General features: G+C 34.2%; 5 protein-coding genes across 8 annotated transcripts in view; 4 read left to right on the plus strand and 1 right to left on the minus strand.

Annotated features, from left to right (window-relative positions):
• LOC130979818 (protein SHORT HYPOCOTYL IN WHITE LIGHT 1) overlaps window positions 1–827 on the plus strand; it is a 2,646-nt gene extending 1,819 nt beyond the window's left edge. For both annotated transcript variants that reach the window (XM_057903364.1, XM_057903363.1), the window contains one exon: window positions 491–827. Coding sequence is in view for 1 of the 2 variants with exons in the window: in XM_057903363.1 (XP_057759346.1) it covers window positions 491–625 (135 nt within the window). In the remaining variant the exon portion in view is untranslated. The remainder of the gene's footprint in view (window positions 1–490) is intronic.
• Window positions 828–13,455: 12,628 nt separating this feature from the next.
• LOC130979479 (uncharacterized) lies at window positions 13,456–16,794 on the minus strand. 3 transcript variants are annotated; one of them, XM_057902931.1, is made up of 3 exons: window positions 16,458–16,794; window positions 13,903–14,894; window positions 13,456–13,812 (listed from the first exon to the last, which is right to left on the minus strand). In XM_057902931.1, exons 2-3 carry the CDS (start codon window positions 14,741–14,743, stop codon window positions 13,544–13,546), a joined length of 1,110 nt encoding a protein of 369 aa, XP_057758914.1. In that variant the 5' UTR covers window positions 14,744–14,894; window positions 16,458–16,794; the 3' UTR covers window positions 13,456–13,543. The 3 variants fall into 3 exon arrangements, with proteins under 3 accessions (XP_057758914.1, XP_057758915.1, XP_057758913.1); XM_057902932.1 differs by having other exon boundaries at window positions 13,456–13,819; XM_057902930.1 differs by having other exon boundaries at window positions 13,456–14,894.
• Window positions 16,795–20,526: 3,732 nt separating this feature from the next.
• Window positions 20,527–38,825, plus strand: LOC130980706 (uncharacterized). Its single transcript, XM_057904358.1, has 15 exons — window positions 20,527–20,668; window positions 20,889–20,980; window positions 21,878–21,946; window positions 23,834–23,866; window positions 25,026–25,293; window positions 25,380–25,476; window positions 25,576–25,697; window positions 25,783–25,867; window positions 25,963–26,095; window positions 26,315–26,385; window positions 26,506–26,635; window positions 26,732–26,932; window positions 38,241–38,337; window positions 38,458–38,546; window positions 38,655–38,825. Exons 1-15 carry the CDS (start codon window positions 20,527–20,529, stop codon window positions 38,823–38,825), a joined length of 1,800 nt encoding a protein of 599 aa, XP_057760341.1.
• Window positions 38,826–42,321: 3,496 nt separating this feature from the next.
• On the plus strand, window positions 42,322–46,252 carry LOC130980707 (uncharacterized). The gene is made up of 5 exons (XM_057904359.1): window positions 42,322–42,427; window positions 42,728–43,166; window positions 43,400–44,319; window positions 44,415–45,626; window positions 45,741–46,252. Exons 1-5 carry the CDS (start codon window positions 42,322–42,324, stop codon window positions 46,250–46,252), a joined length of 3,189 nt encoding a protein of 1,062 aa, XP_057760342.1.
• Window positions 46,253–46,285: 33 nt separating this feature from the next.
• On the plus strand, window positions 46,286–47,401 carry LOC130980708 (uncharacterized). Its single transcript, XM_057904360.1, has 2 exons — window positions 46,286–46,410; window positions 46,525–47,401. The coding sequence occupies exons 1-2, from the start codon at window positions 46,286–46,288 to the stop codon at window positions 47,399–47,401; spliced, it is 1,002 nt and encodes a 333-aa protein (XP_057760343.1).
• Window positions 47,402–72,089: the final 24,688 nt, after the last annotated feature.

Below are 72,089 nucleotides of genomic sequence, written 5' to 3' on the forward strand. Positions count from 1 at the left end.
TTCTCTTTTTTCTCAGAATTCCTCATCGTTCATATTTTATTATAATGTTTTAGGCCTTGAAACATATATTGATTATGAAATCATTACTTGTGAAGAGTTCATTTGAACATCCAAAAGCTAACTCAAATGAGTTCTTAATTTACACCAGAGGAAAAAAAAAAACAAAGAATAAAAGTTTGAGATCATAAAATTAACATGCTACTGTTGAAATTTCAAGAGAGAGTAATTTAGTCTATATTAGCTAAGGTTTAGTGTTAAGATATGACAGCTGACCTGTTTTATAATTTCTTATTTCTCCCTTAATCTATTGATTTTAATTTCTCCAGTCTTTCGTATTCCCCTTAGCCACTTTATCCCAACACAAGCAAAACATGAACTGTGGTTTTGGCATAATTCGGTGAATTCCTTTGATTTTGTGATTGAGAATTGCATTCTAAGTTTGAAACCTAACAAACAACAATCGCTGACGATTATTTACTGTAAATCTTAGGTCTTCTGCACACTTGGAGGCACTGTATTTGCTGCAATTCTGCTTCTGCGTGTGATTTGGGCAGCAGTTTCTTACTTCCAGTCAAGTGGAAATAGCTTCAATCAGGGTGGGAGTTCCTTTGGTGCTGTAGCCTAGACGGCTCTTCATATTTTACAAAATTTTTCTGTGTTAATTTTTAGGTAATAGACTAACAGTAATATATGAAGGGAAATTTTTCTTCAGCTACATATTGTATATGAGAAAGTATGTAGTCATCATTCGTGCTAGTGTTTGTTCACTTGAAACATGTGATATTGATATTTTGATAGGTGAATGGATCATATCACTACTTATTCCATTTGAAGGAAGCTAGAGTTGTGTCATCCATTAGTGTGACAAAGGTGCAGCACAGCTTCGAAGAGATTATATTAATAAACATGTACGCATGTGTAATATGGACAAGCAGCATTCTTTATAAAAAGTAGAGACTAATTATCTAACTCAATGCCTAAAGGTTTTTAAAAGCGGACACTTTTTAATACACAATTACATTCCTAATGTTTATTTTCGTTAGTCAGTATAGTCCTTAGTCAAATTTTTTTCAATAGTCAATTACGTCAAATGATAAGCTGGAATGTTCACTTGCCTACGTGGCCATTAAGTGTTCCCGTGTAGTGAGGTGGACAAATGGATCTTTATAGCCAATGGACAGAATAGTCCCTATAGCCATTGCAAAAAGACGTCATTTTGTTTAGATCGTATAGTGTAAAAGTGTGTTGAAAATGATGAGCTCTCATCAAAGTATGTGATGTGAGTTCTTGAGAGGAGCAAAAAGAATGAGACGAGAAATGGAAATGATGAGGAAAAAAAAATGACGAGAAGAAGTGAGAGAAATGAGCCAGATTGAGTTGAATGTAATGAATGGCAAAAACTAAATTGCAATTGTACATAGTTGCTATTTATATACAATGCTAAACTAACTCTCCTTTAACTAACTTATCAACTTGCCAAAAATATCTACCTAACTGCCTCTAATTAATTTAAGTTAACAACTAACTCAGCACCTTAAGTTGCAGCCAACTAACAGAACTTCACATAGCTAATTAACTTCACACAAATCACACTCTTGACTAAACCAATCAAGTCACACTCTGCAAAGCTAGGGGCATGGAGATCTAGCAGATCTAGCTTGGACAAATTCAGTGAAAAGGTCCCTGGTGCCAATGGCTTAGTGAGGAACTCTGCTAATTGATCGGCTGAAGACACTAGAAGCAAGTGTGTCAACCCAGACTGAAACTTCTAACGAGCAATATGGCAATTAGCTTCAATATGCTTGGTTTTTTTGTGAAAATATGATTGGCAGCTATATGAATGGCTAAACAATTGTTATAAAATGGTAATTGGAGCTTGTAAAAGGCATGCCAATGTCTCTGAAGATGTAGGATAGCCACTAGGCTTCACAAGTGACGCTTGCTAAAGCACAATATTCTGCCTCCGAAGAAGATCTAGATATAGTCGACTACGTCTTACACTTCAAACTGATAAAAACAAATCCTAAATAGAAACAGTATCCAGGAATTGAGCGTTTCATATCCACACAAGCAACCCAATCAGAGTTTGAAAATCCAGTAACCTTGAAGTTTGAGTAAGAGCTTGCAAGTGAGTAGTAGTGGGGCAGTCAATAAATTGGCTCGAACGGCGAATTGCATAAGCAATATCAGGCCTAGTGTTGGCCAAGTACATGAGACGACCAACTAATTGCTTATAATTCATGAAATCAGAGAGCAAAGTTCCACCTTCCTTGGACAGCTTCCAAGTGTAGTGCATTGAGGTGTTTGCTGGTTTACAATCCAAAAATCCCAAATCCTCAAGAATGTCTAAGGCATACTTTCTCTGACACAAGTGAATGCCTTTGCTTGATTGAGCTACTTCCATCCCTAAGAAAAACTTCTAGTAACCAATATCTTTGATCTTGAATTTATCATGAAGAATAGCTTTGATTCTTGCAATCTTTGATTGAATAGAGAATGATCTAAAACTGACTTCTTGTAGCCAGAATATCTGAGAGTTACTGTGAGCTTCAGGTTCCGCTGCCTACTTGCTTTCCTTAGACCATAAAGTGACTTTTGCAGTCTACATACCATGCCTAGTTCAATGTCAGTGAGCCCTAGTGGGATCTTCATGTACACTTCCTCATTCAAGTCACTATGCAAAAATGCAGTATTAACATCAAGCTGTTTCAAATACTAGTTCTTAGTTGTTGCCATGGTCAGAACCAATCTCAAAGTTGTCATCCAAACCACAGGGTTCAAAGTATCAATGAAATCCACTTGTTCAGCCTATAGCTCATTTAACATTCGGCTGTTTGCTGATTCTCCAAGTGTTGTTTAATTCAAGAGATTTCAACTCACTTTGAATTGCTTCTCACCAGCATTGATGAACATCAGCTTTCAACATCAAGATTTGAGGAGATGGTAAATCACAGGGATTTTTTTGTTTAAAACTAAGCTTCTCATATGACAAATTATTCGACATAAGATACCTTTGGGTAGAAGCAGGTGTTAAGTCCGTTTTGGCCAACATACAATGATAGATGGTGATTTCCTATTTCTAATTGGCCTACTAGATGGTGAATGAGCATTATCAATGAATGAAATGTTTCTAACATGCTATAAAGTGGAAACTGTACTCTTCTCAAGTTCTCTAGTGATACTTTTCTGTGGATTGGTGCCTAAATTAGTATCATTATTTGGAATGATTGTATCGGTTTTTAGTTCATCATGATGTATGAATGCTGAAGAATTATTAGTGTAGTAGGTGAAATGATCAAGGTCTTCAAATTGAACCTTTTGCTCTGAAATTGCTTTGTTATAAGGTTGATTAGCAAGTTTATTGTTAGCATTCATGTAAGGAAAGTAATTTTCATAAAAGGTGACATGTTTTCAAGTGAAAATCTCTCTATTTTTGAGCTCAATCAAAATATAACCCTTTGTACCTTTTTTGTAGACTAAGAAGACACACTTTCTAGCTCGTTGATCAAGCTTGGTTCTGCCATTGCTAATGATGCTGGCATAAGCTAGGCATCCAAAAACCTCTAAGTTAGTCAAGTCAGGTAAACTATGAAACAAACTTTGATAGGGAACCAATTGTTTAAAAAAGTACATGGAATTCTATTTATAAGGTGGGTTGCATGAGCAATTGCAAACTGCTAAAAAACTTTGGAACTTTAGAGTGAAATACATTTAATTTGTACATTGAACAAAGTTTTGTAAGAGAGTGGAAGTCAAGTCTCTGACTTTGCTTTCATAAAGTAGATCCAAGCGTGTCTACTTTTATCATTCATTATTGTCAAAAAGTACCTATGAGCTAAATTGAAAGGTGTGGACAATGACCCCAAAATATCCATGTGGACAAGGCCAATACAATTTTTAGATTCATTGAAACTATGCAAGGATGGTTTTTTTTTTTTTTTCCCAAATGACATAAGGTATAGGGTAAAACACTCAAATAAACTAAAGCCATCCAAATATTACATAAATCACTCAAAACCAAAAATCTTACGTGAATGTTCCCATACATGTCATTATATAAATCGAATGAGTCAAATTCGATTTATAATAATTTATAGTAGTAAATCGAAAAGGGGTGATTCAATTTATAGTAGTAAATTTTGCCCTGAGTTTTAAGGGACAAGGATGCTAAGAGATTTCTAGTGAATGCTGCTTTTGTGAAGACTGAAGTCGAGTTTGACTACTGGTTTGACATCCTCCACTCTGAAGATCCTGCAATGTGTGACTGGACTAATCATATACGCAGTGGACTCAGCATCGAGATAAAAGTCGGAGGTTCAAGAATATGACTACAAACATCTCCGAGTGTGCAAACTCGATACTGAAGGGTGTAAGGAACCTTTCAGTTTGTTCGTTGGTGAAGTCCACCAATGGGAGATTGGCAGAGCTATTTTTTTAAATAGGAAGAGAGATAGAGGCACAGTTAGAAACTGAGCATCAGTTTAGTCAGCATCTGATGAAGGCAATTGAGGCTAATCTGAAGGTCTCAAGGTGTTTCACGATGACTTTAACAGGGATAATTCTGAGTTCATTGTGGTTGAAACCACGCCGACAGGGAGCTTCTCACTCGGCTCTTACAGATTGTCCTTCAGGGACTACATATGTGACTGCGGGTATTTTCAGGCACTTTATTATCCATGTCACCATGCGTTAGCGTGGTGTGCATATTCACGTCTGGATTGATCAACTTATGTCCATGAAGTGTATCGCCTCAGCTCGGTATTTAATGCATATCGGATGGGGTTCACCCTTCCAATCCTTAAGAGCTCCCCAGGACTACTAGGATCTAGACCACAATGGACGAGGCTGACCCAAACAGACCCAAAAGATGTGGCCTTTGAAGACAGCCAGGCCACAACGTAGGAGGTGTCCACAAGGAGGAGTCAATGTTGGTTCTACTTCCGCCAGTAACGTTTAGTGTTGGGCTTATTTAGTGTAATGTTTTGTCTTTAGTTTTAATCTTGTTGTTGTTTAGTCATGTTGTTGTTAGTCTCTTTGTTGTTTACATTTGATGGTTTGTGTAATGTTTAGTCTTATGTAGTGTAATGAAATATCGACGTATAATGGAAAAGTCGCATAACATACATGTGCTTCTAAACATAATGAAATACATGTGCTTTTGAATGGAAACATGAACACATACTAATGAAATTAACAAGTTTAAAACTATGTTCGGATAAAACATGAACGTAGCTACGATACTAAAGCGTATCTAAAAACATAAAACAATAGGGAAGACCTAACATGAACGGCCTAGTGCCAAAAACACAAGTCAAAAGAGATGCGATCCTATGAAGCAGCGCCAGGGGAGCCTGATCCGTCATGCTCTCTACGCTAGAGGGACATTATCCTCGTTTCTATTGCCATCATGTTCCATCTTGTCTGGTATGCATTCCTGTGACATCGATGGACCGAAATGTGCAGGTGTATGTGTAGCGTGTGTCGAGGGAGGTGTCCCACCCAACGCAAATGTATCATCGACAGGTCCAGAAAGAGGCTCATTCAGATCCACATCTATAGGTGTCTGGGATCCACCTACCTGAGGTATGCGTCGTGCCATATCATCTTCCTGCATGATGATGCTAATCTTCTCAAGAAAACGTGACCCTCCGTACTTTGCGTCAAGGCCCTCACTGCCAAGCAAGTTCGATAGCATCTCATCTGGGCTCATCCACGTCTGACTATCATGCATCGCTGTGTCATTGCTAGGACACCCAATAAAGTAATCACCAAACCCTCGACCAGTATCTCCGCCACCTCCAGCATTGCATAACGCTCCACCACCATAACTATCATAGCCACCCCCACCAAAAGCACCATCTCCATCACCACCACGACCACGACCACGACCACCAACACCTCCACTCATAACACTGTCACGTCCATCACCATCTCCACCAGTCACCTCTGTCGTGTCCTCCATCACCACCTCTATCACCTCTGTCATCGCCAACATTATCACCACCATCACCACCCTTACCTTCATCCTTTTCGCCTCTCCCTCCACATCATGCTCTACCTCGACTACCACCCCTAGCTCTTCGACGACCTCCACTGGCTCCTCTACGGCCTCAAACCCTCCCCTCTAATGCATTGATGGCATCATCGAGCCACCTCCACTCACGCTGACTGAAGCGTGTCCCGACACGATGTCTCTACTCAACATGATGGTTGTCCGAAACATCAAGCACATGATCCATCTGTGGAGCCTATCCTGGATCTCTCTGCAATTTTTCGGCCGGGATTGCGTCTATTCTGGGGTCTCCGAGGAATAGCTCAGACAACAAGAATCGCCTACCGTACTTATGCCACCATCTAAGTATTCATGAGAGGGACCTGGATCAGGAACAACATCAAAACGTAAGAAATGATGTGCCTTGTTGGTCCAATGAGTGTGCCAATTCTGTAAGGTAGTTGGAAACCATCAGTTACCACCTCTTCCATTTTCTGACATCAAAAATTCGATGTTCAGTGTGGGTCGCGGCCAATGCTATACTCGTCGTGAGACCTCACCACCATTGATTTACAACCTAGGCGTAAAGCTCTGTGTGGTAGGGTGTTACATTATGGTATCATAGCAGTTCGTTCCTATAGAGCCTGAGGGACGGACTGACTATGCTTCTGAGCATACTCTGAGTTATGTTTACGTGTTATTTAGGATATCTAACTGATAAACATAGCATAAGGTTCATGAGTTTGCATTCGGAACTTTGAAGCGCTATGCTTGCGATATTGAGACTGATCACCTTGATATCACTTGTTTGGTATGAACAGGACCAGATGGTGACTCGTGGACGCGGTCGCGGTCGAGTGAGAGGTAGGAATCAAAGTGAGGAACACGATACGAATGCGAACAACCCCACAAACTTCATGGCTACCTTGGAGAACATGGCTGCGGCTATGCAGGCCACGGCTGCTGCCTTAGGCAATCAGGCTAACAATGTAAATGGAGGAAATGGGAATAATGGGCCAATGACATTGTCATCCTTTCTGAAGGTGCATCCTCCAACCTTCAGAGGAACTACGAATCCCACTGAGACCGACAATTGGTTTCAGGCAATGGAATGAGCGTTGCAAGCTCAGCATGTACTTGAAAATCAGTATGTAGAGTTTGCCACATACAAGTTTGAAAGAGAAGCTCAGTTTTGGTGGCAAGGAGCTCGTCGTTTATTGCAATAAGGTGATGTTGTAGTTAGTTGGGATGCCTTTCGAGTGGAGTTCTATAAGAAGTACTTTTCGAACTCGGTTAGGGCGGCGAAGGAGTTGGAGCTGCTACAGCTGAAGCAAGGTTCCATAACAGTGGCAGAATACACTAGTAAGTTTGAAGAGTTATGTTAATTCTTGATGGTTTGTCAAGGTGCTCCTGAGAGTTATGAGGAGTGGAAGTGTATTAAGTACGAGGGTGGATTTCGGAGTGAAATTCTGACTGCTGTGGGGCCTATGGAGGTCCGCATCTTTTCCAAGTTGGTGAATAAGAGTAGAGTTGTAGAGGAGTGCTTAAGGAAGGCTGCTGCGAAAAATAATGATTGTGGAGAATTCTATAAGAACGGCCAAGACAGAGATCTTGCACCAAGATGTCAAGACAGAGATTTTGCACTAAGGGGCCAAAACTTTAAGAGGAGTGATCATGCACCGCAATACTCACAAGACTGCAACGACTACCGAAAGGGTGACTATCACAAAGGGCATAGTAAGGGAAAGTAGGCAAGGACTCACCAAGAGAACTTGAGATGCTCGAGATGTAAAAGATACCATCCGAAAATGTCGTGCATGGCTGGGCTAGGATTATGCTATCACTGTGGATTGCCTGGGCATGTCTCTAAACATTGTCCCAACTGGAAGGACCAGGATGCGAGTCGGTCTTAGCGACAAGGTTGAGAATCTCTAATATGAGGTAATTGTGAAATGAGTAACCAAACTATAATTGCATTGTATGATATTGGAACACCGTGTTTATCCATAGTTTGTAATGGAGATAGGGATTTAAAACTGAAAATGTCAAATTTAGTGTCACATCTAGGATTAAATTTAATAGTGTCGCGTAGAGTATGGTCGTTAGAGTTGGCAGAACTTAAGAAGATTTTTGGTTGACATGGGCAGATGATCATATTCTTAAAGGCAAAACCGTGAGGCCTTGTGTGCCAAAGCGGACAATATCGTGCTAGTGGGTGGTCTGGGCTGTTACAGATGGTATCATAGCCTAAGCCCGGATCGATGTGCCAGCAAAGGCGCTGGGCTCCCTTAGGAGGGTGATTGTAAGGTCCCACATCAGTTGGAGAGGGGAACGAAGCATGCCTTATAGGGGTGTGGATACCTCTCCCTAGCATGACGCATGTTGACGAGTGAGTGTGAGGGGCTTCGGCTGTCATCCCTATCGTCAAAGGCAAAACTGTGAGGTCTTGTGTACCAAAGCGGACAATATCGTACTAGCGGGTGGTCTGGGCTGTTACAGATGGTATTAGAGCCGGAGCTGAACGAAGCATGCCTTATAAGGATGTGGATACCTCTCCCTAGCATGACGCGTTTTGACGAGTAAGTGTGGAGGGCTTCGGCTATCATCCCTATCGTCAAAGGCAAAACCGTGAGGCCTTGTGTGCCAAAGCGGACAATATCATGCTAGCGGGTGGTTTGGGCTGTTACAATGGGCAATAAAATACTTTATTTTAATCCAATCCCTAAAAATCAACATACCATACCATACATAAAAATAGGCGATGAAAAAAAAATAAAAAAAAAACTCACGCTTTAAAAACAGCAAATAAAAATGTAGGAAAAACAACCATTTGTACCCATGAACTTTACGAACGCTGACAAAAGTATCCATTAAAGAAGGAAACTAATGTTGTATCCATCAAAGATGGATTCCGTACGACAAAAGTACCCAAATCCTAAATTTATGTTGACTTTTTAATAAAATTTCAGAATTACCCCCACCATTATCTTCAACCCTTCCTCTCTTCTTTCCCAAATCTCAAACATCTCCCTTGCCTAAAAACCCTAATCTCAATACCTAAAAAATCCCAAATTACTATTTTCTTAACCCTAATCTCAATATCCCTTTTAGCAAATTTCAATCTTCTCTTTATTCTTATAAGAAATGGTCTGGCGTAATTGTAATGTTCCGGCGTTGGGGATGTACCTTGTATGGCCTTCACGAATTGCATTAATCTCAGCCTATCCATAACCATAACCATAAGAGTGAGGAGTCAGCACTGAATTGGAAAGAGGGAAAGAGTATTAGTATAGTTGGTGACCTCAGCAATGGGAACGGGAGTGTCAAAATCAGGCTCTCTGGCGGCCAGGCGAATAATGGGGACGCAAGCTTGAACCAATGCGTTTGCTTGGTCGCTTATGGCCACAGTCCTTGAAGGCTTCACGGCGTCGACTCATGGGCTCAACGAGTCATCAACCCCATGGCCGCTGCGCTACTCTGCTTCTTCTCCATGTGGATGGACCTGGAATGGAAATTAACGAAATGTATACGGCATGTGTTGGCCACTTTGAAGAGAAGATTGAAATTTGCTGAAAGGGGTATTGAGATTAGGGTTAAGAAAATGATAATTTGGGGTTTTTAGGTATTAAGATTAGGGTTTTTAGGTAGGGGTGTTCGCGGTGCGGTTTGGATCGGTTTTGAGTCAAAAACTCATCCGATCCGAACACTAATTTTACTTGCGGTGCGGTTTGGATTGGATGATGTTTTAAAAAAAATCCGATCCGATCCGATCCAATTTCAAGCGGTTTGGATTGGATTGGATTTGCGGTTTTGTAAATTAAAAAAATTAAATACATATAACAAGTCTTAACATCAAATTTTAAATAATTAACAATGACATAATAAGTCTCAACAATATCTTAAAAAACTAACGATAACATAACATAGAAATAAAATTATAAGTTAGTTAAAATAAATAATAAATAACATTTTGAACATAAACTATTTATTAAATAATAATAATACATGAATAATATAAAAATATATAATAAATTAAACATGTTATAAGTATAATTATAAATATAATAATAAAATAATAATATTATAGTACATTGTGCGGTTTGGATTGGATTGGATCGGTTTTGAAAAGTAGATCCAAAATCCGATCCGATCCAGCGGTTTGTAAAAAATAAAATCCAATCAGATCCAAATTAGTGCGATTTTAATCGGTTTCGGTTTGGATTGGATTGGATGAGCGGTTTAATTTGGATCGGTTTGGATTTGAACACCCCTATTTTTAGGCAATGGAGGTGTTTGAGATTTGGGAAAAAAGAGAGGAGGGGTTGAAGATAATGGTGGGGGTAATTCTAAAATTTTATTAAAAAGTCAACATAAATTTAGGATTTGAATACTTTTGTCGTACGGAATCCATATTTGATGGATACAACATTAGTTTCCTTTTTTAATGAGTACTTTTGTCAGCATTCGTAAAGTTTATGGATACAAATAGTTGTTTTTCCTAAAAATGTAAATCAAATCTGAAGGTATTACAATGGCAGCACCAGAATCAATTTTAACAATGGTTTTCTTTTTCTTCTTTTACTACTGCACTACAATTTTAGCTAAATTGCATAATAAAAAAAAATAAAAATTCTACTATTAAAATATAATAAAAACAGAGAAAATAAAATTGACTAGAAAAACAAAGAATGAGAATTGAAATGATGGTTCATGTTGTAAGAAAAATGGAGCAAGTCGAATAAAGATAATCACACTGTTGATGAGACTCGATGATTCTTGATACGTTGAGAAGAAAAGGTAACAAGATACGATGAAGAAAATTCATTATCATGAGAAAAGAAGAAAGCATGACGCGATGAATTGGAATTGATGATGCAACTAGAGTGATTTGAGTTTTTAATTGAGTATTAGGTGAGTGTGCATCTCCAAAAGTGTTTAGTGGAGTATAAAGGGTTGCTTGATAAACACGTGACATGAGTGATTAATTTGTATTAGACTTATGGATTTAGATCCTCTAAAATTTGAATTTCACTTTAGAGAGTAAAGTATGATCTCTCACCATTTATTTTATAGGTAGGACCAAGAATAAATATAAAAGAGAAACTATTCAAGGATAGAAGATTACATTTTATTCTCTAAAATAAAATTCAAACTTTAGAGGATCCAAATCTTAAACTTATATACGTATAAAAATATAAATATACATGATAATTGATTGAATAGTTGATTTTTAGTATACGAGTAATATTTTTTTTAAAATTAATATCCATAAAAATATATAATATCAGTACATGTATGTTGGTGTCCAATTTTACTTTTACGTATTGCCCTTTACCTGTAATAATATAATAATACGGTTTAAGTTTTTGTTATTAGACAATTAACTTTTTTAGTGCAAGTAATTTTAGGTTTATACATCTCAAATTAAAAATATAAAATTTATTCTTTTTGTTCATACCCTGATTTAACATTAAGGTCCAGATCCAAATGAAGGGTCCAATCTAAAGATTGGTCCTCACACGACACCGACATTCTCTCAAGAAGTCGGATCTAACCACGACTTGCTTTAAGAAAGTCGGGAGTAAAGATTAGCTGACAGATAACACCCATTCAAATAAGTAACTGCCCCTAAAATTTCTCAACCCACTTCCAGGAGCCATATCCCAACTTCCCTAAGATAAAGGGACGGTTATCCTCCTTAAAAGGTGGAACTACTCCAACGGTGGTTATTGGTTCATCACTATAAATATACTGACACCTCTCAAGTATCTCTAAGTTCCAATACTCTTTAAACTTGCTTAGACCCTTGCTAACTTAAGCATTAGAGTATCTTTGTAGGTACCACCCCCCATTCTCTCGCACATACAAGTCGGACGGAGACTCTCAGACGCGGAACTAGTCGAAGGGCTTTCTCCTTCAAACGATTGGGCCAACCCAATGAGTCCAGTCCACTAATCTCCGCCATCGTAACACTTTTCAATTTCATTTTTGTGTGCATTTGATTATATATATATATATATATATATATATATATATATATATATATATATATATATATATTGTTATAATTTTTATTTCGGTTACCTAATTCAATATTTTAATTTATATAATTTAATTATTCAGACATTTATATAGAATTATATTAAAATATAAATACACATTAAAAATAAATTAAACATAATATATATTTACAATAAATATATAATGACTGATTTTTTATATACAAATAATATTTTTGAAATAAATACCGGATGAAGGAAAGAGTTAATCGAGTTTTTTTTTTTTTTTTTGTGTATAGTTAATCTTGAGTCTTGAAGAGAGTAAGAAAAAATTGCGTGTTTGAATTGAAAATAAAAAAATGTTTTTAAGGGTTAAAAAGATGTTCCAGCTTCACACTCAGGATCCCCAAGTCAACCTAGTGTTGTTTCTTCTCTAGTGGTGAAATCTAATTTGAAATTCATTAAAATATGCCAAAAAAAAATCATTTTTACAAGGGGTGCTCTATCATGGCGGGATATTAGTGAATATGATGACTATCCTGAAGCTAAAATCATAACTTAAATGGGAGAGAAACAATTTGTAGAAACAAAAACCACAAAATCCATTGAACCACAAAACCACCATAATATGATGACTATCCTGAAGCTATAATATCACAACTTAACTCAACCTAGCGTTGTATCTTTCCAACCACTCAACTCCAGCGGAGATGGTTTCATCGCCGAAATTATCCAGAACACACATTTCTGCAGGCCAGTCATGACACAGCCGCCGCATTGATCAAAATCCATTGCTGATTTGTTGTCTTGGCTAAAAATAACTATTTAAAAACACATACCAAAAAGTTCAATTTAGAGAGAACAAACATCTAGTTAATTCCAGAACCAAGATAATCCCAAAACACTTATTCTGCCGCAAGAAATCCTTTATCACCCATCACGATCAGGCCTCTTACCCTAGTGTCCCACTGCACAATGGTGGTTCTCTACTTTTTGGGCCAATAAAATAATTGAATTTTAATTAAACATAAATCTCAAATATGTGAAGTTACAATATTGCCTAATTTAATGAAGTTTACTCACCACTTGCAATAATTACCTTTATTAACACGTTGATTTGAACACAGCAAAACTGATTAGTATTTAATGGCCTTCACCAATTGTCACCTTGCTATTGACTGATCAATTAAATAGTCACGTCATAAAGATAGGGATACTAGAATTTGCCATTTGTTATTCATAACAAGGTATACTTTGCACACATGCAGGCACACAGGTCAAGATTAAAGAATTAAACAATGTTTGCATGCTTTGGAAATGATTTACAAAAGCTCATAACAATGTTGTTTAATTCATGTAGCCCACTTGCACCTAATGGAAAAAGATTTTGTTTGCATGATTTTGAATATTAGAAAGTAAATTGTCTATGCCATCAAAACAACAATGGAATGATTTACAAATAAATTTTCCAGATTTCTAGAGCCACTCTTTTGCCTAAGCCTGACATTCCAATCAAATTTCAAAGTTCTAACAAATATATTTCGGAAACCAACTAATAGATAAAAGGAATCAACTTGTACTTAACTTTGCTAGCATACTGTGTATAACTCTCACCAAAAGTCTCAACCATTAAAGCCTCCTCCAGTTTTGCCTTCTGCCTATAATACAACAAACAAACTGCTACAACAAACAGCAAACTCAAGGGTGCACGAAGCGCAAGGAAGTTTGTTACAAATAGAAGCATAGTTGATGAGTATATTGGATGACGAACCCAGCGATACGGTCCAAATTGAACAACAGCAGTTGGCACCACCACATTTTCTGAATACTTAGCAAGATATAATGTTGCATTGTACTGCATTAGTAGAGTTGTTAGAATTAAAGCCCAAATTCCAAGATTGTTCCACCCACCTGGTATCCGGTGAAGCTCTGGCCCTTCAAATGCTGCAAGCCAATGGGCAACCATGACTCCCGCACTAAACACAAGACGAGACATCATCGGCAAGTTGACATCCCATTTAGGGTCATGGGGCCGGGTAAAATAGTCTCCATACAACCTCTTTCGAACGCTAACATTGAAGAAAAAGAAATAATGATACACAAAAAAGAAAACAAAAGGCCAGCCTTCAAGGTAGCCATTGAAAAAACCTGGCGGAACCAGAGTGAGCCATGTAAAAGCTGATGTAACAATTGCCAATTGCTCGAACATGTTTGCCTCGCCATGTAAATGTTTCCTAAAGCAGTGTAACCCACAAAATGCAATCAATATAGCTACAAACCACGGCCAAAACAACCATGACCAACTAAAATACATCCAGAAGAAAGGACTGAAGAGTGTGTTCACAGTCCATTTTGTGGCTGCAGCTATGATGGATAATATCCCAGACCACTTCACAATATCAATGGGAGTCAACTGCAAAAGAGCCGCTTTTACTGATTCGGCCGAGAAACCTCTCAAGTACATTTCGATTGGATTATGAGGTTTGCTGCTGGAGTTACCGGCAACTGAGCATGTAGGAGTTGGTAGTAGATCAGCCCTTTTTCTTGTTGGTTTCAAAAAGGAGAATTGCTTTCTGTAGGAGCAATTCAATTGGGAACCAATGTGTATAGGTCTGCAGTGAAATCGACCGTCATTATTAGGTATATCAGCATGAAAATGCTTGTTGAAAGGTCTCAGAAAGACGCTGTTGCTCACGATCGAAAAACCAAAAGAGACAGCTTTGGAGTGTGAAAGAGCCTTTGCTGCTTCCATAATTGTGAAATCAAATAGCACTAGCCTTCCAGAGAATACAAATTCACAAACCTTCGATAAATTGACCTACTCAAGGGTCACAATGATAGTAACAGGAACCCTCTAATATATGATGGACCAACATGGTTGTATAATGTCCACTGTTCTCCTACTGCAAGTTCATTCAGCAACCAAGACATTGTTAACTACTAAACATAATTTAATTTCTAAACTGTGTAACTGACAAAACATGAAATGGAAACTCATTACTTTCAGCAAACTAGAGAAGAAGAAAGAAAAGGAAAAGAAAAAGGAATAAGCCAAACTAGTAGTGCATGGTTGCCAACCAAGACTCTAGAGAGTTAACTCTCGAGTTTACTATTCACATCTACCGTGCTATAGTAACCAAAGCAAGTGAAACAATGAAGGGAACCAAAAAAAATGTCAAAGCTGAAAGGAGAAAAAAAAATGGAACCCAGAATGAAATCAACTATTTAATTGGTGTGACTAATGCCTCAACTATATGTTCGATTCATGCAAGAAAAAGGAAAAGGAAGAATTATCATAAATCTCAAATGTTTACACCAAAGTTCTGAAAAACGGACCGGTCATCGAACCGCTTTAGTTACTGATTCACTAGTTTACTGGTTCAACCATAGTTCAACCGCAATAACCGTTTTATAATAAAATAATAAATAAAATATAAATAAACACACTAAAACATAATTATAATCTAATATAAACTTTAAAATATCACCCAAATTTAAAGCATTACATCAACTAAAGTCATATGATCTTAGTAAATCTGCAACATATTAAATTCTCTCAACAATAAAGCTAGATACAAGAAAGTAGCAAACATTAAAGACCATACGCTATCATGGAACTACATTCTTCTAGTTAACACAGAGGCTAAAGAAAACTTATATCAAGAAACTTGTAGAAATGAATCCCAATTATATATTGTAGTTAAAAGCATGTAGGAACTGATTGTACAGAAATCAGAGTTTCCAACTTAAGAGACTAATTCATGAGCTGTTAGCATACATTGAAACAAGATAAGTAAAGAAAAAGAAAAGTAAAGAAAAAAGAATTTCACATGTGACTTCTTTTATAACAAATAACTCTAAACTAAATTGAATTGAAGGCCCTGGACAAAACCTAGTAAGAATTTGCAAGCTATAATTGGAAGAGAACTCTACTATTAATCAAAATCTTTAAAAGTATCCTACCGTGTATCCTACCAATGCTACAAAATTCATCATCATAGCTTCTGATTAGATTCAGTAAGCAATGCATTCAATAAGATGCAAAAGGAAACTGCAAACAAATATACTGCCCAAATGCAAGATTAAAAAAAAAAAAAAGCTGTTGACAGCTATTTCTATCATAATTTTAGCACTCATACAAAAAAGCTGCTTGAATAATTGGGGTTTACTGCGAGCAAAATTAAATTAGGTTAACAAAGGAGATTAAATTATCTCAAAAAACAAGCAAGATTAAATTGGTCCACTTAAATTCTGCTTCAAATCATTCAGGAAAATGAATATCCTAAACCATACTGATCCAAGCAAGCAAAGAACTGAACAATTAAAAAAAAATAAGAAAGAAAATAGCCATTACCGAATGAGCAGTGAGCAGAGTATGAATCTCAATAAACTAAGCAAGAAGACAGAGAAAACAGGGATAAGAAAGAAATAAAAAACAAAAATAAAATCAAGAAAACATAGATTACCTTCGGTCTGAGAAGTGAGCAGAGTATGAGGGAGAGGGAGCAAGAACGCCGGCGGCGATGTACGACGGACAACCACGGACGATGGGCGACGAATTTCCGAACTGGAGCTGGCGATGCGACACGAAGAAGTTGGCGAATGAGCAGAGGCGTTGGAGAATACAGCAGAGGGGACGGTGGAGGACGACTAAACGATGGTGGGACGACGGCGGTGAGAAGAGCGGCAGCGGCGGTGAATGCTAGGGTTTGTCTCCTCTTTCCTTTCTCAGAGAGGGAACAGGGAAGAGGCGAAGAGCAATGTCTTTCAGAAAGATGAAGGGATGAATGGATGATGGCTCGTGTCACTCTGCGAGTGTAAGGCTTCAATTCCTGTTTTTTTTTTTTAATCCCAAAACGATACTGTTTGAGGCAGCTGAGTGAAAACCGGGCGGGTCCCAGTTCGGTTGGATCGATTGATTTTCATCCAGTTCAACAGTTTCGAAACGGTTTTATATTTATCGGTTTTTTAAGTCGAGCCAAATCATAGAAAAAGTTTGTTCAAAATCAGATCAATCCGACCGATAGGTTCGATCCGATTTTCAAAATCATGGTTTATACCATGTAATTTTAAGGTTCAATAATTCAACCTAACAAATAATAAGTATTATATTATCAATTTATCATACTTTAAGCAGAGACAGCAACTCTAAGAGTGAAATACACTCACACGAAGAAGGAGGAGAATACAAACTAAGAAGAATGAGAATGAAATAGAAGATGGAGTAAAGAGATTAGGGAGAAAATATGAAGGGTGAGAGAGACAAGTGTTGAAGTGGAGTCATGGACTCATGGGCTTAATAAAATACAAATTTTGTTTACGAAGCGTAAAGTTCGTTGTTATTTTTGTTTTTCTTAATATACAAAACTTGTTTATTTATTTTGGCATAGAATGAAGTCTAAAAAGTGTAAATTTTAACTTTTAAATGTGAAATTAAAAGGGGTGTATGGAAGTGGAAAGGATTAGAGGATTGAAATTTAAAATAAATTGAGTAAAGAATGTTAGAATTAAATAGGTAGAGATATGGATTGAAATAGGTTAAGAGAAGAATGGAGAAGTAGAGTGTATGTACGGTAGAATTTCTATAGATTTTGGGTCATAATTACCTTTAAAAGTTTGGTTTGAGATGAGATTTGTGGTGCTAGAAAAATTGAAGAGTTTAGTTTTATGCTTTTCAACTTTCAAGAATTGAGGTTAAATAAATTTTGTAAAAGTTATGATTTTAGAATGTTGATAAATTGAGTGAAAATGTTGCAGCGTTAATAATAGGGGACAGATAGAGAGTATAGGATGTGGACTTATTGTGTCTCATTGATAGGCAAATTGATCAAAATGAAGGAGAGTTGGACTTAACCATCTTTTTCTTCTTTTTATGTGTGTCCTCGATAGAAGATGATTTTAAAGAGATGATTTTAAAGAGTCAGATTTTATTGATTTTTATACTAACTCGAGATCTTTAAGTGTTCTTTATGTGTGCATGTGTACGTCTATATCTGTGTGTTACTTGTATACATTTTTATACACGCATCTAACTCTAATCCACTTAAAACAATAAAAAAAAAAGAGAAATCAAATTAAAGAGAAAATTAAAATACGAGAAAGTGAAAGAGATTCAAAGAGTCGCCGAAAGTGGTGCAGCGGCGTAGTGTTGGCAATGAGGAGTTGTAGTGGAGTGAAGAAGTGTGGTTATTGTTAATATTAAGGTGTAGTAAGTGATGCAAAGTGTGCATTAGTGAGGTGAGGAATCAGTGACTTGACAGCGGTAGAGTGACTAGGGTTCCATTTGGTTCATGTCTTATAGGCTGCTGTTTGTTTACAGAGACAAAGACACTAAGACATGGACACAGAAATATAAAATTATGTTTGGCAGAAGAGACATGAACAGAAGAAACATGGACAGAAACAGTGTGTCTAGAGACACTGAATTAGTGTATTTTGTGTCTATCCTTACAGGAAGGATACAGAGACACTAACAAGAGACACAACTTATTTTTTATTTTTTTATTATTTTTGTTAATTTTTTATAATTATATATTTTATTATTATTATTTTTCATCTCAAATTTTTTGAATGAAAAAAAATGAGAATAAATTAGATTTCATAATTTATTCTAATTTATAACCAAATAGAATACAAGAATACAAAATTTTGTATCTCTGTCCATCAATGTCTTGTCTTGTCCTGTTTTCATATAAAGACCGAGAAACAACACAAAGATATGAATACTAAGACAAGCATACATACACAAAGGACTTGTTTGGACGAATTTTAAGAAATATCTTTTTTTTTGAGTTATTTTATTTAAAGATCTTATAAAAAAATAAAAATAATTTTATGTTTGAATAATTCATGTAAAAGATCTTTTTATATATCAATTATGTTGGGGTATAAATATAAGTATTTTTTGTTTATTTATTACATAAAAACCATCTTTTTTTTAAGAAAAAAAAATCTTTTAAAAAATGTAAATCGTAACTTTTGAAAAAAGATATTTTTACTTTTCTAGTATTTTTATTTTTACTATTAGAAATTTGTCAAACACGCTAAAAGTAAAAAAATTTAAAAGTTTTTTTTATCAAAATAATGGCATCCAAATAACATAAAAACACGATTAAAAAGAATTGTATTTGACAATTATAATAGACAGAATACACATTTTTAAAAATTATTTTACCCTTAATATATAAAAAAAATCATTAACTTTATATCTATTCCTTCATCTTCTTCCATCAATATGATTCTTATTTCCAATAAAAGAAAAAAAATTACATAATCAAAACTAATGTATAATTTCATTTTCATAATCCAATGCAAATTTAAACAACAAAACAAATTTTACATACATATATTAGGATTTGTGTCCAGAAATTTGAAGAAAGCAGAGAGAAAAAGAAAAGAGAAATAAAATTATGAAGGCAAAAATGAATATCAAAATAAAATTATAAATTATAAAAATGAATATACTATACTTCAGTAACGTTACTCAACCAATATATATACAACACTTTATGCTACTTAATCAAACTATAATTAACTTACTTACTATATATAATACATGAAAAAAATAAATTAAAAAAATTAAAAAATAAAATAAAAATAATAAAACAAATCTACACATTAAAAAAAACAAAATGCTGTGAAAGTCAACATGTGAAGTTAACATTACGTGATCGATTTTGATTTGGATGCATGGAAGTAATCTTTAACTATGACAATAGATTTGAGAAAACAACTGTTACAGAACCAAATGTATTCTATTTTCTATAATTAACTTACTCATTAACATATATAATACATAAAAAATAAAATTAAAAATAAAATAAAAAAGAAACAAGTCTACACATTAGAAGAGAAAAGAATAAAAAAAATAAGAGTCATTATGTAATGCTGATTGCGGAAGTCACATGTGAAGTTAACACTATGTGCCCGCTTTAATTTAGACGCATGAAAATAATCTTTAACTACGGCAACGGATTTGAGGAAACAATTGTTATAGAGCCAGATGTATCCTATTTTCTGTTAAAGGAAGAAGGTTAATTAAGTTTGATTAAGAAATTTAGGATGTTAATGGATTGAACTTTTGATACATGAATAAGCCAAGAGTGATATGATCTACCTTCCTTTTTAAAAACTTTCATAAATTAAAATGCCATACCAAAACATGGTAATAATGAAATCATGTATGATTAAAAAATTATCTTACCAAAAAAATTTTAATATGTTATAGAACGTTTCACGTTTGAATTAATTACCATGTATGAAGTAATATAAAATAAATCATTATACACTAGTTAGCCGTGGTTTCATCTCCGAGCTGGAGAGCTCTCCGCACTCCACGCCGGTTCCACTCCCAGGTGGCGCCTCTCTTCCACGGTGGCACCTGATCCATCTGGCTCCTCGCGTTCACGGATGCATGTGCTCCTGTGTCAGTAGTCGTCAGCCATCCCTTTCAACTTCTCTCTCACGCAAAGTCGCTTCCTTTTCACCGAATCACTGAGCCAACCATCCCTTTTCATGGATCTGCTTGAATAGGTAATGATTTCGTTGAACCCTAGCAGCTTTGCTTTCTTCTTCAAATTTCGTTTCGTCTGCGGTACGAAACTTTGTCTACGAGCTGTGTTCTCCTGGAAGTTTGTTCGTCGCCGTTCATCTGGGTTACTGATTTCCCAAATTCCCGGTAAGATTGAAGATCTCAGATCAATCAATCAGGTTCATGGAAACCTATTATACTGTTGGTCCTTTTTCTTTTCCTTGATTCTGTCGATATTTGTGATGAATTTTGTCATCGGTTCGACGATTGAACTAGATTTTTGTGTACGGTTCCTGAAATCCCTGATTGTGCAAATTCTGATCATTTTTTTATCTGTTCTATGGTTAATCGATAATTTCTTTTCTAGGGTTTGTGAAATTCCTAATCTTGCAAATTGTCATCGATTTGGGTATCTGTTCGATTTTTAATCCACATGTATTGTCTAGGGTTCCTGAAATTGTAATTTGCAAATTCTGTATGTTACTTGTTTTCTTTGTGGGTCATGTTTGTTGGTTATATTTTTTTGGGTGTTGCTGTTACCCTCAATTTGAACTCATTATCAGATCTCCCTTTCGTACGTTGAATTGTTTTGTATTTGTGTTTTTTCATGAATATATTTATGATTTATTACTTTTATTACATTCCACAAGTCGCTTGAGTTTTTTAACTGTTTTCTGTTTTGAGAAACATGTTCTGTTCTCCATGTTTGATGTAATGTTCACATAAAAGTGTGGTTTGGATACATAATAAGGTTGTTCTGTATATTCTTTATTGGGAATCCGAGATTTGGGCATCTGTAACAAGGTCTGAGGTTTGAATCTCATCCCTTTCATGAGTGTTGATGTAATTTTGAGAATTTTTTTTATTTATATCTAAATTTTTTTCCCACTCATCTGCTGTTTTGAATGTATCCTTACCTAACACATTTACCAACTTTGATTGTGATGAGTAGAATCATTGTTTGGGGTAGTTGATTACTGTCTTCCCTATGATCTTATGAGGTGTAGCTGCACTGTAGTAGGTATGGTCTCATATCTCAATTTCTGGTGTGTATTGCTTGATTTCTTGAGAGCTTCACTTGTTCTTCCTTTTTTTTCTGTTGGTTCAGGTTTATCTCATAGGATTACTTTTGCTTCTATTTATCTGTTGTCTCCAATTTATTGCTACCTAATACATTTACTAACTCTCATTGCCAGCATTAGAATCATTATTTGGGGTAGTTGGTGACTGCCTTCCCTTTTCTCGAATGACATGTAGCTTCATTGTAGTAGTTGTGGTGTGAAATGTTATATTTGGTCCCTATTTTTTAATTTCTCCAAAAGTTTACTTCTTTTTCCTGTTTTTGTGGTGGTTCAGCTTTTGCTACTATCATTAGTTGTCTATGTGCCATTGGATGGAGATGAGAATGTAGGAATGGCTATCAAGGTATGGACTTTCTATCTAACCTATTTGGTTAGTGGTGATGTCATTGATATGAATTGATTCATGGCTTTTTTCTCATTAAATGAAAGATTTGGTTATTCAATTTTTTGGTCGGTTCATGTTCTTGCTTAGAATTTTTTGTAGTTGCTGTTAAGTTTCAGTTTTAACTCATTATCAGATCTGCATTTGTTATCTGCTCAATTGTTTGTTGCATGTATTTTTGTTTTTTTTTCATGAATATATTTTTAATTCTTTACTTTGTTTATATTCAACAAATCCCTAGACTTTTTATACTATTATCTGTGTTCTTAAACATGTCCCCTTATCTATGTTTGATGTTATATTCGCATGAAAATGTGGTCTGGATACATAATGAGGTTGTGCTCTGTATTATTCATTGGAAATTCGAAATTTTGGAGTTATTATCAGCATATGAGGTTTCAATCTCATCTCTACCATGAATGTTGATGTCATTGACAGATTTGTACTTATCTTTGTGTATAATTTTTTTCCCCAGTCATCTGCTGGTTTGAGTTTTTCCTTACCTTATCAATTTATAGCAACTCTAATTGTTATCAGTAGAATCATTTTTTGGGATAGTTGATTACTGCCTTCGTTATGTTCTTATGATTTCTAGGTGCACTGTAGTAGGTATTGTGTCATATCTCAATTTCTGGTCGCTATTTCTTGATTTCTTTAAAGTTTCACTTGTTTTTCTTGCTTTTGTGTTGCTTAGGTTTTTTATCCCTGATTAGTTGTCTATATGCTGTTCAATGGAGATGACCATGTGAGAATGCCTATGAAGGTATGGGCTTTCTATCAAACCTATTTGGTGAGTAGTGATATGATTGATATAAATTGATTTTCCCATGAAAATGTGTTTTCCATATTTTATAAGGTTGTGCTATATATTCTTGGAAATTTAAAGTTTTGGAATCATTATCAAGGTATGAGCTTTCAGTCTCATCCTTTTCGTGGATGTTGATGTGATTGACAGCTTTTATATTAATGTTTGTGTATACTTTTGTCTCCATTTATCTCTTTTCTCCAATTTATTGCTACCCAGGACATTTACTAACTTTCATTGGCAGGGCTAGAATCATTATTTGGGGTAGTTGGTGACTGCCTTCCCTTTTCTCGAATGACATGTAGCTGCATTGTAGTAGTAGTGGTGTGAAATCTTAATTTTTGGTCCCTATTCTTTTTTTCTTGAAAAGTTCACTTCTTTTTCCTGTTTTTTCTCTTGGTTCAGCTTTTGGTGTTATCATTAGTTGTCTATATGCTATTGAATGGAGATGATCATGTCAGAATGCGTATGAAAGTATGGGGTTTGTATCAACCCTATTTTCTTACTTGTGATATGATTTTTATGAATTTATATATAGCTTTTTCCTCATTGAATGAAAGATTTGGTTATTCAACTCAATTTGATTCTCATTTTTTTTAAATTGTTTATGTAAAAATTATTTGCTATTTCACCTCTTGAAAAGAAATGGGGTCTTTCTCCTGACCTAACCAATATATTCTAGCTCACAATTTCTGGTCCCTATTTCTTGATTTCTTCAAAGTTTCATTTGTTTTTCCTGTTTTTGTGTTGGTTCCGGTTTTGGTTCTATGATTAGTTGTCTCTATGCTATTGAATGGAGATGAGAATGTTGGAATGCCTATGAAGGTATGGACTTTCTATCAAACCTATTTGGTGATTACTGATGTGATTGATATGAATTGTTTCATAGCTTTTTCCTCATTGTATCTAATCTATTCATGAGTGGTTAATGTGATTCACAAAAAATGATGTGTAACCTTTTGTTTATTTGTTTTTTTTTTCAGGTTCAACTGAATTGGATTAGATTTATCTCTTGGTTGTTTTAATTCTGTTTTATTCTTCAGTTGTTAGATGAAGACACAGCTGCTTGGCCTCAGGTTAACGCGTTTGTTGAGAAAAAAATGTCCTTGGTTGAGTAAATTGTGTTCATGCTATTATTTGTCTAACTAGCACATGTCTCTAGCCAAAGAAAAAACTATCCAGCCGCTGGTCTTCCCATGAAAAAGTGTTCTCCACACATAATAAGGTTGTGCTATATATTCTTTATTGGAAATTAGAAATTTGGGTATCATGATGAATGTATCAGCTTTCATTATCATCTATTTCATGAATGTTGATGTGATTGACATGTTTCTGTTCATGTTTGTCTATACTTTTGTTCCCATTTATCTGCTGTTTCAATTGTATCCCTACCTAACACATTTACCAACTCTGATTTCCATCACTAGAATCATTGTTTGGTGTAGTTGCTGACTGCATTTGCTATGGCCTAATGACATGTAGCTGCAGTATAGTAGTTGTGGTGTGATATATCAATTTCTGGTCCCTATCTTTTTATATCTCGAAATTATCAATTATTTTTCTTGCTTTTGTGTTGTTTCAGCTTTTGCTCCTATGATTAGTTGTGTATGTGCCATTGAATGGAGATGAGAATGTGGGAATTTTTATAAAGGTTTGTGCTTTCTATCCCATCTGTTTGGTGAGTTGTGATGTGATTGATATGAAATGAATCATTGCTTCTTACTCATTAAATGAAAAATATGGTGATTCAACTCAATTACCCTCCATTTCCCTCCTGAATTTGAATTCAAAAATGTGAGATTGTGTCCTCAATTTTTTCTATAAAAGGAATGTGGGTGAAGCACATTGAATGCACAAACATTTTGCTGTGTTGTATTCCCTCCTAAGTTATATTTATTTATCTCAGAAATTTACTGTTTACATTTTGATCTATTTCATCAACTCATTTTATCCCCTTTCTTTTTATTGCAATGCCTCCTCCATTTGATATGATTTCTAAGATGCATCCTCCTAGAGAGGCTTGGAGGCTGAAAGTTAGGGTTCTAAGGCTTTGGGTTGTACCCTCTTTTGGTAACCATGAGGTTCCTAACTCAATGGAGATGATTCTCCTTGATGAGCATGTTAGCCCCTATTAGCTTCTCTTTTAAATATGGTCTTACTTGTTGTTTTTTTAAGTTTTCAACTTTACATTATGTGTTTGATTATTCTGATTTTGTTCTTTTGTTCCATTTCTAGTGTGAAAAAATACAAGCTACAGTCAAGAAACCACTGCTTAATAGATTTAGGGATCATATAGTTGAAGGACAAGTTTATAGAATGGCATATTTTACTGTTGTGTCAAATCATGGTAGTTATAGAGCAACTTCTCATGAATTCAAGTTGGTTTTCCTTCACCGAACCACTGTTGTAGCTGTTGATGAAGATGTAATCCCTAAGACTTGTTTCAACATGTTTCCTTTTTCTGAGCTGTTGAACATGACCCAAGATTATGATTTCTTAGTTGGTGTGTATAACTTCTTGCTTTTCTGTTATTGAAGTTTTTTGAACAAGTCATTTGAATAGTTAATAGATTGTGTTTATTTGGAATAGATGTCATTGGTTTTTTAACTTCAGTCGGAGAAGAGAAAGAATATGCAAAAGAGGGGAAAATTGTGAAAATGATTGCATTGGAATTAACTTCGAAAGAGTATGTTCATTGAGTTATTTTCTGCTGCTTTCTCTTTATCTTTTAATGATCTCTTTTGCTTATTTTCTATTTTATTCTTTGTTATCTTTTGAGTTTCAGTCTTACAGTGCGATGTGCATTGTTTGGGGATTATGTTAATCAAGTGAATCATTTTCTTGCTTCTGGCTATGTGGAGCAGCCTGTTGTGGTGATTCAGCTTGCAAAAGTCAAGTTCTTTAGGGGTATTTTTTTTCTTGTACATCTCATGTCTGCTAGAGGTATTGTCTCCAATAAAGTTTGCTAGACTCTTTCTTTGTTGTTGTGCAGGTCAAGTAGGTCTTCAAAATGTGATGTATGCTACTCAAATGTTATTTAATCCTGATATTCCTGAAGTTGTTGTGTTCAGGCAGAGGTTAGGATGCTTTATTTAGTTGATGTTTATTGTATTCTTTATTTACAAGCTATCTGGAGTAACAAGTACAAGTATTTGCATTTATTTTTTTTTAGTATGATTGAGCAAGGTGTCAATGGTACCCATCCGCTGTTTATTGCAAATGAGGGTAAAGTTCTCTCATTGGAAGATGATTTCATGCGTTTAACCAGAAAATGCACTATTGAAGAGCTTCAAGATAACAATCAGGTTGTTTTCTTTTGAGTTAGTTGTGTTTCTGTTTCTTTTATACACAAATGAGCCGAAAAAGAAAATCAAAGAAGAATTTCCAGATCTGTTTTTTCATTCATGCTGTTAATTAACTTTGAAATGCCCATTGGATAGGAGGGTTCTTTTATCATCTTTGGTGTAATTCAAGGTATTGTTGAGGATGGAGGTTGATGGTATTCTGCTTGTGTATGTGGAAAGGGTATCTATCCTCAAAATGGTGCATATTACTGTGATTTTTGTTTGAAGCACATAACTAATGTGACTCCAAGGTTAGAAAATTTGTAGAAAATGTTTTCTTATATTGTAGATTGGGTTGTTTATAAAAATAAGGTTTCCTGATTCTATTTAGCTGAATGATGGTGTACTTTTTTATTTTTTTCTCTATGCAGATTTAAAATTAAAATAACAGTTGAAGATAATACTGGGGAGGGTATTTTCCTTCTGTTTGATCGTGAGGCATCTTATTTGCTTAAGAAGTCATGTGCTGACTTGTTTACTGAGGTTCAAAGAGATGCAAGTGTATGTTTTTAGTTCTCTTTTATGTGTTGTTCAGTTTATGGTTTGGCATATTTATTATTCAAACTCTATATTTCTTATGTTTTACTGTCAAAACAGCTTATATGTGGGGATACTTATCCTCCCATATTTCAAGTGCTCATTGGAAAGAAGTTGCTGCTCAAGGTTGATACCAAAGGTGTCCCACATGATACATTTTATGGGACTTTCCGAGTTAGAAGAATTTGTGATGATTCCACTATTATTGCGATGTTTGAACTTCCCGATTATGACGCTGATGACGAGTCTACTCCAAAAAAGGTTAGATATTGGTGCACGAATTTGTGATTCGCACAACTAACCAGCAAGTGCACTGGGTCGTCCAAGTAATACCTTACGTGAGTAAGGGTCGATCCCACGGAGATTATTGGCTTGAAGCAATCAATGTTTATTTTATTAGTCTTAGTCAGGAAGCCAATAGGATTAAAAGTGAAATTACCAGATTTGATTATAAAAATAAAAGAGAATAACAGTGTTACTTGTTGTGCAGTAATGAGAAACATGTTGGAGTTTTGGAGATGCTTTGTCCTTTGACTTCAACTCTTCCTTGAAATCCTTCAACACACGCAAGGCTCCTTCCATGGCAAGCTCTATGTAGGGTGTCACCGTTGTCAATGGCTACTTCCCATCCTCTCAGTGAAAACGTTCCTATGCTCTGTCACAGCACGGCTAATCATCTGTCGGTTCTCAATCAGGTTGGAATAGAATCCATTGATTCTTTTGCGTCTGTCTCTAACGCCCAGCCCTCAGGAGTTTGAAGCACGTCACAGTCATTCAATCCCGGAATCCTACTCGGAATACCACAGACAAGGTTTAGACTTTCCGGATTCTCATGAATGCCGCCATCAATCCGGCTTATACCACGAAGATTCTGATTAAGGAATCTAAGAGATATTCACTCAATCTGATGTAGAACGGAGGTGGTTGTCAGGCACACGTTCATGGATTGAGGAAGGTGATGAGTGTCACGGATCATCACCTTCTTCACAATTAAGCGCGAATAAACATCTTAGATAAGAACAAGCGTGTTTGAATGGAAAACAAAGGAATTGTATTAAATCATCGAGACGCTGCAGAGCTCCTCACCCCCAACAATGGAGTTTAGAGACTCATGCCGTCAAAAAGTATGTAATTCAGATCTAAAAATGTCATGAGGTACAAGAAATGTCTGTAAAAGTTGTTTAAATAGTAAACTAGTAACCTAGGTTTACAGAAAATGAATAAACTAAGATAATTGGTGCAGAAATCCACTTCTGGGGCCCACTTGGTGTGTGCTGGGGCTGAGATCAAAGCTATCCACGAGTAGAGGCCTTTCTTGGCGTTAAACTCCAGGTTATGACGTGTTTTGGGCGTTCAACTCCGGATCATGACGTTTTTCTGGCGTTTAACTCCAGACAGCAGCATGAACTTGGCGTTCAACGCCAAGTTACGTCGTCTATCCTTGCGCAAAGTATGGACTATTATATATTGCTGGAAAGCCCTGGATGTCTACTTTCCAACGCCGTTGAGAGCGCGTCAATTGGACTCCTGTAGCTCCAGAAAATCCATTTCGAGTGCAGGGAGGTCAGGATCCAACAGCATCAGCAGTCCTTTTTCAGCCTAAGTCAGATTTTTGCTCAGCTCCCTCAATTTCAGCCAGAAAATACCTGAAATTACAGAAAAATACACACACTCATAGTAAAGTCCAGAATATGATTTTGCCTAAAAACTAATAATATTTAACTAAAAACTAATTAAAACATACTAAAATCTACATGAAATTATCCCCAAAAAGCGTATAAAATATCCGCTCATCACAACACCAAACTTAAACTGTTGCTTGTCCCCAAGCAACTAGATAAAAAATAGGATGAAAGAATTTAAGAAGTAATAATATCTAAGAGTTTTAAATGGAGCTCAGATTCTTATTCAGATGAGCGGGGCTTGTAGCTTTTTGTTTCTGAACAGTTTTGGCATCTCCCTTTATCCTTTGAAATTCAGAATGATTGGCATCCATAGGAACTCAGAATTCAGATAGTATTATTGATTCTCCTAGTTTAGTATGTTGATTCTTGAACACAGCTACTTTATGAGTCTTGGCCGTGGCCCTAAGCATTTGTTTTCCAGTATTACCACCGGATACATAAATGCCACAGACACATAATTGGGTGAACCTTTCAGATTGTGACTCAGCTTTGCTAGAGTCCCCAATTAGAGGTGTCCAGAGTTCTTAAGCACACTCTTTTGCTTTGGATCACGACTTTAACCACTCAGTCTCAAGTTTTTCACTTGGACCTGCATGCCACAAGCACATGGTTAGGGACAGCTTGATTTAGCCGCTTAGGCCTGGATTTATTTCCTTGGGCCCTCCTATCCATCAATGCTCAAAGCCTTGGATCCTTTTTACCCTTGCCTTTTGGTTTTAAGGGCTATTGGCTTTTTCTACTGCTCCTTCTTTTTTTTTTTTTTTGCAAGCTTTCTTTTTCACTGCTTTTTCTTGCTTCAAGAATCAATTTCATGATTTTTCAGATCATCAATAATATTTTTCGTGTTCCTCATTCTTTCAGGAGCCAATATTCATAAAATTCAAGATAAAAATTATGCACTGTTCAAGCATTCATTCAGAAAACAAAAAGTATTGCCACCACATGTAATTAATTATAATTTTTATTATTAAGAACTCGAAAAATATAGATTACTTCTTTATTCTAAAAAATCTACTACTTTATTCATGCCTGATGATGATGAGAAAAATAAATTATAGCTTAATTGGAAATAAAATCAAAATAGATATACTAATTACTACTACTATATATAACTTCTAAGGTAAAATCCTATAATAATACTATCACAGAGTTAAAGCTAGAATTAGAACTTAACAACCTGTATTTTGGGAAGTGGATGTTCATCTAGTCTGTGGGGTGCCTTCAAGAATTAATTTCTGACGCTTTAGCTCCCTTAAGTTCACATCCTTGCTCTTCCTGTTCCCTTAGGTGCCATGATCTTGATGAGTTTTAGCTCAGTGATCATGGCAAATCACACCAAACTTAGAGGTTTGCTTGTCCTCAAGCAAAATAAAGGATAGAAGAGGAATAGAGGGAGAGGCAATTTCGAAATCCAAAAGATATGATGAGTTGAAAAAGATTTGAAAAAGATTTGGATTGGAAAAAGATTTGTGTTTATAAATTAAGATACATTTGATATTTTTGAGAAAGGGATTTTAGAAATTAGGGTTTTTAGAAATTAGGATTAAAATTTTTGGAATTGAAGGATGATATTTTGAAACATGTTTATGCAAGAAATCATGAATTGAAACATAAAAAATTAGAAAAATTGTGAAGAAAACGAATTTTACCTCCTCCCCACCATCCTGGCGTTAAACGCCCAACTGCTGCATGGTTTGGGCGTTTAACGCCCAAATGTTGCTTCTCCTGGGCGTTCAACGCCCAGTTGATGCATCTTTCTGGCGTTGAACGCCAGGAAGTCCTTTGTTACTGGGCGTTTTTCTAAACGCCCAGGATGCTGTCAATCTGGCGTTAAACGCCCAGAAGGTGCTTCTTTCTGGCGTTTAACGCCCAGAAGATGCTCCTTTCTAGCGTTTAACGCCCAGAAGGCTACCCTTACTGGCGTTGAACGCCCAGTGGGTGCTTCTTTTGGGCGTTCAACGCCCAAAATGTTTCTTACTGGCTTTTTCACGCCAGTGAGCTTCCAATTTCCCTTATAACTCAGTGAATCCAACCAATTGCTATTTTACCTTGAAGATACCTTGACATATACCTGTAAAAATCAATTAACTAATTAATACGAATAAAATTAAATTTTGTGATTGGCTGGGTTGCCTCCCAGCAAGCGCTTCTTTAATGTCATTAGCTGGACTATTACTGAGTTTTAATCAAGCCTCAGTTTTGAGCATTCTTGCTCAAAATTGCCTTCAAGATAATGTTTGACTCTTTGTCCATTAACAATGAACTTTTTGTTAGAGTCATTATCCTGAAGCTCTATGTATCCATATGGTGATACGTTTGTAATGACATATGGACCTCTCCACCGGGATTTTAATTTCCCGGGGAATAATTTGAGCCTAGAATTAAATAACAGAACTTTCTGCCCCGGCTCAAAGACTCTGGATGACAATTTCTTATCATGCCATCTTTTCGCTTTCTCTTTGTAAATCTTTGCATTTTCGAAAGCATTGAGTCTAAATTCCTCTAGCTCATTTAACTGGAGCAATCATTTTTCTCCGGCTAACTTGGCATCAAGGTTTAGGGATCTGGTTGCCCAATAGGCTTTGTGTTCCAGTTCCACTGGCAAGTGACAAGCCTTTCCATACACAAGCTGGTATGGAGAGGTCCCTATAGGGGTCTTGAATGCTGTTCTGTATGCCCACAGAGCATCATCCAAGCTTCTTGCCCAATCCCTTCTACGGTTAATTACAGTCCGTTCCAGGATTCTTTTGAGTTCTCTATTTGAGACTTCAGCTTGCCCATTAGTTTGTGGATGATATGGAGTAGCTATCCTGTGGCTAACTCCATAACGAACCAGAGCAGCATAAAGCTGTTTATTGCAGAAATGAGTGCCCCCATCACTAATTAACACTCTAGGGATACCAAATCTGCTGAAGATGTGTTTCTGGAGGAATTTTAACACTGTTTTAGTGTCATTGGTGGGTGTTGCAATAGCCTCCACCCATTTGGATACATAATCCACTGCCACTAGAATATAAGTGTTTGAGTATGATGGTGGGAAGGGTCCCATGAAGTCAATACCCCATACATCAAACAACTCAATCTCCAAGATCCCTTGCTGAGGCATGGCGTAACTGTGAGGTAGATTGCCAGATCTTTGGCAACTGTCACAATTAAGTACAAACACTCGGGAATCTTTATAGAGAGTAGGCCAGTAGAAGCCACTTTGGAGGACTCTTGTGGCTGTTCGCTCACTTCCAAAATGTCCTCCATACTGTGATCCATGGCAATGCCAAAGGATCTTCTGTGCTTCTTCTTTAGGCACACATCTACGGATTACTTCGTCTGCACATCTCTTAAAGAGATACGGCTCATCCCAAAGATAATACTTTGCATCTGTGATCAGCTTCTTTGATTGCTGTCTACTGTACTCTTTGGGTATAAATCTCACTGCCTTGTAGTTTGCAATGTCTGCAAACCATGGCACTTCTTGGATGGCAAAGAGTTGCTCATCTGGAAAGGTTTCAGAGATCTCAGTGAGAGGGAGGGACGCCCCTTCCATTGGTTCTATTCGGGACAGGTGATCTGCTACTTGATTCTCTGTTCCTTTTCTGTCTCTTATTTCTATATCAAACTCCTGCAGAAGCAGCACCCATCTTATAAGTCTGGGTTTTGAATCCTGCTTTGTGAGTAGATATTTAAGAGCAGCATGATCTGTATACACAATCACTTTTGATCCTACTAAATAGGATCTGAATTTGTCAATGGCGTAAACCACTGCAAGTAGCTCTTTTTCTGTGGTTGTGTAATTCTTCTGTGCATCATTTAAAACACGGCTGGCATAGTAAATGACGTGCAGAAGCTTGTCATGCCTTTGTCCCAACACTGCACCAATGGCATGGTCACTGGCATCACACATTAATTCAAATGGCAATGCCCAGTTTGGTGCAGAGATAATTGGTGCTGAGACCAATTTAGCTTTCAGGGTCTCAAATGCCTGCAGACACTCTTTATCAAAGATAAATGGCGTGTCAGCAGCTAGCAGGTTGCTTAGAGGTTTGGCGATTTTTGAAAAATCCTTTATGAACCTCCTATAGAATCCTGCATGCCCCAGAAAGCTTCTGATTGCCTTAACATTGGTGGGTGGTGGTAATTTTTCAATTACCTCTACCTTAGCTTGATCCACCTCTATCCCCTTGTTCGAGATTTTGTGCCCAAGGACAATTCCTTCAGTCACCATAAAGTGACACTTCTCCCAGTTTAAAACCAGGTTAGTCTCTTGGCATCTCTTTAGAACAAGTGCTAAATGGTTAAGGCAGGAGCTGAATGAGTCCCCAAACACTGAAAAGTCATCCATGAAGACTTCCAGAAATTTTTCCACCATATCAGAGAAAATTGAGAGCATGCACCTCTGAAAGGTTACAGGTGCATTGCACAGGCCAAATGGCATCCTTCTGTATGCAAATACTCCAGATGGGCATGTGAACGCCGTTTTCTCCTGATCCTGGGGGTCTACTGCAATTTGATTATAACCTGAATATCCATCCAGGAAGCAGTAGTATTCATGACCTACTAGTCTTTCTAGCATCTGGTCTATGAATGGTAAAGGAAAATGATCCTTTCTGGTGGCTGTATTGAGTCTTCTATAATCAATACACATACGCCACCCTGTAACTGTTCTTGTAGGAACCAGTTCATTTTTTTCATTATGAACCACTGTCATGCCTCCCTTCTTAGGGACAACTTGGACAGGGCTTACCCAGGGGCTGTCAGAAATAGGATAAATAATCCCAGCCTCTAGTAATTTAGTGACCTCCTTTTGCACCACTTCTTTCATAGCTGGATTCAGCCGCCTTTGTGGTTGAACCACTGGCTTGGCGTCATCCTCCAGCAAGATCTTGTGCATGCATCTGGCTGGGCTAATGCCCTTAAGATCACTGATGGACCACCCAAGAGCTGTCTTGTGTGTCCTTAGCACTTGAATTAGTGCTTCCTTTTCCTGTGGCTCTAAGGTAGAGCTTATAATTACAGGAAAGGTATCACCTTCTCCCAGAAATGCATATTTCAGGGATGGTGGTAATGGTTTGAGCTCGGGTTTAGGAGGTTTCTCCTCTTCCTGAGGGATTTTCAGAGGTTCTATTATCTTCTCTGATCCCTCCAAATCAGGCTGAACATCTTTAAAGATGTCCTCTAGCTCTGATTCGAGACTCTCAGCCATATTGACCTCTCTTACCAGAGAATCAATAATGTCAACACTCATGCAGTCATTTGAGGTGTCTGGATGTTGCATGGCTTTGACAACATTCAACTTAAATTCCTCCTCATTGACTCTCAAGGTTACTTCCCCTTTTTGGACATCAATGAGGGTTCGGCCAGTTGCTAGGAAAGGTCTTCCTAGAATGAGAGTTGCACTCTTATGCTCCTCCATTTCTAGCACCACAAAGTCAGTAGGAAAGGCAAATGGCCCAATCTTGACAATCATGTCTTCAATCACGCCTGATGGGTATTTAATGGAGCCATCAGCAAGTTGGAGACATATCCTGGTTGGTTTGATTTCTTCAGTTAAACCAAGCTTTCTGATAGTAGATGCAGGTATTAGGTTGATACTTGCCCCAAGATCACATAAAGCTTGCTTGGTACAAGTATCCTCTAATGTGCATGGTATCATAAAGCTCCCAGGATCTTTAAGCTTCTCAGGTAAGCTTTTCAGAATGACTGCACTGCATTCTTCAGTGAGGTAAACTTTCTCAGTTTCCCTCCAATCCTTCTTATGACTTAAGATCTCTTTCATGAACTTAGCATAAGAAGGTATTTGTTCAAGTGCTTCTGCAAACGGAATCTTTATTTCAAGAGTCCTGAGATAGTCTGCAAAGCGGGCAAATTGCTTATCCTGTTCCGCTTGGCGGAGTTTTTGAGGATAAGGCATTTTGGCTATGTATTCCTCAACCTTAGTTGCTGCAGGTTTATTACCTACAGAAGTGGGTTGGGAAGCCTTTTTAGAAGGATTATCATCAGCACTCGTAGGTGACTGATCCCCCACTGGCATTTGAATGCCAGAGGTGGGAGCTGGAGTGGCATTAGACGCTATCTCCCCCTTTGTTACTGGCGTTTGAACGCCAGAACCATGCTCTCTCTGGGCGTTCAACGCCGGATTTATGCTTGTTTCTGGCGTTGAACGCCAGGAATTAGCATGGTCTGGGCGTTCAGCGCCAGCTTTATTCCTCTCTGGGCTCTGAATGTCCTCAGAGGGATTTTGAGTATCCACTTGTTCATTTCTTGGTTTCCTGCTGCTTTGAAGTGAGGTATTTAATGTTTTCCTACTTCTTAATTGAACTGCTTGGCATTCTTCTGTTATTTGTTTTGACAGTTGCTTTTCTGTCTGCTTTAATTGTACTTCCATGTTCCTGTTAGCCATTCTTGTTTCCTGTAATATTTCCTTGAATTCGGCTAGCTGCTGAGTTAGAAAATCTAATTGCTGATTGAATTCATTAGCCTGATCCACCGGACTGAGTTCAGCAGTTACTGTTTTAGCTTCTTCTTTCCTAGAGGATTCACTGCTTAGGTACAGATGCTGATTTCTGGCAACTGTATCAATAAGCTCTTGAGCTTCTTCAATTGTTTTTCTCATGTGTATAGATCCACCAGCTGAGTGGTCTAGAGAAATCTGAGCTTTTTCTGTAAGCCCATAGTAGAAGATGTCTAATTGCACCCATTCTGAAAACATTTCAGAGGGGCATTTTCTGAGCATCTCTCTGTATCTCTCCCAGGCATCATAAAGGGATTCATTATCTCCTTGTTTGAAGCCTTGGATGTTTAGCCTTAGCTGTGTCATCCGTTTGGGAGGGAAATAGTGATTCAGGAATTTTTCTGACAGCTGTTTCCATGTTTTTATGCTGTTCTTAGGCTGGTTATTTAACCACCTCTTAGCTTGATCTCTTACAGCAAATGGAAACAGTAATAATCTGTAGACATCCTGATCCACTTCCTTATCATGTACTGTGTCAGCAATTTGCAAAAATTGTGCCAGAAACTCTGTAGGTTCTTCATGTGGAAGACCAGAATACTGGCAGTTTTGCTGCACCATGATAATGAGCTGAGGATTCAGCTCAAAGCTACTAACTCCAATGGAAGGTATACAGATACTACTCCCATATGAAGCAGTAGTGGGGTTAGCATAGGACCCCAGAGTCCTCTTGGACTGTTCATTCCTACTTGCTTCCATGATGGAATACAAGGGATAATTTATATGTTGATTTTTTTATTTTATTTTATTTTTTTTTTGAATTAATTTTTATAAAATAAAATAAATAAAAAAAAACGAAATAAATAAAAGAAATTGGAAATATTTTGAAATTGAAATTTGAATTTTTATATAAAATTTTCGAAAAAAGAAGTTCAAAATTAGTTAGAAAATATAAATTTTTTTTTTGAATTTTGAATTTTATGATGAAAGAGAAAAACACACAAAAGACACAAGACTTAAAATTTTTAGATCTAATGCTCCTTATTTTCGAAAATTTTTGGAGGGAAAACACCAAGGAACACCAAACTTAAAAATTTTAAGATCAAGACACAAGAAAAACTCAAGAACACTTTGAAGATTCACAAGAACACCAAGAACACAAGAAAGAACACCAAACTTAAAATTTTTAGAAAATCAAGACAAGTTTTCGAAAATTAAAGAAAAATTAACAAGAAAACACCAAACTTAAAGTTTGGCACAAGATTAAATCAAGAAAAATTATTTTTGAAAAAGGATTTTTAAAAAGAAAGTGCCCAATTGTTAAGAACATAAATCCCCGCTATAACCAACTGAGCTAAAAATATAATATATTTTAAAGATGTGTTATTTTTATGGATAAAAGTATAATTTTTAAAAGTTAATGTTTTGAAAAAACACAAGAAAAACAAGAAAAAAACACAAAACAAGAAAAACTTGAGATCAAACAAGAAAAATAAACAAGAACAACTTGAATATCAAGGAAGAACCAAGAACACTAACATGAAAATTTTAAAGAAAATATATAATATGCAATTAACACCAAACTTAGAATAAGACACTAAACTCACGAAAAATTAACAATTAATTAAGAAAAATAATATTTTTGAAAAGAAATTTTTGAAAAGAACTATCCTATCAAAATTTAATGACTCTATAACAACAAAAATAAATTATTCCTAATCTAAGAAATAAAATAAGCCTTCAATTGTTCAAACTCAACAATCCCCGGCAACGGCGCCAAAAACTTGGTGCACGAATTTGTGATTCGCACAACTAACCAGCAAGTGCACTGGGTCGTCCAAGTAATATCTTACGTGAGTAAGGGTCGATCCCACGGAGATTATTGGCTTGAAGCAATCAATGTTTATTTTATTAGTCTTAGTCAGGAAGCCAATAGGATTAAAAGTGAAATTACCAGATTTGATTATAAAAATAAAAGAGAATAACAGTGTTACTTGTTGTGCAGTAATGAGAAACATGTTGGAGTTTTGGAGATGCTTTGTCCTTTGACTTCAACTCTTCCTTGAAATCCTTCAACACACGCAAGGCTCCTTCCATGGCAAGCTCTATGTAGGGTGTCACCGTTGTCAATGGCTACTTCCCATCCTCTCAGTGAAAACGTTCCTATGCTCTGTCACAGCACGGCTAATCATCTGTCGGTTCTCAATCAGGTTGGAATAGAATCCATTGATTCTTTTGCGTCTGTCTCTAACGCCCAGCCCTCAGGAGTTTGAAGCACGTCACAGTCATTCAATCCCGGAATCCTACTCGGAATACCACAGACAAGGTTTAGACTTTCCGGATTCTCATGAATGCCGCCATCAATCCGGCTTATACCACGAAGATTCTGATTAAGGAATCTAAGAGATATTCATTCAATCTGATGTAGAACGGAGGTGGTTGTCAGGCACACGTTCATGGATTGAGGAAGGTGATGAGTGTCACGGATCATCACCTTCTTCACAATTAAGCGCGAATAAACATCTTAGATAAGAACAAGCGTGTTTGAATGGAAAACAAAGGAATTGTATTAAATCATCGAGACGCTGCAGAGCTCCTCACCCCCAACAATGGAGTTTAGAGACTCATGCCGTCAAAAAGTATGTAATTCAGATCTGAAAATGTCATGAGGTACAAGAAATGTCTGTAAAAGTTGTTTAAATAGTAAACTAGTAACCTAGGTTTACAGAAAATGAATAAACTAAGATAATTGGTGCAGAAATCCACTTCTGGGGCCCACTGGTGTGTGCTGGGGCTGAGATCAAAGCTATCCACGAGTAGAGGCCTTTCTTGGCGTTAAACTCCAGGTTATGACGTGTTTTGGGCGTTCAACTCCGGATCATGACGTTTTTCTAGCGTTTAACTCCAGACAGCAGCATGAACTTGGCGTTCAATGCCAAGTTACGTCGTCTATCCTTGTGCAAAGTATGGACTATTATATATTGCTGGAAAGCCCTGGATGTCTACTTTCCAACGCCGTTGAGAGCGCGTCAATTGGACTCCTGTAGCTCCAAAAAATCCATTTCGAGTGCAGGGAGGTCAGGATCCAACAGCATCAGCAGTCCTTTTTCAGCCTAAGTCAGATTTTTGCTCAGCTCCCTCAATTTCAGCCAGAAAATACCTGAAATTACAGAAAAATACACACACTCATAGTAAAGTCCAGAAATATGATTTTTGCCTAAAAACTAATAATATTTAACTAAAAACTAATTAAAACATACTAAAATCTACATGAAATTATCCCCAAAAAGCGTATAAAATATCCGCTCATCAGATATACATACAAATATTTTTAGATCCTATTAATTCATGCTTAATTTTTTATTTTTTATTTATGTATCTTACTGTGGTGAATTTCTGTTCTACTCTTATGTCTTTTTAAACTCTTATGGCATATGAATAGGAGGATGATTTACACAAATCTGTTCCTTATGGAAAAGGGGATGTTGGTATTAAGAAGGAGTTTTCTGATACTTTTATGAAAAGTGAGAAAGATGCTGGTGAGTGTCCTGGGATTTTGTGTAAATTCCCGATTCTTATAGATTTTTTAGCTGGAAAATAGGCTGCTGTTTCTGGAGTGAGTGAGTTTGTTGCCTTAAATGATGGTGAACATGGAAAAGAAGAGAAAACACCCAGCAATATTACTGTTAGTGATGATCTTTCTGCTGAACTCGATATATTGCTTAGCTCAGCGGAAAAAGAAACTCAGGTACTCATGGATAATAATTTTTCTTCTTATTCCTATCTGTGGTGTTCCTAACTGTATTTTGTATTCTTGAGTCACTTTAATGGCTTTTTTTTTATTTCTTTGTCATAGGAGGTGTTGTCCCATGTTGTTGATGAATCTTCGCAATATGGAAAGAAGCTTATTCATGAGAATCATGTTGTGACCTGCAAGGGTAAGAGGAATTTGAATCCAAAATTTGAAGAGGCTGCTGTTGATGTAGATGGGCGTGGGTTGAAGGTTGCCAAGGTTAATGGAGTTTGATTGAAGCTATGGAATTGAGCTGCTGTGTCTAGGTGTAGGTGTTTTATGTATTATATATTTATAAGTATTTAGGAAGGCTTGTGATTGCAAATAGGTTGACATGTAATGATGCTGGCTGGATGTTATTTTTTGATTTCACTTTTTTGGATTGTGTCCAACAAATAGGACTGTCAGATATAGGGGTTTTCCTTTTGTGTTGGCTCGAGTAATGTGCCAAGTTGGTCTATTCTCAACTCCTTTTTTTGTAATAGTGACTCTGCTAGGGATTGGACACATTTTCAATGTTGTACCCTCTTTATGTTACATACTAGGATATGTGGTCATATTTTGGAATACTCCTTATCATAGGGGTGATAGGCATATGTAATGGTCTATATCATTATCAAACAATGTTTTAATGAAATGTAGCAGTTCATATTTGTATCTCTTTATTGTTGTATAACTTTATCTTTTTATGTTGGTTAGTTATTGCTGTTCATTGTAATACTCTATTTCTTTTATTTTATGCGTTATCAGAGGTGTGAATGTTTATGACTTCTTTGTTGGTGTCTTTGACAACTTTTGCTGCCAGCCATTCCTTTCCCTCTCCCCTTCCTTTTTTTTCCAATTGTTGCTTATAGTAACTTAATAGGAATTTAATGATGTGCATGTGTTTTTGGGACTGAATCAGGCGTAGTTCTTGGCTTTTATGTTTCAACCTCTTGTTTTCTTTAGTACGAGTAACACAGATGTCTCATAACTCTATTCGTGCTAGAGAATATAGGTGAAATTCTTTAAAAAGAAAGCGAACGCAAAGTCAACGTCGAAATGCAAGAGGTTAGTACTGAATTGACTTTCATGATATTTTTTGTCTTTTCTACTCCAATTTTTAGTGATTTTATATCTATGTAAGTGTTTATAATTTTTTTTCGTTTTGTAATGCTTTAGAGGTGCTTGATTCCTCGATGCCTGCCCTCAATTTGAATGATTATATGGGTAATTTTTATTGTTCTCTTTATGTTTTTGTACTTAATCTTTGTGTTTATAATAATCTATCTGTTTATTTTATATGTTTTCAATGTTTCTATTTCTTCTTATGTTTTAGAAAATTTATTTGAGGTGACCCAGAATGTTAATCAGAGTTCAAGTTTTATTTTGTCAGGTATAATAATATCTTTAACTATTTGATCCCTGTCTGATTTTTTTCCGTTAAATTATATTTTAAGTTTCTTTGATTTATGTCTAATAGCAAATGTTTTTAAGTCATTTATTATTGTTTTTTTATGCTGTTACACCTAAAAGGGTTAGCTTAATTATTAGTAACGTATAAAATTTATAATTAAACATGTGTTTATACTTCTCTACTTTGTCTCTTTTTAAACATAATTACTGCGATTATAAAATTCTTTATTTAATCGTTTAGATCAATAGATAGGTTTATTTTATATAATTCTTTCAAACTTCCACAAGGACTAGAGGTTATTAAATTGTTTAATTAGTGTTTATTTTTGTCTTGAAGAATAATAAAATCTTGAACCGATAGAACCGGATGTACGTCAGTAAAAGATATAAAGTAGTCAAAAATTAAATAAAGTGACTATTAGGTCCATCCTTATATTTTTCGCCTTCAGATTAATTAGGCCTTGAATCAAAAGATAAATATTAATTTGGTCCTTCAAGATAGTGAACCATGAATATATTACCTCTCTCCATTAATTTATTTATCATGTGAAATTTAGTGTCATACTAGGATGTTCTTACTAATTTTTCATACAGCAAAATCTTCGAAGACTTATTAACCCAATATTCTAAAAAAAATTCGTGTTGATATCTTTACTAAATTTTAATATGTAAATGTAAATATTAAAATATTTGATACTTATTTTAATAATTCTATAAATTATAAAGAATTAAGAAAGTTGAGTATAAAACTAAAGTTAAGTAAAATAAAAATAAAATAATTTACTTGTGTATGTATATAATATATAGAATAATCAGCATGTAGATTTATAACTAAACACAATAGTTTCGTGGTGTTCCTTATGCTTGCCTAGCAATGAGACATGGGTTCAATACCCATTTGAAGGATTTTTGAATATTGGATTTGATATTTAAATGCTGTTGAAGGATCCAAGACTTGCATTTGTTGTGAGCACAGTTTGTTCATGAATATTGGATTTTGATATTTAAATGATGTTGAAGGATCCAAGATTTGCATTTGTTGTGAGCGTCCTGATCATCCTTACCGCCCTTATTATCCTTACCCTCATTACCATTCTTTTGCGTGGAATCCCCTGCACCCCCAGAAGTACCGCCGGTAGGCTCTTCCCCTACTGGTAGCTCGATCTTAATATCCACTCCTTCATCCATTTTTTTATCCCCTTCGACTTTCGCTGGTACTTCATCATTTTTTTTTCTTTTTTTACAGCAACCGATGATCCAATCATAAAATTGGTTTATTGTCATACTCTCTCATGAACATAGTGATCCGCTTTACTGAAGAAAGACTTGTTTGTCGGAAATTGCCGGTTGGTTGATCCCGAAATGCATGGGAGAAAGAAAGCATTCTTATCGATCTTGAACAACGATAGACTGAACACTCACCCAATTTCGATAAAAGTCACAAAATCCTCTATTAGATGACAATTCGAAGCATTCTTTTTTAAATACTCTCATGGAGAGGGTATACCTAAATATCTTTCTGTGTATCATTTTGATTTGTAGCATTGATGTACAACTTTTTCTTGAATCAAAAACAAAAAAAAAGTCCATTTACAATAATGAAGAAAATGTGGAAAGAACTGATCAAACAAATAAAAGTATAATTTACTTTATTTCGCTTCTCAAAAGATCTTATGATCTTAGGAATACGAATTCCCATAAATTTTGTGACGTATCGTCATTGTCACAAGCATATGTTTTTTTTAAATTATCCGAAACCCAAGTTATTAACATATATAAGTTAAAATATGTTTTTGCATATCATCGAAAATCCCCTTTTCTTAAGAATGAAATAAAAGATTATTTCAGCCTGTTCATGTATTGCATCGAACCGGCGCCACTTTTGGTTGGTTTCGTGCGATTTGTGACGAACAGGTCGAAATTTAAAGTCGTATTGGCCGAACTGTCGGTTCGATTTATTTATCGGTTTTCCGAATGAATCAGAAGCTCTGGTCCGGTTCTTGCTGCTATCTTTTTACGTCATAATCAGTAATTTAGATTATTTAATTTTAATGTTCGTAGTTAGTATCAGTGATTAAAATAATAAAACAAAGTGTATTCTAATGTTGTTAAAAGTGAAACTCATTTTGAATATGCATTTAGTTTTATTTATATTTACTTAGTTCATAAATGAATCTTTTATTTTTATTGATTTTCGTATTTTATTATATTTGTGCTGTTCACATTCCATGTTCATTATTAGATAATTAATTGATTTCTTTTTTCATGATTTATTTTTGTTTATATTTGGTTGTCGAATTTATCTTTACGTAAGTTTGTCTTATTCTAAATCAAAATGGATGATATAGACCAATCAGAAATATATGATCCTTCCGTAAATTCATTCAGTCAAGTTGGTTCTGTTATTGATCATCCTCTGTTCTTGCAAAGTGAGATACAAGGTACATTCTCTTTCTTAAATCATATATTAATCAAGAATAGTAAAATAGAAACTTTATTTATTTAGTTCTAAAACATTCGATTGTGATTATGTCATGAGATATTATTCAATTAGTGTAAAATGTAAATAATATTTTCTGACGTGTTTTTCTCACAACACTCAAATGAGTAAACTATTTATTTTATATTATATCTTTATACTAATAGTTTATTCATTTTGTGTTGAGTGTATTTTGTGTCATGTAATTCAGATGAAATTCTATTATTGTTGGGTATATTTTTCTCGGTTTTATGTTTACCAGGCTGCCTTGATGTTGGTGACCCTAACTATGAATGTTCAATTTGTGGCGCGTGTTTCTGGTTATTAGAACGTGTTGAAAGAGATTCTACAGTTAATCATCCTATTTTTACTATTTGTTGCTCAAAGGGAAAAATTCAGTTACCTTATCTCCAAAGGCTCCCGGATCTGTTATATAATTTGATCAATGGAGATGATAGCAAGAGTTTGTATTTCCAAAAGAATATTCGATCTTATAACAGTATGTTTGCCTTCACGTCTCTTGGCGGTAAGGTATTGGATTCAGTGAATGATGGAAGGGATCCACCGCAGTTTATAATAAGTGGTCAAAATTATCATCGGATTGGAAGTTTGCTCCCAAATGCTGGTGAGAAGCCTAAATTTGCGCAATTATACATATACGACACTCAGCATGAGATAATGCATAGGCAGCGAATCTTTGGGTATGTGTGTTTGAAACATTGTTGTTTAGTCTTTCTGTTGTATTTTACTGATGTTTTACTGTTATTTGTATTGGAGAACAGGTTTATAGATGTGACTTCATAGTTATACTGTGTTTTATTTATAATGTGCTATTAGTCATTTTTTACTAATAATTATATATCAAAATATCTTACAATTGTATTTTATGTGGTTTTTAAATATATTTTTTGTGGTTAATATATATTTCTTTTAGGCAAATATCTGAGATAGATAAAGAATTGATAACTGAGTTGTTGCAAATGATCGATACTCATAATGTCATAGCACAGTCATTTCGAAGAGTTAAAGAATTCTATCAGTGTCATCCATCTAAGATTTTCTCATTGAAGTTGTATTCGCAACGGAACGTTGATCGAAGAATGTACAGTGCTCCCTCTTGCGATGAAGTTGCTGCTTTAATTGTTGGCGATTTTGATTCGTCGGACCATGGTCGTGACATTATTGTTCGATCTACTGCTGGTCGGTTGCAATGTATATATGAAACTCATGCTCTGTATTGGCCCTTACAGTATCCTCTGTTGTTTCCATATGGTGAGGATGGTTATCAGTTGAACATTGGTTATCGAGGTCAACAGTCTGGATATGTTCCTGGAAGGAGAACGAGAGTTTCTCTCAGGGAATTCATATGTTTTCATCTGCAGATTAGGGAGCATGAAGATGGAATTATTCACAAGTGTAGGCGGTTGTTTCAACAATTTGTTGTTGATTGTTTCACGATGATTGAGTCCCAAAGGTTGTATGAGATTAGAATGAAGCAAAGTACAATTAGAGGAGAAGTTCTTCAAGGAATAGAGGAGGCTATGCGTCGTGGTGATGATGAGGCTTCTTCAATTGGGACACGAATTATTTTACCTTCCTCCTTTACTGGTGGTAGACGTTATATGTTTAACCGTTGTCAAGATGCGATGGCAATTTGTAAACATTTTGGCTATCCAGATTTATTCCTCACTATTACATGTAATCCAAATTGGCCTGAATTCCAGCGGTTCACAGAGCGAGAGCGAATTCCCATCGCTGATCGTCCTGATATCTCTTGTCATGTTTTTCATGCCAAGTTGAAGTGCCTCCTTAGCGATCTCAAGGAAGGTGTATTTTTTGGTCCACTTAATGCAGGTATGTTCTTTTCTCGCTAAGCATTTCAATTTCTGTTTGTTGTTGTCGGACATGCAGTTGTTTGGTTCTTTAGTATGTTTTTTTTTATTTTTTAGGTATGTATACTATTGAGTTCCAAAAAAGAGGTCTACCTCATGCACACATGTTACTCTGGCTTAATGGAGAAAGCAACTTACAAAGTGTTGAAATTGTTGATGAATTCATTTGTGCCGAGCTACCCAATCCACAGAAATTTCCATCTCTTTATAATGTCGTCACCAAGTACATGATCCATGGTCCCTGTGGTGCACTTAGACCGAGTTCTCCTTGCATGAAAGATGGTAAGTGCTCAAAATTTTATCCAAAAAGATTCGTTGACCATTTTGATGAAGATGGGTATCCAATATATAGACGTCGTAATATGGGTGTGACGGTGAAAATCAATGATGTCGATATTGACAACAGATTTATTGTGCCATATAATCCACTGTTGTTAATGAAATATCAAGCTCACATAAATCTTGAGTTTTGTAACAAGTCAAATGTCATTAAGTATCTTTTTAAGTATGTTAATAAGGGTCCGGATCGGGTGACTGCAACTGTTGGAGAAAGATATGATGTTGGTGAATCTTCTCAGGTGGTTGATGAGATCAAACAGTATTATGATTGTCGTTATTTGTCACCTTCTGAATCCATGTGGAGAATTTTTGCTTACGATATTCATCAAAGATGGCCGTCGGTACAGAGGTTGACTTTTCACTTGCCAAACCAGCAACATGTTGTATTCGATGATGCTGATAGCACTACTCATGTTTATTTGCGCAACAGAGATTTGCTTACGATGTTTACGGGTTGGATGATGGCCAACAGGCGGTTCACGGAGGGGCGGTCTCTAACATATGTTGAATATCCAGGTAAATTTGTATACTGTTTGAAGAGCAGGGAATGGAAACCAAGACAGAGGGGATTCTCTATTGGAAGACTGAGTTTTGCTCATCCCTCATCCGGTGAACTTTTCTACATGCGGATGCTTTTGAATGTGCAGAGAGGTTGTACCAGTTTTCGAAGTATAAGAACTGTGAATGGTGTTACTTATGATACATTTCAAGAGGCATGTTCTGCCATGGGTTTCTTGATAGATGATAACGATTATGTTTCTGCTATTAAGAAAGTCGCCGAGTTAGCGTCAGCTGCACAGTTAAGGAGGCTTTTTGTGATCTTGCTGCTATCTGGTTCCATGGGAAGACTTCTATCAGTTTGGGAGCAAACTTGGGCTTATTTGTCTGATGATATTCTTTATCGCAGAAGACATGAGCTACAATACCCTGGTACAATTTTTTGATTATCGTGAATTTATTACATGACAAGTGGGCACACACGCATGCACATAGTAGATAAGTTATATTATCGTGTTAATATTTATTAATTGTTGTTAAACGTAGATCTAACTATGAGTCAGGATGAGTTACAAATGTTTGGTTTGTTGGAGATTGAGAAACTATTGCAGAGTAATGGAAAATCATTGAGAAATTATGCTGGTATGCCGGTTCCTGATAACTCTTTAGTCTCTCAATTTAGCAATTTGATGCTACTACGTGAGTTACAGTATGATACTGTTTCTTTGTCTCGGGAGCATGATGCAAATATATTAAAGTTAAATGAGGAACAGAGGGTGGTCTACGATAAAGTTATTGATTGTGTTTTGAATAAGAGACATGGATTCTTTTTTGTGTATGGGTTTGGTGGCACTGGAAAAACTTTTTTATACAGAGTTTTGTCAGCTAGATTACGATCTGAGAAAAAGATTGTTATTAATGTTGCTTCTAGTGGTATTGCTTCTCTGTTGTTACCGGGTGGTAAGACAGCACATTCTATGTTCAATATTCCTGTTGAGCTTACTGAAAACACTGTTTGCCGGATTAAGAAGGATAGCTCAAAGGCTGAGGTATTTTGAATTGCTGATTTGATGATTTGGGATGAGGCATCCATGACTAACAAATTAGCATTTGAAGCACTTGATAGGACGTTGCGTGATATAATGGTTTCGGTCTCTGATAGGAATAAAAATTTACCTTTTGGTGGGAAGGTGGTTGTTCTTGGTGGTGATTTTAGGTAGGTCTTGCCAGTTATTCCAAAAGGTTCGCATGCTGAGATTGTTATGGCTTCCATAAATTCTTCTGTTCTTTGGAAATATTGTGAAGTTTTGCGATTGACAAAAAATATGAGGTTAGGAATCGGGTCTGAACAATCAACTGCTCAGGAGTTAAGGTTGTTTTCAGATTGGATACTTCAAATCGGTGAAGGTCGATGTGGAACAGTGGTTAACGATAAACTTTTTGTTGATATTCCTTCTGATCTAATCATTCCTGTCTTGGAAAATCCAGTGGAAGATATTGTAAATACAATATACCCGGATTTGGTTCAGAATTTTCGTGATCCAAGTTTCTTCCAAGATAGGGCAATACTTGCTCCGACTGTCGACAATGTTGAAGAGATAAACAATTATATAGTTGATTTGTTGCCCGGTGAGGTGAAAAATTATCTCAGTGCTGATTCGATATGTGGTAGTGATGCCTATTCTGATGTTGATGTTGATTGGATAACTGTTGAATTCTTGAATCAGATTAGGTGTTCTGGTTTACCTAATCATTCGTTAAAGTTGAAAATAGGCGTTCCTATTATTTTGTTGAGGAATATTGATCCGGCCGGTGGTTTGTGTAATGGGACTCGACTTGTCGTGCGAGATCTAGGGACAAATGTCATTGGTGCAGATATTGTTTCTGGTAGCAATGTTGGGGACAAAGTTTTTATCACCAGAATGAGTATGATTCCTAGTGATACGGTTATACCGTTTAAATTCCAACGCCGTCAATTTCCGGTTTCTTTGTCCTTTGCGATGACAATCAACAAAAGCCAGGGTCAGACATTATCAACGGTCGGTTTGTTCTTGCGTCGTCCTGTGTTTTCTCATGGTCAACTCTATGTAGCTCTTTCCCGGGTTCGGAATAGAAACGGTCTTAAGATTTTACTTTGTGATGAAGGATTAGATGATGCTGGTAGGACTGAAAACGTTGTCTTTAAGGAAGTTTTTGATAAGATATAATGTTGTTTGTTGTTATATCTTTTAATCTTCTCTCTGTAATTTATAGTTTCTTGATTTTTATCCATATTATAACTTTTGTTAGAATTTTTTATTTTTTTGTGTGTTCTGTTTATTATTTTTTATTGTTATTTTGGTTCTAATATTTATGCCAAAGTCTAATTTGATGTCTGATATTTTAAATATTTTGTTTCAGTGCAGAATAATTTTGCATGATCTTAGTATTTTTTCACTCTTAAATTTGATACAAATTCTTTGTATCAGGAAATATTTTTTATTAAAATATTGAGATTTAAAGTACTTAATTATGTGGTAAAATGTTAAGCATTTATTATACTCTATCATTGTTCTTCTTTTATAGTAACCTTTGATTTCTATATAATATAATCAAATGTTCTATATAAATATGGGATGGGATGTTCTATAAGCAGATAATTGTAGTTCTTATTTAAAAGATACTCTCTTCTTTAGTTGATAAATTTGATGATTCGTATTTTCGTATTTTTTTTCCTTTTTTTTTGTAAAAAACTATATTTTAAATACAGTTATGTTGTTTGTTGTGGAAAAGCCATTTTTTTAGCATACCCGTGGTTTCCTCTATGATGTAGAGAGCTATTTGCATTTTAGGCCCGCATACATCCAAGCTGGATGTTCTTCTCCAGTTTGGCTTCTCCTCAGGAAGGGTGTGTGTGCTCTTCTTTGCTTTCGCCGTCAGCTGTCTTTTCTTGTGATCCCTTTGCGCAAGCCCCGTTTTTTTGCGGATTTACTTGGTCAGGTAATCATGATATTGATCCGAAGCTCCTATTGGAGTTTTGCGTTTCGATTTTCCTTGTCATTCAATAATCCATTTAAATTGTTTGTTAAATTGTTTAATTTAATTTTTTTTATTTATTTAATATAAACTATTTTATTTTTCATTTGTTGCATTCCGTAGACAGAACGTTGTTTGTGCTGAATTTAACAACTTCATTAACAAAGGAACGGGTGTTGTGACACCAAGTTCTTATCGTGGTCCTCTGTTATCTTTTCCTAAAAATGACTCCTGCACATATAATGATGTTTTTCCATATATTATGTGATTTTTTTAAAATATTAAATTTTATTCAATAATTTGATTATTAAGTTTTTTAATTGTAATATTTTTTGTTCAGAAAAAATTAGAAAGAAATTATATTGTTAATATATTAATAAAAAAAATATATGACTGTGTTATTACTAAAAAACAATTATTTATCTTTTCTTAGAAAGAAAAGTCAAATGATATCAATGCAAATTTGATTTTAATTTGTCAAGAATATTTGATTTTAATCCATATTATATCTTTTGTTAGAAAAAAAATTACTTGGTTTTTTCTGTCTTCTATTTTTTATTATTATTTTGGTTCTAATATTTAGGTCAAATTTTAATTTGATTTCTCATATTTTAAATATTTTATTTTGGTGTAGAATAATTTTGCATGATTTTAATATTTTTTCAGTCTTAAATTTGATGCAAACTCTTTGTATCAGGAAATATTTTGTATTCAACTATTGAGATTTAAAGTACTTAATTATGCATTAAATTGTTATGCATTTATTAGAGTCTATCAGTGTTCTTCTTTTATATTAACCTTTGATTTCTATATAATATAATCAAAAGGTGTATATAAATATGGGATTCTCTATGACTAGCTTATTGTAGTTCTTATTTAAAAGATGCTTTCTTGTTTAGTTTATGAATTTGATAGTTTGTATTTTTGTATTTTGTTTTGCTTTCTTTTTTTTTTAATCCATTTTTTAAATATAGTTATCTTGTTTGATATGAAAAGGCCAATTTTTTTATCATACGTGTGGTTTCATCTCCAATCGGATAGGTATCCATGTTTCAGGGCCATATACATCAAAGTTGTACGTTCTTCTCCAGTGTGGCTTATCCTCACCAAGGGTGCATGTGCTCCTCTTTGCTTTCGGCGTCAGCGGTTTTTTTTTTTTGCGATTCCTTGACGTAAGCTGTTTTTTCTGCGGATTTAGTTGATCAGGGAATCATGAAATTGAAACCAAGCTCCTATTGGAGTTTTGTATTTCGATTTTCCTTGTCATTCAATAATCCATTTAAATTGTTTGTTAAATTATTTAAATTCATTTTTTTATTTTATTAATAGAAACTATTCTATTTTTCATTTGTTGCATTTCGTAGACATAAAGTTGTTTCCGCTGAATTTAACATATTCATTAAGAAAGGATTGGGTGTTGTCACACCAAGTATGGAATAACTAGCGTGATAACCCGTGCAATGCACGGGCTTCACGAAATTTAAACCTTTTTAAAACAAAAATACTAAGAATATAACTAAACATGGGCGTTGAGGTGGGGTTGCCACGCTGGAGGAGAGCCTCCACCTGGGACTGGAGCCGGCGTGGAATGCGGGGAGGTCTCCAGCTCGGAGTTGAAACCACGGCTTACTAGTGTATAATGATTATGGTCTTCCTTTATTTTTCCCTAAAAATCACTTCTACACAGATAATGATGTTTTTCCATATATTATGTATCTTTTTGAAAATACGAAATTTTATTCGAAAATTTGATTATTTACTTTTTAAAATGTAATATTATTTTTTCGAAACAAAATAGAAAGAAATTATATTCTTAATATATTAATAACAAAAAATATATGATTTTCTTATTAATAAAAAACAATTATTTATCTTCTTAAAAAGAAAAGTTAGATGATATCAATATAAATTTGATTTTAATCTGTCAAAAAAATTTGATTTTAATCCATATTATATATTTTGTTAGTAAAAAAAATTCTTGGTGCCTTATGTGTTCTATTTTTTTATTATTAATTTGGTTCTAATATTTATGTCTAATTCTAATTTTTTTTCTAATATTTTAAGTATTTTATTTGAGTGTAAAATAATTTTGGAGCAGTTTAATATTATTTCAGTTTAAATTTTAGTAAAAATTCTTTCTATTATAAAATATTTTGTATTAGACTATTGAGATTTAAAGTACTTAATTATGGACTAAAGTGTTATGCATTTATTATAGTCTTTGAATGTTGTTCTTTTATATTAACCTTTGATTTATATATAATATAATCAAATGTTGTATATAAATATGGTACATTCTATAAGCAGATAATTGTTATGCTCATTTAAAAGATACTCTGTTCTTAATTTATTATGTGGTTTTCATGGTATTAAAATCTGTTAAAAAATTTCATTATCTATTTCTGTAAATTTGATATTCTTTTTCCAAATAAGTTGAAAAAAACTGCATTGTTAATATATTGATGAAAATAAAATATCATAATTTTATTAATGAAAACTAATTATTTATGTTTTTATACAAAGGATAGTCACATGATATCAGTGCAAAAATGATTTTAATTTATCATACAAAAATTTGATAAAAATCTAAATTATATTCTATTCATACAATTTTAATTTATTTTAACTATTTTTAACATATATATTTAGATAATAAATATATTATTAATAATAATTTTTTTATAATGTTATATCTAAGTTTTTTCTTGGCATCTCTTAACATCATTTAGTTAATTTATCCAAATTTCAATTAATTTTGTTTTTTTCTTGTGTTAGTTAAAATGTATCTTTTTTAATAGATAAACCAGATTTTTATTTCTAAAAGAAATCAATTATTCAAATTATTTTTTTTTATATTGACTTTTGTTAAAATTCAAAAATTAAATATCTAAAATGATCAATATTTTTTCTACTATGAATCTAAAAATATTTGGTTCCAGAATTTTTATTTTATTAATATAATACTCTCAATTTAACCATAATCCTAATTAAAGTCCTAAAACACGCTTCCACTTCAGCTCGACAATTCTCTTCTTCATCGCGAAGCTCACTCCATCCATCGCACCATCTTCGTAGCGCCTCCCTGGGCTGAAGCTTCTGCTTCTCTACTGGGTTTTGCTCACATGCAGAGAAGGTATTTGTATCTCTGCGATTCCATTGGATTCCACTGCCAGGGTGTTCTTCTTTTCGTTGCGTGTGTTCTTTCTCCACCACGAGGGTTCCTCTGTCTCTCTCTGCCGATCATACATCATGCTCCATCTCCATTTTTCTGTTTGGATAGCAGATGTCGCCACTACGGCTCAAGAGGTATTTGTGTTCTATGGCTTCGTTCTCCTCCTTTTCAATCTTTCTGGTTTCCTTCTCCAGTTTCAAATTTTTTTCCTGTTAATTGTTACTGTTTTCTTTTTGCATCGTTTATTTTTCACTTGTTTGGTTTCTGATTTAATCATGGTGAATGTAACTTTTTTTTCTAAATCAATGGTTCTCTCCTATGTTTGTGGTTTTGGTGTTTTTGTGCAATTTTTTGTTCTTGGGGGTTTTGCTGATTATATTTTATATAATTTTGTTTCTGCTATTGGAATGAAGTTAAGTGAGGTGTTAGGTATACTAGGCTCATGAAATCCTGTTTCTGCTTTATTGTGAATTGTCAAATCAACTATATGTGGTAGGTATTTGGTAATTTGTAACAGGCTTCTTCCCATATTTTTTTTTGCTCTTTTCTGATGTGTATTTTGTTACTTGTGATATCTTCCTAAATGATGTGTGTAGGGATATCAATCTATATATCCGTATTAGTTTATCTCTGCCCCATATGTGAAGCTTTCATTGTAAGCTTTAGTGTTTCTTAACTTTCGGAGTTTATAACTCCAACATATCTGTTTATCTTCTCATCTTAGTGCTTAAATTTTCTCTGTATATCTTCTCTTTTTGGTGTTCTTATCCTATATATGTTGGGAATGAATAACCGTGTTGATCTGGTGGAGAAAATCACTCCTTGGAGAGAATCATGGAAAGTGCATGTTAAAGTTGTGAAGTTGTGGTACCACAAGAATCCTGGTTTGGATGCTTCTCAAAATCTGTTGCATATGGTCTTAATGGATGAGAAGGTAAGTCTTATTTTATGTTTGTATTTCCTTAAGTTGTTGGAAACTTTTTTTGTTTTTAAACATGCAGAACGGAATTTTTATTGTTGGTTGCAAAGTGATTTGTTTTTGTTGTTTTAGTTTTTTAATCAATTGTTTTTATGCTGTTTGGATAGCTAAATATGTTAATAAATTCGAAATATGAACCATTTTTTTTCAAATCCAGTTACACAAGATCCAAGCAACGATTAGAGATCAGCTTATATCAAAGTTTGCTTCCTCTCTACGCGAAGGGGATCTGTATTTGATGAACCATTTTACAGTTGTACCAAACACTGGTATGAACAGAGTGACCACTCATCGGTTCAGACTTTTGTTCCAATACAAGATCTCTGTTGTTTCTGTGGTATCTCCAAGGATCCCGCATTCCGGTTTGTGTTTGAGATCAATAGATGAAATTGATCAAATGACAACCGAGCACAATTTCCTTATTGGTTTGTACAAGTTTCTTGCTCTACCTTTTTATGGTCATATATTATGTTTTAACAAGTCTGGTTTGTAATTCAAATTTGTAAATGTTTCAATGTAATTATTAGACTTTGTTGGGATCATTACTGTGTTCGAAAAGAAAGAGATGTAGCATCATATGGGAAGCTGATCAAAGTAGTTGTGCTAGAAGTTTTCACTCATGGGTAATATGTCTCTTACTTTTTCCTATATCAGTAGTTATGCTCTATTCATTCAATTTATTTTTGTTTGAGCCTTTATGTTTATAACAATAAATATATACTTAGATTCGTTTGATCTTTTGAAATTTATTTCTCCAGCAAAAAGGTCCAATGCAATGTCTTTGGAGATGCTTGTGATCTTTTGGAGTATGATAAATTACAAAAATATCCAAGATCTCCGTTGATTGTGCTCGAGTCTTTTAAAATCAAAGCAATTGAAGGTTAGTTTCAGGCATATTCAGCAAATTTTTTATCTAATATCTACTTTTCTGATTTTTGACCTTTTAAGTTAAATATGGTTTGAGGTTAATAGAGTAAGATTCTTTGATGCAGGTGGAGTAGTTCTACAGAATGTGATCAATGTCTCTAGGTTATTTATTAATCCCGACATTCCTGAGTCTGTTGAGTTCCTAAGCAGGTTAGTTGTGAAATAATTATTGTAAAGGTGCAAGCTGCTGTCCTTATTTTGTTGGTATTCATGTATATGTTTTGTCTCATGAAGATCAGTTACTGTATATTTTTTTGTAGATTTAGTGTATCCAGTTATGGATTCTCAAGACTTGTGAGCAATGATCTTGGATACTTAGTTTCTAAAGTTGATGGTGATTATTTCAATCCCAAAGATATCTATAATATTCAAGATATTCATTTAGATAACCGGGTACTATTTTAGATTAGCAAAGTCTCCATTTAATACTTAAACTTCAACTTCTTAAACATGTATGTTGGGTTTATATCATTGTCTTTAAAATTTTACAGGATGCTCATTACTTTGTTATTGGGACAATTAATGAAGTTATGGATGAACCAGATTGGTGGTACTACTCATGTGTATGTGGTCATGTCGTTGTTGACCATGAGGATCTCTACCTTTGTGATGCTTGTGGTTCATGTGTTGAACATGTGTTGGTCAAGTAAAGTTCATATATAAATCTACTATTTAATAGATTAATTATTAATATTTTAGATTTTTGGTTAGTTCTTTGTTATGCTTCACTCTATGCGTTTTTAAGCAGATTTAATTTCTTGATTTTAGTTATTATTCTTGTTTGTTAATTGTCTTAGATATAGGATTCGTGTAAAGATTCATCATGGTGGGTGTGCTGTTTTGTTTGTTTTGCTTGATAATGCGGCAACAAAACTACTTGGAAAAACGTGTTCTGAAGCATTTATCGGGGTAGACGAAGAATTCCCTGTTGATCCTAGTGTGCTTGCAGTATGAACTTTTTCATATTGAACCTCATTTAGTGTTTGTTAATTTTATTTTTTGTGTTCAACTGTATTGATTCTTTTATATTAAACTCCCAAGGTCTGTCGGTCATATTCTCCACAAATGTTTGGTGATGTTGTTGGAGAGGAGAAAGTTTTCAAGGTTGAAATTCTTTCTGCAGTTGATCCAGATTACTCCGGGTCCTTTAAAGTTGTAAATGTGTTTAGTATTAATCTGGAAGCAGCTGCAATCGATGATTATGTGAATGTATGATTTCTGACCCTATGTTACAACATGTTGATGCATTTCTCTTTTTTCTTGATCAATGCATTTGATACTTATTCTAAGCAAATTATCCCAGGCAAGGCTTCATGATCCGATTTTTGCACCAATCTATGATGCCTATTTGCAGTATACAACTGCGGAAGATTACAAGACTCAAGTAGTGTGTGATAATTCTATTCAACTAGAAACTATAGAAGATATTATTACTGATCTGATTTCACCCAATCGCTGCTATTCTGATGTTGAGAACGTATATTATTTATTCTCATTTGTGATAAAATCTCTTTGTCCTTTCTTTTTTGTTATTCTTGTTATATCATATGCTGAAAACTTAGTAATTGATAGTTTTGTAAATTATTTGAAGTTTGAAATGCTATATTAATTTTTTGTGTGCTGGCAGAGTGGTTTCGTTTTTATTTTGGGAACTATATCATCTGTTTTCAAGAAACATAAGTGGTGGTTCTCAACTTGTTTGTGTGGTTCTCTTGTGTCAGCTAATAAACAAATTTTATCATGTGATCTATGTCAGCTTCAATGCATTGATGCTGTCCCAAGGTGTTTTCTTCTTTAGTTTTATTCTATTTTCCTCTGTTTTCGTAACTAATTATTATTCCAAACTTAACTCAAAATTTCCTTGTTTTCTACTGGTTTTTAAGATTCTGCTTGAAGATTGTAGTGTCTCATGCCAATGGGAACAATATATTTGTTCTTAAAGATCGTGAGATTGTGCAACTAATAAAGATTAAATGCTCCAGGTTCTTGGATAATCACCCAGAGTTGAATCAGGTTCTCATCCTGCTGTGGTTTTAATTAGTATATAGTTATATAGATATATAGATATAGATATAGTTAGTTTGTATGTTTTGACATTTCTAAGAAATACGTAACTTATTATTATGCTATATTTTAACTATTTTGTTTTTTTTATTTTTCGTTTTTAGGGATCTTATTCCAAAGTTGTTCCATTGAAACTCATTTCAATTCTTTTGCACAAAAAAGTTGTATTCATGGTTGATACTAGGCCTGTGGGTTATGAGATGAATCGATCTGTGTATATTGTTCAACAAATTTGGGATGATGCCTCTGTTATTAATGTTTTTGAATCTGCTTCTGAGATGAATGATCATAAGGTTTGGTTTTATGGTTTTTATAAGTTGTTCGATTATTAGTATTTAAAAATATCAATAACTGAGAGGATTTAAACTTTTTTTTTCAGATTCGTGTTTTGGTTGATTCTTTGCCTGAAGTTGAAGACGCTTTTAGCCAATGTGGAAGTGATCATGACGCTGTGGAGGATCTAGATGCTTTTTAGTTTAATATGTTAGGATACTACTATAAGTTGTTGTTGTGCAGGATCTTCATGCTTCTTAATTTAATATGTTCAGATAGTAATTTAAATTGTCGTTTGGTTTGTAATACAATGTTAGTCTCTTCTGAATTGTAATGTGGATATAATTATGATATTTATATATTTAATCAAATTTCTATTTTAATTACAACAAGAAAAATGTGTTTGTTTTACCATTTTCAAATAAACTTGTGCAGTAATTAATCAACTATTAATCAGTATTGAAAATATGATAATTGCGGGGAATAAATATATATACTGGTTAATAAAATTGTTTTCATTGGCATTTTTAAATGTGTGTATTCAACCTAAGATTAGATTTAATTGTTATTAAAAAATATATCTGTCTTCAGTTTTTTTTATTTATTTAATCAAATTCCTTTTTAATTACAATAAAAAATATGTGTTTGTGTTTCCAATTTCAAATAAATCCATGCAATAATTAATTAATTATTAATTAGAACTAAAAAAGAAATTGATAATTAGAAAAAAAATATAGGTAATGGTTAATAAACTGGGGTTCATTACTATTTTTAAATGTATTCAAGTTGAGATTAAATTTAATTGTTATTGAAAAATATATAGGATATAAGTTTTTTTAATTTCCTATTTTTGTTCAAAAAATGTGAACTCAAGGTAGCCATACTGCCATTAACACATAAGTCATGTTGTTGCTTTTGTTCATTTTTTTCATTTTCGGGTCTTTTCCTGTGTTTCTGTTTTTCACTTTGAAACCCGATTTGGTTTCTATGAGCTCAACGATGATTCCCTCCGACTCGCCCTCTCCAGAAGCAGAAAGCCAAGTACCCAGAGCTTCGAATCGTTCTCTTGATATCGTTGATTTTGTTTGCTGGGTGTGTGATTCAATCAGAGTCGCGATGCATGCTGTTCTTTAGTCAGGGGCTTCTTTCTCTTCAAATTCTCCCAAAAACAGATATCAGATCAATGAATCGTGTTCATTGAACCCAAAGCTTCGAATCGTTCTCTTGATATCGTTGATTTTGTTTGCTGGGTGTGTGATTCAATCAGAGTCGCGGTGCATGCTGTTCTTTAGTCAGGGGCTTCTCTCTCTTCAAATTCTCCCAAAAACAGATATCAGATCAATGAATCGGGTTCATCAAAAACTATTATCCTCTTGGTTCTTTTTCTTTTCCTTGATTCTGTCAATTTTTCTAATGAATTTTGTCATTGGTTCGACGATTTATCTGGGTTTTATTGTGTATGGTTGCTCAAATCCCTGATTGTGCAAATTCTGTTCATTTTTTGTATCTCTTCTATGGTTAATCGAGATTTTTTTTCTAGGGTTTGTGAAATTCCTAATCTTGCAAATTGTCATCGTTTTGGTATCTGTTCGATGTTTAACCCACATGTTATTGTTTAGGTTTTGTGAAATTACTAATTTGGAAATTCTGTATGTCACTTGGTTTTTTTTTTTTGTTCATGTTGTTGGTTCGATTTTTTTGGGTGTTGCTCTTAACCTTCAGTTTGAACTTATTATCAGATCTCCTTTTGGTACATGTTGAATTGTTTGTTGCATGTCTCTTGTGCTTTTCATGAATATATTTATGATTTATTACTTTTTTTACATTCGACAAATCCCTTGAGTTTTTAAATTGTTTTCTGTTTTGAGAAACATGTTCTGTTTTCTATGTTTGATGTAATGTTCACATGAAAATGTGGTTTGGATACATAATAACGTTGTTGTGTATATTCTTTATTGGGAATTCGAAATTTGGGCATCTTTAACAAGGTATGAAGTTTGAATCTCATCTGTTTCATGAATGTTGGTTTCAGTTTGAGATTTTTTTTCATTTTTATCTAAACTTTTCTTTCCCACTCATCTGCTATTTTGAATGTATCCTTACCTAACACGTTTACCAACTCTCATTGTGATGAGTAGAATCATTGTTTGCGGTAGTAGATTCATAGATGGGTTGATATGACATATCTATATAATATAGAGGTGTGAGTATATCTAATTTAATTAGCTATGGACTCATTGACTATCATATGTCAATCAATCAATCAATCTAGCCAAGGAGTCTAAGAGAAACGTATTCTACAAGCTTTGCTTTAGAAACTTGCTCATTCCTCTGGTATAAGTAGTACTGAGGTAATGCAGTATTGTGGAGATTTTTCAAGAGCTATCAGTTGTTCCTTACTTGTATTTTTTCCCTTGCATTCGTTTCTGTTGAGATAAATCTCATACCCCACGCTGTTTTCTTCTGCCCATTTTTTTTTCTTTAATTTTTTTTGCATGCATATTCTCTCATCTTTACTATTTATTAATCGATAAGATGAGTGTTAGTATTGATCCTCTTCACAAAATCTCTCCATGGAAGGAAACTTGGAGTATTGAGGCTAAGATCTTGACCATTTGGGAAGATGCTTTCATTGTTAATGAAAATATGCAGAAACTGTTACATGTAGTCTTGATGGATAAGGAGGTGAGTATGTGTGTGTTTGTTGGTGTGTGTGTGTGTGTTTGTGTGGGTGGGTGTCAGAGTATTTGTGTGTGACTGTGTGTGTGTGTGTGTGTGTGTGTGTGTGACTGTGTGTGTGTTATCAAAAGCTCAGTTTTTATTTAACTAAATTGTGTATTTTAAAATTTTTATTGTGATCAGTTTTAGCATGTAGTATTTCATGGTATGATATTTAGAAATGGTCAGATTATTTTTTCTCTCTTTTTTAATTTCCAGCACAATAAGGTCCAAGCAACTGTTGAGGATGATTTGATCAAAAAATTTGTTCATCAGTTAAAAGAAGGACATGTATGCATTATTTCTGACTTCAAAGTGATACCTAATGGCGGATTGGTTAGGGTTACAAGACATCGATTCCGGATCCTTTTCAAGTGTAGTACTTCTGTTGTTCCAGCTCCGAATAAAGTCATACCTAATCCTGGTTTAAGTTTAACCTCTATGGACGAGATTCTTCAAAAGCGTACTGGTTATGAGTACTTAATAGGTAAGTTTCGTTTTTTCAAAATTCACCCAAAATAAAGGTCTTTTAAAGTAAGATTATTAACATCTCAATGAAATGTCTTGTGGTATTGTATCCGGCAGTTTAATCTTTTCTGGTATAATTTGAATAAACAGATTTTGTTGGGATGCTGTGCGGATTGAAAAGGAAAGTGGATGTTGAGTGTAATGGAAAGATATTGAAAGTTATTGTGCTTGAGGTTTTTGCTGATGGGTATCCTTTGCCTTTATGTTTTTCATTCTATTTTTAAATTATGTTATGCCACTTTTTCATTTCTTTTTATTGCTCCTGAATTGTTCTATTGTTGTATTCCATTTATTATAATGATTACCCAGGAAGAAAATTCCCTGCAGTCTTGTTGGTGACTGTTCTGCTCTTATAGACATCAGTAGTTTGGAAAAGTATCAGCGACCGCCAGTTCTTATTTTGCAATCTTTCAAGATCAAAATCATTGGAGGTGACAAGTTGTCCATGTTGGACACATGTCTGAGCTTGATTTGTTTATATATTTTTTTTTACGAGTTAATTGTTTCTTTACGAATTAATTCTTTCTTATTGTGTTTTGTGATTTGTAGATAAAGTTAGCCTCCAAAATGTGATCAACGTTTCTCGGGTTTCAATCAACCCTGATATGCAGGAAACTGTGAATTTTCTCAATCAGTTAGTTCCATTCAATTTTTACTCAAGTTTTGTCACAATGAACTGAAAAATTCTGCCTTTCTCTTCATCCCTCACTTGCTCATTCTCTCTCTCTATTCCTCACTTGCTGATTCTGTCTCTGTCTCTAATGCTCACTCACTCACACTCTTACTCTTTCACTCTGTCTCTCTCTTTATCTCTTTTCCTGAAATTCTTTTACTCTACTGTTAATGTTTTTTTATAGATACCATATCGCAAGTCACCATTTCAGTAGACTACATAGTAATCAGATTGGGGATTTGGTATCTGTAATTGATGATGAATCTTTTGACTGGAAACTAATACGGACTATTGCTAATCTCAAGGGAAACAATGAGGTGTGTACTGTTAGGTTTTTAACATGTTTTAGGTCTATGTAAGAAGTACTCATGTTAATTGATTTTTTCATATTGTGGAGATGCTTTGTCTATTCAATTCATAAATTTTTTTTATTAGGATGGACAATTCTTTGTGGTTGGAAAAATTAAAGAGATTGTTGAAGATCCAGAGTGGTGGGTCTTTTCTTGTGTTTGTGGTCATGCAATTGTAGGTGATGATAATGTGTTTCATTGTCAGCTCTGCAGCAGAGAGGTCCAGCATTTTATGATCAAGTAAATCCATGCTCTGATTTAAAAATTTTCTTTCATTTGTTCTGATTCAATAATATAAATAAGATTCAGATATCAGCTTCTTGTGAGACTCACAGAAAGATTAATCTGATATTTATTTTCTTGGTTATAGTTATAGGATTAAGATACTTGTTGAAGATGGGACTTCTTGTGGAATGTTTGTGTTGTTAGATAGTGCAGCCACTAAGTTATTAGGGAGAACCTATTCTGATGTGTTTTTGTTGTTAGAAGATGAACAGGAGGTATGATTATTTCTCTTCAATTTTATTTCTGTATACTCTATCGATAACTATTTTTTATTCCTCAATTTCGTCCATTAATTAGTGATGACTTTTCAATTTCTATAACAGAAAATTGAGCACCAATACTGTCCACAGTTTTTTCATCAACTCATTGGGAAAGAGATTGTTTTCAAAGTTCAATCAAAGAGGATTAACACTCGCGGTTATTGCGGTACCTTTAAAATCATCAATGTGATTAGTGATGCATGTTTTTTCAACAAATTTGAGGCTGATCAGTGCATCAATGTTAGTGCTCTTTCTTTATGTTATATATTAATTAATTGATTAGTTGGAGGAATCATTTTTTGGATATAGTTTGTTGATCCCCACTTTCTAATTCTTTGGCTGTTGTTTTGAATGGTTTCCTTTACATGCCAATATGATTTTTACTCTTACTTTAGAAAGTTTGCTACCTTTTGTAATTCATGCTTTGCTTCCAAATTTTAAGGATGTTAGTTCTGATTCAGCCTTTAGCCCAATAGTTGAAGACTTCTCTCAGTGTGGACATCTTAGAAGTTATGACAACCAACTCATGTCTGGTGTTCCAGTACAACTGCATAGCATTAAAGAGATGCTTGCTGACATTCTTTGTGCTAAAATATATTCTTCTGCATCAAGAAATGTTAGTATTTATGTTTATGTTCTCAACCGTGTGAACTGTGTCTAAGCATATGTTGTATGATAAAACATGTATCATAATATACCAATTACTGTTTTTCTACAGGATCAGATTTGTATTTTGATCGGTGAAATTATTGATGTGCTGAAACATCAGAAGTGGTGGTACTATTGCTGTTTGTGTAATGCACCTGTTTCTCATGTTGGGAATTTATTTTATTGTTATCTGTGTAAAGTTGAGTGTTTAGGTGTCATAAGAAGTTATCTATTTTATCTCTTAGAGTTCTTGGTACCAGTTTTTCTTTTTGCTTAATTGCATCTTCTACAACTGTCTCTCAGTGTATATTTTTGCTTTTGTTTACATTATTTAGGTATCGCATCAAAACTATTGTTTCCCATTCAAATGGGAGCAATATTTTCATACTTGAGGATGATGAGGTGATGCAAATACTGAAAAAGAGTTGCTCAGATTTTTTGATGGACGAAGGAAATTCGTCCCAAGTAATCATTTTGTTTTTAATTTAATTTAATTGTCCTTGTTTTCAGTTTAGTGTTTATGGTTCAGGTATGTGAATTTTGCTAATGTACCTATTCTTTTTGTTTTCTTTTTGTTAGTCAACGGATGATTACACTGTTCCGAATAGCATGATTTCTCAGTTGATGAACAAGAAAATTGTCTTCATAGTGGATCCTAGACCCATTGGATATGATTTGAATAAATCTCTTCATGTTGTTCGTGCAATATGTGATGATATTGATATTGTGAGCTTTTTAGAGGACTCCATCCATGATAATCAACACCAGGTGGTACCATTATTATGTAAATCTGATGTTGCGTTACTCCACTTTGTTTTTTTTATTTTATTTTTTTTTATCAAGTTAACCTCAATTGCCTATATTGTTATGTGTTTTTTCATGGGCGATGTATTAAGTGTTACTGATGTTATTCGTCTCTTGTTCCGTTTAGAAATTTCCTCTGGATCCCTTTCTTCCTCATTTTCCTTTCGAATTTAAGAATCTAGTTGAGTTTCACTCCAATGCAACCGTTCAATGTTCGTCGAGCTCAGGTGCTCCAGTGCATGATGCTTCACCGATTTCCGTTCTGAACTGGAATTGTTGGGTATTTCTTTATCTAATGGGCTTTGATTCTTTATCTATTAGTTAACTACGTATATGCATACATGTATGTCTGTTAGCTTTGGTTTCTTTATTTGTTTAATATTTCTGTTATTACTTTCCAAATTTTTATCATACCTGATTTCTTTATCATCTCAATTTGTTTTATTTATTTATTTATTTATTTATTTATTTATTTATTTCTTCTGTGTTCCTTGTTCTTATATTTTACTGTGTTCTCTGTAGACTGTTAACCATGATTTTCATGCAAGAATCTGCTCCTCACAAGGTTCCAATTTAGTTGGCAATCATCAGCCTCTCACTATTAGGGAGGAGCTTCGGAGGGCCTTTGGACATTGTGAAAATACTAACGATGCTGTGGAAAGGATGGATGAGTGTAGTGGCTAATTGTTTGTTACATTACAATATATATTTATATAGATATGTATAATATCATTGCAAGACTCTGAAATATTGTTAGAATTTTGCTTAATTGTGTTAAGTACTTGGGAAATTGGTAAAGTATATTCTCAATGGATCTATTTTGGTATGTAATTATCAACTCATTCTTTGGAGTTGTGATATTTATAAAATGTATTGTTCTCTTTCTTGTGCTTAAATTTGTATGTATGGTTATTGTATATAGATGTGGGCTTTGTTTGGTGTGTATATATATATATATATATATATATATATTTGTTTTGTTACAACTTATTAAAATGTATCCAATAATTTAAATAATGAATTCCAAAATCATTTAAAAAATGTATTTTTTTAAATTGTGTTATAATTTTATATTTAGATTTAGATATCTCATGTAAAAAGATATTTTTTAGACAAATTGGTTAAATGTATTTCTTATTTATTTATCATGTGAAAATATATATTTGAAATAAAATTTTAAAACATAAATTTGAATTACTAAGAAAAAAAAAATTGAATGAATTTTTTAGTAATTTTACTTTTATTATTAAAAATATATCAACTCCACTAAAAAGTAAATAAAAATATATTATTCATCCTTTTTTATTTTTTTCGATTTAGTAGTCATCCAATACTCAAATACTTAGTTGCTTTTATTAATTTATTTATTGATATATCTAATCAAGTTATCTATATTGGTAATATTAGTAATTTAATAGTGTATAGTTAGATATTTTTTTGATAAAAAAAAGGTTCAAAATTTCTAGGCAGCAAAACGCTGCCGTTCCACTCACTGAGGCAATTAGCAAGCCCTAAGTGCATCCTCCCGTGCCAGAGCTAGCATTGCAGAGTCCACAGTGCCGTTTCAATCTCATCGAGCTCCAGAGCGCCCCACACCTCCGTGCAGCCACCGCCTCGTGCCGCCGCCATTGTTCGTTCGAACAGCTACCGTCTGCGCGCTCACTTCCCCTCGATCGCGCAGCAGCCATTGCAATCTTCGAAGCCTCCATCGCGCGGCAGCGATCGCAATCTTCGAAGCCAGCGTCTACTCCAGGACTCTTGCATGCTCTGTCTCACTCGGTGTTTCTGTCTCCGTTGGTCACTCGGTGTCTCTGTCTCTGTCTCTCGGTGTCTCTGTCCCTCTCTTCAACCCCAGTCTCTTGCATGTTCTCTAGGTAATTTTTTTTGTTAACTATCAATTTATGATTGAACTCTGATATAGTGAAGCTCTGTGAACTCTTATATCGTGAAGCTCTGTCAACTCTGAATCTATGATTTACTGAAATAGTGAAGCTCTGTGAACTCTGATTCAAGTGATTCAACTGTGAACTGATATGGTGATATAGTGATTGAATGTTTTTTTTCTCAACTGTGAAGTGTGAACTGATACACTTATATGGTGATGTAGTTTGTGATTAATTTTGGGGAAATTGATATATTGATATAGTGATATAGTTTTGGGATTAATATTGTTTAGTCAACAATAAACCAGCTCTGTTTCACCGGTCAGTGCTGTTCCCCCTCTTCCTCAGGATCTGCTCTGCTGCTCTGTTCTAGGCTTCTAGATTTCTTTGTTATTGGAATTTGATTTTATTTCTGCTTAGGATTGGTGATCTGAATCTTTTATTTGAAAATTATTTTTTGGTTCTTTGATTTTCAATTTGCTTGCTGCTTCGATTTGAGGGGATTCTGAATTTTGGTTTAAACTGTGATTGAAGGTTCTTTGGTTTGGGTATTCTTCACTTTCCTGGAAGGTTAGCTTTTAATTTGTTGAGATCAAATTATTGTTTTCAATCTTGGTGATTTTAAGATATTCTTTTTAGTTGCTTTCTTTTTAAGTTTTTGAATTGGTGTTATTGTGTTGTTGCTGTGATTTAAATGTTCTTTTTCATTCTTTCTTTTTCTCGAATGCGCAGTCAATTCTTGATTGATTGGCTTTGCTCACTGATTATATTTGATGATAAATTTTAGATTTATAACTCTATTACTGCTTTATTATCTGTTTGTATAGTTAAATTTTATTAAAGTTTCTTGAATTTGCAGTGTGTAACTGATTCAAAGTTTTTTGAGTTTTGTTCATTGTTTGGTTGCACTGTCCCTGCTCTGGATCTCTGCTGACTTGCTCCCGCTCCTCTGTGCTGATTTTTTTTTTGTTTCATCTGTTGTGTTTTTGTTTCAGGTCCTGTTGTGTTTGTTGTGCGATACTATCAATTTGTTTTACTTTTTGATTTTACTAATTCAGATGTCTGGAGTGTTAGTGTTGATATTTTCTTATCTTATTTGTTATCAGTTTTAATGTTTTCTTTGGGGCTTTTGTTTGTATGTGAAATTTCTAAAATATCTTCAATTTCCTAACTGATTTAAGGTGCTAGAAATTGCATGCTTTAAAGTTTCTCAAATAAATTTCTACTCATAAGAAGGTCCCAAATTTCTGTATAATTTATTCTTACTTTTGGTTAACCATTTTGGATCCTTTTTCCCGGGAGTGAAAATTAAAAAATTGTGTTTGACTCTGTGTTCTCGCCTTTGTTTTGTTGTTTCTATATTTTATTCTGAGCTGAAAATGCTGCAATAATTACAATACACTTTCTCTTTTGTTGTATGTAGATTTTATCTCGAGGTGAAAATGCTGCAATAGTTACAATAACACAAAGTGTAATATTTGTGAGTTCAAATCAGTTTAACATAAAATTTGTGGCTTTCATTAGTCACTTTCTCTTTTTTTTTTTGTTTTTGTTAATCTCTTTTTAGCAAGTTAATTAATTCAGTTTCAGTGAGGTTGTATTGTCTGTGTGAAGTTCCATAATTTTGGTATTACTATGTTTTATCGAGTAAGAAAAAATATTATGCAGATAATCCTAAACATTTCTAAGACTAAAAAAAAATAAACCTGTAACTATAATTTTTTGATATTCATTCTGTTCTTTTATACTTTATTATTCATCTAATTTTTGTATATTCCCTCTTTTTCTTTTTTGGTTGTTTGTATTTGTAATGCATATTCTGGTTAACAAATTCATAATTCATGATTGTTTCTTTAGATTACTATTAGTAGTAGTTGTTAGCCTTCTTAAACTTCTCACCATTATAATTAGAATTTAGTAGAAATTTAATTTACTATAATAAATAATGATATTTTTGTTGTTGTCTCTCTTCTTTTGTTTGTGAATGGTTGCTGTTCTTTGATTAGTCACTTGAATTGGATACTGTCTTATTAGTGAACTGACATGCTTTCGAATTTCACTTTTTGATATTTTCTCATTCAAGGGTTTCAACATTCTTTTTGTTCTTTATTATAAGTTACGGTGTATTCTTCAGATTTTTAATCTTGAGTTTGAACATGCTAAAAGCTTTTGAAAATAAGTGAATAAGTACGGTTTCAATTTTATCAATTTATGCATTCAAGTTCGAAAAAACTATTGTGTTAAAACAGTCAAAAATTCTTCGAAAATCTGTATGGTGTAATTTCAACTGCTGGATTCCTTTATTTTATTCGTTGTTGTTTCTCTGATCTTTGTTTTTATTTTTCTTGGGTACTTATTGTATCAATCCATACTTTGTTTCCCTCTTTTATGAGTGATACGCGTGATGGATGGCGATTTGCTTTTGATGGTCTGCTCTCGTGTTTGCAGTGGCCACATCTTTACCCAAAGCTTTTTGGACAATTTTTCACTCACCGTGTTTCCTAAATCCTGGGGATTCAACTCTATATTCCACAATATGGTTTCTATATTATTTTCAGTGGTTGCAACCTCTTCATTTTTGTTATCTTCAATTTAACTCCAGAGAAACTAATCTAATTTTATTGGTGGTTCGTTGCAGCTGATGTTATCAAAGTCAGAAATTGGAAATGCCAGTTGAACATACCCGACCCAGGTAGGTAGGGTGGGTTGTTGTTTTGTTGTAGGTTATTTGTGGTTGTTTTCTAAACTGTGTGTGTATTAGAGTAAATTGTATTTTGTATTTGTGCTTCTTTTTAATTGCATTATTGTGACTTGTGTGCTTTGAAAGAAGCAAATATGAACTCAAGTATGCACCCCTAATTAATGTTTTCAAATATTGGTTTTCTCTTTTTCTTTTTTTGTTTATGTGGGGATAAGTATTTGGATTCTTATTTGTATGTGAGGTTCATGTTGATTTTGCAATTATCATTAACATTTAATTTAATTTTTTTCCCCAAAGATTTTACATGCAAAGTGATTGAGAGTCAAATTTGGTTTTGTTGCCTTTTTTTAGTTACCCGTTCTTTAACTGTGCAGCAGCTTTTGGGTTCAGAAAAGATGGTTTTTGGCGAAGTTAAGTAAGATGGTTTTTTAAATTTTAGAAAATAAAAATATTTTATTTTTATATTATCAAAGTGGCAAAGTATTTCCCTTTTTGGATTGATGCTTTTTTTTTTCTTTCTGATTGTGAGTTAGTTGTGTGTTCTGATGATGGATTGAGTCTTCTTCATTCTACATTGAGTCCGGTCATATCTAGAAGTTTTTTTTAAATTTGTTCAGGTTTGTTCTGTTCCATTATGCTCTGTATTTAATTTTCTGGCTAGATGAGGTTGCTTTTGTGTGGTTAGACAACAAAAGGAGAAAATGAAATAAATAAGTCTGTAGCTCTATGTTAATTTGCTTATGAATAACTATTTCATATCAAACTAATTCTGCATATTATAATTGATTAAGTTTTATCCGATGCTCCACATTTTAGATGATCTTTTTCTCCTTTCATGACCAGGACTGTTTTACTTTTTTCGTTAACTGTTTCAGTTATAACTTCTAATTTATGATATAAAAAGATTGGAGCAACTTTGCTCTCACTAATTCCTTGGGTTAGTTTAAGATTGCGTTGTTATGGATTCTGAAATGGGTATTCGCTATCATTTCTGATATTAAAGGAAACATTCCTATTTTATGTTTAGATAATTTTGAAAGTTAGCCTTCTTTTAAACTGGTTTGTACTTAATGATTTTGTTTAACATGGTTTGATGAATTTTTATTTTTTATTCCTAATTCCTATACTATTATTATAACTATATATTTTCTTTAGGCTAAATTATAATTTTATTTCTCACACGATTTAATTTATTTATAAAATGATTTTTGGAGAAATGGATATTTTAAGTTTTCAAATGTCATCTTAATTTGATAGCCTTTTTAGATTTCATTTTGTACTTGAAGATAATTTTTAAATTTCATATTTAATTTTCTTCTTTTTTTTTTCTTGGTTTGTTGGTTAATTAGAAACTTTATTTTACAGTACATATAAACAATTAATATCTACAGAAAGTTGTCTTTTTTTTATGTTATGAAAGTTATTTATGCTGTCGATATAAGAAAAAAGGAAATATTAGTTTAAAAAATTGGTTGGGAGATTTTATTACTAAAAAAAAATTACTCATAACATTATTAACAATAATTAACTTTTCTTTTAACAAGTTTCGTATTTAATGAGAAGAACCATATTTTTTTATTAAAAAAAATACATTCTTACTTATTTTTTTAGTTATATTTCTTAATTTGTATGTTAATCTGTTTTATATTGCCTACATTTTTTGTTAAGTAATTATTTCTTTCTCTTTTTTTCTGTGATTTTCCATATTTTTTTCTCTAATTATCAATGGAAAATAAAAAGACAAAAAATTGTGAAAATTAGTTAAACTTTGGGACACATAAAATTTATTGATTTAAAAAGTTCTTAAATGAATAGAAAAAATTATATTTACCACATATTTTTCTCAATATTTAGTTATTTTTAGCTATGTTAAGTATTAAAAAAATTTTTGCTTATTAATTGTTAAATTAATTGCATTATCTAATTATTCATTTCTCATAACCGTTCTTTTAGTGTCATTTATTTCTAATGAATTATCTAGGTTATTTTAATTGTAATCTTATATCTTCTATTAATATTTTTACTTCTTTTACGTTAAGAAGGAGAGATTATAAGACCAATGGTCTCTCTGGTTTCTCCCACCCCCTCCCTACCCCCACACAGACACACAATAAAAAAAGAAAGTTCACAAACAAAAGACACACGCGAAGAAAAAAAAAGCTCAGACAGAAGACCTAGCGTCGTCACTGTGCATCCTCTCCGTCTGGGGTCTCAGCTCACTCAAACGAGAAAGACACCATCCTAATTTTTGGATCGTTAAACCTCAAATAATCCTACAAGATACAAGTTTGTCATCAGCTCCAGTTCTCCCCGCGTCTCCATTCCTTTGAACAGGTAAATTTTCTGACAACAGAATAACAATTTAAGCTTTTGCCCTAACTGTTGCAGTCCCAACATAATCTTCTCTTCACTTTTTTTCTTTTGCTACTGGCATGCAATGTATCATTCAACGAGACGTTCTTCTCCGATTTAAAAAGACCTCCCCGCGTCTCATCCTTTGAACAGGTAAATTTTCGGAGAATAGAATAACAATTTAAGCTTTTGCCCTAACTGTTGCAGGCCCAACATAATCTTCTCTTCACTTTTTTTCTTTTGCTACTGGCATGCATGTATCATTTAACGAGACGTCCTTCTCCGATTTAAAAAGAAATAAAGAAATTTTTGATTTCCAAAACTACTGATCTGTGATACTTGATATCTCCAACATCTGATTCTTATTAAGTCCTTTTTTTATGCTTCCTGTTCGCAGGTTGTGACACCTGGGTAGCTGCTACTTTTGTTAATCAAGCTGATTAGGAAACTACATTTAAGGTTACATACCATAATGTAAGTTATTAACATGATAGAAGTTCAAAGGATAATAAGAGGAAGCTATTCTTTTTTTTTTGTTAATTTCTTTTTAGGAAGTTAATTAATTCAGTTTCAGTGAGGTTGTGTTGACCCTGTGAAATTCGGTAATTTTGGTATTGCTATATTGTATGCAATAAGAAAAAATATTAAGCACATAATCCTAAACATTTCTAAGAGTAAAAAGCATAAAATCGTATTTATAATTTTTTAATATTGATTCTGGTCTTTTATATTTTAATATTGATATAATTTTTGTATATTCTCTCTCTTTTTTTTTTGTTGTTTGTAATTGTAATGCATATTCTAATTAACAAATTCATAATTCATGATTGTTTCTTTAGATTACTATTAGTAGTAGTTGTTAGCCTTCTTAAACTTCTCAACATTATAATTAGAATTTGGTAGAACTTTAATTTACTGGAATAAATAATGATAGTTTTGTTCCTGTATCTCTTCTTTTGTTTATGAATGGTTGCTGTTCTTTCTTTATGTCTGTTCTTTAAGTTTATTTATTCAATTTTATCACCTATTTTTCTTGAATTTGTTGAAATATGCTGTTAGGGTTTACTTTATTATAATGCTCTCTTTTGCAGTAGGAGACAACATCTTTTATTTCTTCTTGAATCTTTGTATCAAGTCTCTCTATTTGATAAGTCTGAATGGCCATGGATGCTAATAGAGAAGATCCAAACAGGTATGGTGCTGAGCATTAGAGAAGATGTTTTCTTTGCTGCATTTTCAATTCCATTGAAGTCTCATTCACTTTTTCCGTTCAATGTATTTCAGATTAACTTCTGAAAATTTTAATGTGAATTAAATATCGATGTAATGCCATCTATAGTTTTTTTTTAATTCTTACTCTGATATTTTTCATGTTGTAATTTATTTTTATTGGCTTCTCATTTGTATGTGGGTTAGATTTCAGAAGTTGTTGTAATTTATACAATATGTTGTATAGTTGTTTTCTAACGTGGTCTCTTGGGTATTTTTCATTGATGTGCTTTTAGTTTGTTACTATTTTTTTTGTATACTTAGTCAGTTGTTTTCTTGGTTCAAAGTCTCAGTCTTAAATTCTAATCGTGCCTTTATATGCTAATAGGAGATTTTTAGCAACCCAGCTATATTGGCCCAGCGGAAAAGAACTGTTTTTCAGATTTTGTGATTTCAGTCAGCAGGTAACCAAATATAATGGCGAATGTGCAGTTTTGTCCAGTAGTATCAATCTCAATTAATTAGATTACTGATTTGGGTTGATGTTCTTTAATTTGTTATTTTTTACTATTTTTTGCATGTGTGAGGCTGATTGCTTTGTCCCTTTGTTGCTTTTCTATGGATATTTTTTTTAGATTCATTGAGCTGTTTACTGAACTAGAATCTTCTCAATTATCTATTCTAAAGATTTCCTCTCATTATAATGTTAGTTCATTTACATGATTATTGTTCTCTTGTGTTACTCAGTTTGTAATAATAGTAGATTTAAAGTACCTCTATTTGCTAAATAATTAGGTGAAATTATGTGAAGCTTTTTTAGCATGTTTTGTTACACGACTTAACTTTGGAAAGAAATTTGAATATAGGGTGACAAAGCTCTTCCCTCAAACTTTGTTTCAACTCATGGAGAAGGATTAGGGCCAATATTCTATGTCATTGACGAGTTAGATAATTGTTTATCGCTGGAGGTGATTAGAAAGAATGATCAGTTGCTGATAACTGAGTACTCATTTGAACTCATTAGAACTTTCTATCTTATCGATAGACCGGCATCTATTCAATTTAGGTATGTTGGTTTTGGAATTTTTTTATTTCATTGTTCAATAAGGACAACTAACCCATCCAAGTTCACCTTGATCCTGACTGCTATGTTCCTGAGCTAATGGACCCAGAGACACTTGATAATGTGTCAAGAGTCTTTCACATAAAGTATACCAGGATGGAAGAGGACTCATCAGCTGATGTAATTGTTCTATCTGGGTCTGAACCAACGGATGAACGGTTTTCATCGGATGGTGATGAAGACAATGATCAAGATGGGCCACTGGTGGGGGGTGATCCACATAATCCGATAGATTTGTGTAGTGGCAGCAGTTTATCATCGGAAGTTGATGAACACATTAACGTGTCAAACGAATTGGCTAATCCTAGGTAATGCTACATGTAACTATTTTCTGTCTTTTGTATTTTAATATCATTTGATAGCTTTGTATTTTTTACTGTGGTGACTAAGCTTCATATTATCTTGAATTAGATATGCTCCAGAGGTTTCTTATGAAAAGAAGATCACAGCTTGGGATGTCGGACAATCTAGATTGGTAACCTGATCTTAAAGATTGTTTTCTTTCTTTTTTTTTTCCTTCAAACTTATTAGATGTTCTTCCTAAATCTATTATTCATTGTGTATGAAAATATTATGTTTATGTTAAGTGTGAATTATTCGTTGCAGTATTTGGCTTCAAAATTTGCTGTGTATCTTAAACCATTTGGAGATGGTTCGATTTGGACGATCACTGGTCCAGATTTCAATGTTGAGAAGAATGTGTTCTCTTTTCACTTACTGAATAGTGGAGGAAGACGTACAGAATGGAAATTTGGGGTCGGGTGGAGTGAATGTTGTAGAACATACAATTTAAAGGAGGGTGATACCATCACTTTGAAACTCAGCTCGATAGCTAACTGCCAGATAGAGTTATCGATTCAGCGTTGTTAGGATTCCTATGTATAACTCTATTTGATAGATATTTTAAATTATATGTTAAGTTTTCTTGGAC

The sequence above is a fragment of the Arachis stenosperma genome, chromosome 5 (genome assembly GCF_014773155.1).
Source record: "Arachis stenosperma cultivar V10309 chromosome 5, arast.V10309.gnm1.PFL2, whole genome shotgun sequence".
In the NCBI taxonomy this organism is placed as follows: domain Eukaryota; kingdom Viridiplantae; phylum Streptophyta; class Magnoliopsida; order Fabales; family Fabaceae; genus Arachis; species Arachis stenosperma.

Bases quoted from the DNA above. Each gene is read 5' to 3' on its own strand.
- LOC130980708 (XM_057904360.1), top strand. From the start codon at position 46,286: ATGACTAACAAATTAGCATTTGAAGCACTTGATAGGACGTTGCGTGAT. The intron at 46,411-46,524 runs GTAGGTCTTGCC...AAAAAATATGAG, and splicing joins GTTCTTGGTGGTGATTTTAG to GTTAGGAATCGGGTCTGAAC.
- LOC130980707 (XM_057904359.1), top strand. From the start codon at position 42,322: ATGGATGATATAGACCAATCAGAAATATATGATCCTTCCGTAAATTCA. The intron at 42,428-42,727 runs GTACATTCTCTT...TATGTTTACCAG, and splicing joins CTTGCAAAGTGAGATACAAG to GCTGCCTTGATGTTGGTGAC. The intron at 44,320-44,414 runs GTATGTTCTTTT...TTTATTTTTTAG, and splicing joins TTTTGGTCCACTTAATGCAG to GTATGTATACTATTGAGTTC.
- LOC130979479 (XM_057902930.1), bottom strand. From the start codon at position 14,743: ATGGAAGCAGCAAAGGCTCTTTCACACTCCAAAGCTGTCTCTTTTGGT.
- LOC130980706 (XM_057904358.1), top strand. From the start codon at position 20,527: ATGATTTCGTTGAACCCTAGCAGCTTTGCTTTCTTCTTCAAATTTCGT. The intron at 20,981-21,877 runs GTAATTTGCAAA...GTGGTGGTTCAG, and splicing joins TGTCTAGGGTTCCTGAAATT to CTTTTGCTACTATCATTAGT. The intron at 25,294-25,379 runs GTGTGTATAACT...TATTTGGAATAG, and splicing joins AGATTATGATTTCTTAGTTG to ATGTCATTGGTTTTTTAACT.